At 42.1% G+C, this 72,089-nt stretch overlaps 2 protein-coding genes across 4 annotated transcripts in view; one reads left to right on the forward strand and one right to left on the reverse strand.

Moving 5' to 3' along the window:
- Nucleotides 1-23,118: 23,118 nt before the first annotated feature.
- Nucleotides 23,119-58,210, reverse strand: LOC110491896 (TAR DNA-binding protein 43). 2 transcript variants are annotated; one of them, XM_090201642.1, is made up of 5 exons: nucleotides 58,026-58,210; nucleotides 26,292-26,455; nucleotides 26,043-26,183; nucleotides 25,749-25,919; nucleotides 23,119-25,645 (listed from the first exon to the last, which is right to left on the reverse strand). In XM_090201642.1, exons 1-5 carry the CDS (start codon nucleotides 58,069-58,071, stop codon nucleotides 25,163-25,165), a joined length of 1,005 nt encoding a protein of 334 aa, XP_090057768.1. In that variant the 5' UTR covers nucleotides 58,072-58,210; the 3' UTR covers nucleotides 23,119-25,162. The 2 variants fall into 2 exon arrangements, with proteins under 2 accessions (XP_090057768.1, XP_021421395.1); XM_021565720.3 differs by lacking the exon at nucleotides 58,026-58,210 and adding an exon at nucleotides 34,088-35,417.
- A 4,640-nt stretch (nucleotides 58,211-62,850) lies between these two features.
- Nucleotides 62,851-72,089, forward strand: part of LOC118939529 (uncharacterized) — an 11,196-nt gene continuing 1,957 nt past the window's right edge. The window contains exons 1-18 of one of the 2 annotated variants that reach the window (XM_036946780.2): nucleotides 62,851-62,990; nucleotides 63,090-63,148; nucleotides 63,228-63,308; nucleotides 63,409-63,533; nucleotides 64,174-64,317; nucleotides 64,623-64,721; nucleotides 64,832-64,993; nucleotides 65,133-65,232; nucleotides 65,362-65,582; nucleotides 66,230-66,386; nucleotides 66,575-66,798; nucleotides 67,094-67,214; nucleotides 67,531-67,727; nucleotides 67,842-67,956; nucleotides 68,179-68,348; nucleotides 68,444-68,541; nucleotides 68,703-68,833; nucleotides 69,156-69,345. In XM_036946780.2, the coding sequence (XP_036802675.2) occupies nucleotides 62,968-62,990; nucleotides 63,090-63,148; nucleotides 63,228-63,308; nucleotides 63,409-63,533; nucleotides 64,174-64,317; nucleotides 64,623-64,721; nucleotides 64,832-64,993; nucleotides 65,133-65,232; nucleotides 65,362-65,582; nucleotides 66,230-66,386; nucleotides 66,575-66,798; nucleotides 67,094-67,214; nucleotides 67,531-67,727; nucleotides 67,842-67,956; nucleotides 68,179-68,348; nucleotides 68,444-68,541; nucleotides 68,703-68,833; nucleotides 69,156-69,345 (2,417 nt within the window). In that variant the 5' untranslated portion in view covers nucleotides 62,851-62,967. The remainder of the gene's footprint in view (nucleotides 62,991-63,089; nucleotides 63,149-63,227; nucleotides 63,309-63,408; nucleotides 63,534-64,173; nucleotides 64,318-64,622; nucleotides 64,722-64,831; nucleotides 64,994-65,132; nucleotides 65,233-65,361; nucleotides 65,583-66,229; nucleotides 66,387-66,574; nucleotides 66,799-67,093; nucleotides 67,215-67,530; nucleotides 67,728-67,841; nucleotides 67,957-68,178; nucleotides 68,349-68,443; nucleotides 68,542-68,702; nucleotides 68,834-69,155; nucleotides 69,346-72,089) is intronic. The other variant, XM_090201643.1, reaches the window with a different exon arrangement.

The following is a 72,089-nucleotide window of genomic DNA, read 5'->3' on the forward strand; positions in this document are numbered from 1 at the left end:
TCTCCTCATACCTCTGGCAATTTAGTCAGACTGACAGACTGTGCACCACAGAGCCAATCAGGAGAGAATACGTACAGGTCAACAGTGCCAATTGAAAGTCAAGGGTTTTGTCTGTGCCTTTTGGATTACTCTCTCTTTACAGAGAACCCCTGTGGTTCAAGTCAAGAGCTACCCTTCCCCTTTCAGTCTGCTCTGCGCATGTCTGAAAGTGATAGAGCCAGCAGCCAAGAGTTTTTCACAGTATGTCCTAAAAAATTATTACACTTATGAATGTATGTAAAATGCTAATATGTATTAGATCCAGTACAATGGTCAACTGACTATAAGGGTAGTCAGTGGACATTCTGAACCTTGCTTGAAGTCAGTAGGTCATATGACTAAAGAGCTATTGAAATTCAAACATTTTTAACAGTTTTCCATGAACATAGTCAAAAATCATGTTTGACGCAATTTGAAAGCAAAATCTTGTACATTACTGGTAGGAGAGATGATAAGGACACCATGAGCCAATTTATAGCATGCTGCAACTGTGAAATATAGTTTTAAACAGTTTTCCATGAACACAATAATTTAAAATAGTGCGAGATGTAAATCGACAAAAAAAAGTATGTGCAATGTGTGTCGATGCCATTGGGTTAGCTGCAACCAGTTTCAAACGTTTTAGGGGTAATGGTTAAAGAGCTATTGACATTTGAAAAAATGGATTTGTCACTATGTTGACGGTCCCTAACTGCTGTTGGTGGACATAAGGAAAACTACAGGCGAATATCCGTTGAATATCCAACCTGAAACTGTCTTTACCTCGGTAGGCTGAAAGTACATTTCTGTGACACACTATCTAGCTTGCTAACTCAGTGGCTGCGTTTCAAAGTCATAAAAGACACACCCTGGTCCTCGCCTTATGTCCTTTTGGGAATCACCGCGGCCATATTTGTTGTCAGTCCAATTGATGAGCCAAGCAAGGGAAGTTTGCAACGTAAGCCCCTCAGCCCTTGTTTTAAATGTGGAGTTTGCGAGTGTACAATTATGTTCACTTCGGAGCCTGAAATGCCCCAACTTTTCAATTAGCGATGATTGTATATCCGCTAATAAAAGTCCACTAAAACTTAAAACCTAAACATGGAGTCAACATAAAAGTGTAAGTAAAAACGAATGTAAATAAGTTAGGAAGTGTGCTACTACTACACAAACACATCTTGTAAAAATAATTATATTTTTGTTTGATCAGCTTTTGGAAATTGTAGAAATGTTCCTTCTTCAGAAGTAGCTAGGCAGACTAACGATAGTTAGCTAATTAATTTGCTAGCTGTCATACACTAGTAGGCTGGACACATTACATTTTTAACAACGCCACGGCATCCGCCGTGAAGCCCAGTTTCATAATATGACCATATTTCCCAACTGCTTGCCGTCGTTTTGAAGTAATCACGAAAAAACAGGCCTTCTTTTAGTGCATTTTTCACCTTGCCAGCTCCTATTAGTTCTATTGAGTACCGTGGCACCAACTCGCCTTCCGATCGTTCCATTCCCAGCCCATTGTTCTAGTTCCCAATACCTGCTTCGCTATTGCTGGCAATGAGACCTGCTCACATTGTTTATAGTTCAAATGTAAATAACGACAAAAATCTACTGATGGAACTCTGAGGTCGGCCTATTGTTTCCTATTGGGCAAATATTGGCATGTCTGTCTATTTCGCCAAATATCTCGCAATGTGTATATTTGGATTTTTCAGATGCCATTTTAATCATGATAATCCTATCTTTCTAATTATGTAAGTCTGGTGAGTGAGCTTAGATGTCATCAAATGTTAGCCCCAAAATACCTTTTGCCCTTGGAACGCTGAGCTCCCCCCCATTGTTTTCCTATTGAGAGGCATGCCGGTCTATTTCGCCAAGTATCTCACAATGTGTATATTTAGATTTTTTCAAGTCAGACACTATTTTAATCAGGAGAATCTCCTCTTTGTAATTATGTAAGTCTGGGAAGCGAGCTCGTTTTCTATCGATCACTAGACCAGAAATAGTTTTCATTTTTCCCTACTGTCTCATTATGCAGACATAACCCCTGTTGACAATATTGAGGTGCGGATGTTACTTTGACACAAGCATCACGATGTTGTATCGAATCAGTAGTGCTTTGAAAACTGTGTCGGAGCTCTGATATCAGTCGTCCCATCACTAGTAATGGCTTTCCTTATATTTATCATGCAACAAATACGTACCATATGAGGATGATCCATGAGAACAGAAAAACAACTATGTGCTTGTAATATACCCATCCTCTGGCTGTGGTTCAATGTGGAGTAATACTCTTGAAGCAGGACTTTCATACCATAATAGCAGCTTGACATGTAACAGTCGCGTTTCCTTCACTTTTTCTTCAATTTCTTGAGGATTAATGATTAACCAGTGGAAGCATTGTAGAACAATTAAAACCACTGTTCTGAACTATATAAATACCAAACGTTTTAGGGTCCATACACAGATTGGCTATACACATCCATACAGGTCTTTTTATCCTCCACCACTACACAATAAGCAATAAAAGCGTTTGCTACGTTACTTCAGCTGAATTGCATGGCAAATATCTTCAATCTCTAACATTAGCGTTACTACAATAAAGAACAATGACAAGTGGAAATATTTTTGGACTATTGCAGCAGACAACCACTCCCATCAGCTAACAACAAGAAGAAGGGGCACCAGTGGGCATGCCATCACCAAGACTGGACCAAGACTGGAAAAACATCGCCTGGTCTGACAAATCCCGGTTCCTGTTGTGTCAGGACTTGGCGTATGCAGTCCATTTTTCTGTTTTCTTTAACCTTTATTTTGACAGGGAAATATTACTGACACTAGGGTCTCTTTTACAAACACAATTACAAAACATATTCAGAAAACCAGACACATTTACCAACAGAGGTCTCTGATCATTACTCTGAACTGATCAAGGGGGACCAGAACACCTCATCAGAGTTGTTCCACATAAAGGGTGCAAAAAAACTAAAAGCAGCTTTACCCAACTCTGGAGACCAAAGGGGCCTCCAGTGTTATCCAAGCCTGAGACCGGGTTGGATCATTTCTTATGTCTAAATTTAATTAATGATGATAGATGCAAAGGAAGTTTCTGCATGAGTGCTTTGTAGATAAACACAAGAAAATGCTGCTCTCTCCTTATATACAAAGAGGCCCAACCCACCTGGCCACGTCATGCCTGGTGTCAACGTTACAGGCTGGTGGCGGTGGTGTAATGGATGTAAAAAATGTTCTGTGTTTATGAAAAGAAAATGTTTCTCCTTGCCAATGTGAACAAACTGAATGTAAGCATGCAGGGGAAATACAAAACAATTCTACAGATGACTGACTGAATCGGCAAAATACTTTTGACTGTGATCCTGGCTAAGTTGACATGCTGGAAAGTGAAATTGAACAGCTGATTGAGCTGTTCGAATGCTGCAGACAACCAGTGGTGACCCGTCGTTCAGGGCAGGTGGGGCTTTTGTTTCGCATGTTATTTGCATGTTATTTTGGCATTAATACATGTCACATATCAGTTTGAATTTTTACAAATATATATAATTTGAGGTAATAAAGCCGCATAAAAACATGGTCTCTTTTTTTCTATTCTTGAGTAAGGCAGCTCCAAAATGCAGCTGTTTCAGCCTAGCTCAGTGCTTTCTGTGGTGGTGGGGCAAGCCAGCGGAAAATACAGAGCATTGCGCCGTGATTGGCTCAGTGTTCTGTCACTCATGGGGACACTACGTCACATCCAAGTCTAAGGGTAGAGCTAGAAAATGCCATAGACTTACATTAGAAGTGCCCATCCAAGAAGGCTCAAGGTCATTGGCAACAGATAAAATTACATCCAATCACACATCTACATTGTTGCTAACTGCAAGCATTGCAAAGCAATCATTAGCCTGCTATTCAGTGGAGTGGCTGTGTGGTCCCAAGTCTAAGATTAAGGGTCTCTTTTCATTGTTAAAAATTATAACATTCAACATTGGCCATGCTGTTAATGAAGCATGATTTGTGCCGTGCTCAAAACAATCGTTAACTCGGAACTGCAAAATCTGACTTTAGTGAGTTCAAGACAACTGGGAACTCGGGAAAAACGAGCTGCGACTAGGAAGAAATGTTTTGAACTTTCATCCAACTCGGAATTGTAAATTCGGAACTTGGGCCTCTTTCTAGAGCTACTACCTGAAGATCACTGACGTCATCACGAGTCAATCTTTTTTTCAGTTTCCAGTTGTCTTGAAAGCACCATCAATCCAGACAATGCCAGTCTTTGATGACAAAGTTTGCCCACAAAAATGTACTATATGCTGCTGCATAAATGATGTAATATGCCAGGGAGATATGTATACTGTAGCTAAGAAAGTAATACTAAGTGTATGTTGAGTTGTACGCTGTTAGTATCCCATGTGACTCGCCATAATAATTTGGTCTATTTTCACCTATTAATTTCGACTACTGTTCTGACTTGGTAGTGCACATGTAGCCTATAACCTGTTTTTGAGAAATGTAATCATCAAATATTTTAAGAGCTTTCATTGTCTGCTTATATGCCCCCTTTATTTATCCTACGGTTCTGACTTGTTGTACAGGGAGAACACTGTAAGAACTGCCCATGTTCTGAATTCTGTTGCTGTACATTTCAAAAGTGCTGAACAAATAGTTATATTGACTACGTCTGTCCTAACTCTCTCATTAATGTCTTAATCGAAATTACAGAATGCCTCTTATCCGGTTGTCGTCCCCTTATGCCATAGTTTGTACATCTCAATTGTGAGTACAAACCACATTTGTTTAAGCAAGTCAGCTATATCAGCTATGTTTTTTTAAAGGCATTCTAAAATGTATTAAATAGTTCCCCCCCTCATCAATCTACACAAAATACCCCATAATGACAAAGCAAAAAAAGGTTTTTAGAAATGTTTGCAAATGAATAAAAAAACAAACGGGAATACCTTATTTACATAAGTATTTAGACCATTTGCTATGAGACTTGAAATTGAGCTCAGGTGCATCCTGTTTCCATTGATCATCCTTGAGATGTTTCTTCAACTTGGAGTCCACCTTTGGTAAATTCAATTGATTGGACATGATTTGTAAAGGCACACACCTGTCTATATAAGTTCCCACAGTTGACAGTGCATGTCACAGCAAAAACCAAGCCATGAGGTCGAAGGAATTGTCCGTCGAGCGCCGAGACAAGATTGTGTCGAGGCACAGATTTGGGGACGGGTACCAAAAAATGTCGGCAGCATTGAAAGTCCCCAAGAACACAGTGGCCTCCCTCATTCTTAAATGGAAGAGGTTTGAAACCATCAAGACTCTTCCTAGAACTGGCCACCCAGACAAACTGAGTAATCGGGACAGAAGGGCCTTGGTCAGGGAGGCTACCAAGAACCCGATGGTCACTCTGGCAGAGCTCTGGAGTTCCTCTGTGGAGATGGTTGTCCTTCTGGAAGGTTCTCCCATCTCTGCAGCATTCCACCAATCAGGCCTTTATGGTAGAGGGGCCTGACGTAAGCCACTCCTCAGCACTCTAAGGCACATGACAGCCCACTTGGAGTTTGCCAAAAGGATGTTTTTTTAGTGTCAGGGACTGGGAGACTAGTTAGGATCGAGGGAAAGATGAACGGAGAGATCCTTGATGAAAACCTGCTCCAGAGCGCTCAGGACCTCCGATTGGGGCAAAGGTTCACCTTCCAACAGGACGACCCTAAGCACACAGCCAAGACAACGCAGGAGTGGCTTTGGGACAAGTCAAATCAAATGTATTTATATAGCCCTTCGTACATCAGCTGATATGTCAAAGTGCTGTACAGAAACCCAGCCTAAAACCCCAAACAGCAAGCAATGCAGGTGTAGAAGCACGATGGCTAGGAAAAACAACCTAGAAAGGCCAAAACCTAGGATGAAACCTAGAGAGGAACCAGGCTATGAGGGGTGGCCAGTCCTCTTCTGGCTGTGCCGGTTGGAGATTATAACAGAACATGGCCAAGATGTTCAAATGTTCATAAATGACCAGAATGGTCAAATAATAATAATCACAGTAGTTGTCGAGGGTGCAGCAAGTCAGCACCTCAGGAGTAAATGTCAGTTGGCTTTTCATAGCCGATCATTAAGAGTATCTCTACCACTCCTGCGGTCTCTAGAGAGTTGAAAACAGCAGGTCTGGGACAGGTAGCACATCCGTGGAACAGGTCAAGATTCCATAGCCGCAGGTACAACAGTTAAAACTGGAGCAGCAGCATGGCCAGGTGGACGGGGGGCAGCAAGGAGTCATCCTGCCAGGTAGTCCTGAGGCATGGTCCTAGGGCTCAGGTCCTCCGAGAGAGAGAAAGAAAGAGAGAATTAGAGAGAGCATACTTAAATTCAGACAGGACACCGGATAAGACAGGAGAAGTACTCCAGATATAACAAACTGACCCTAGCCCCCCGACACATAAACTACTGCAGCATAAATACTGGAGGCTGAGACAGGAGGGGTCAGGAGACACTGTGGCCCCATCCGATGATACCCCCGGACAAGGCCAAACAGGAAGGATATAATCCCACCCACTTTGCCAAAGCACAGCCCCCACACCACTAGAGGGATATCTTCAACCACCAACTTACCATCCTGAGACAAGGCCGAGTATAGCCCACAAAGATCTCTGCCACGGCACAAGCCAAGGGGGGGGGGGGGGGGGCGCCAACCCAGACAGGAAGGATCAGGTCAGTGACTCAACCCACTCAAGTGACGCATCCCTCCTAGGGACGGCATGAAAGAGTCTCTGAACGTCCTTGAGTGGCCGAGCCAGAGCCCAGACTTGAACCAGATCGAACATCTCTGAAGAAAGACCTGAAAATATCTGTGCAGCAACTCTCTCATCCAACCTGACAGAGCTTGAGAGGATCTGCAGAGAAGAATGGGAGAAACTCCTCAAATACATGTCTGCCAAAATTGTAGCGTCATACACAAGAAGACTCTATGCTGTAATTGCTACCAAAGGTGCTTCAACAAAGTACTGAGAAAAGAGTCTGAATACTTAGTGGGGAGAACAAGTATTTGATACACTGCCGATTTTGCAGGTTTTCCCACTTACAAAACATGTAAAGGTCTGTAATTTTTTAATCATAAGTACACTTCAACTGTGAGAGACAAAAATCCAGAAAATCACATTGTATGATTTTAGGTAATTAATTTGCATGTTATTGCATGACATTAGTATTTGATACATCAGAAAAGCAGAACTTAATATTTGGTACAGAAACATTTGTTTGCAATTACAGAGATCATACGTTTCCTGTAGTTCTTGACCAGGTTTGCACACACTGCAGCAGGGATTTTGGCCCACTCCTCCATACAGACCTTCTCCAGATCCTTCAGGTTTCGGGGCTGTCGCTGGGCAATACGGACTTTCAGCTACCTATTTTCTATTGGGTTCAGGTCTGGAGACTGGCTAGACCACTCCAGGACCTTGAGATGCTTCTTACGGAGCCACTCCTTAGTTGCCCTGGCTGTGTGTTTCGGGTAGTTGTCATGCTGGAAGACCCAGCCACGACCCATCTTCAATGCTCTTACTGAGGGAAGGAGGTTGTTGGCCAAGATCTCGTGATACATGGCCCCATCCATCTTCCCCTCAATATGGTGCAGTCGTCCTGTCCCCTTTGCAGAAAAGCATCCCCAAAGAATGATGTTTCCACCTCCATGCTTCACGGTTAGGATGGTGTTCTTGGGGTTGTACTCATCCTTCTTCTTCCTCCAAAGACGGTGAGTGGAATTTAAACCAAAAAGCTATATTTTTGTCTCATCAGACCACATGACCTTCTCTCATTCCTCCTCTGGATCATCCAGATGGTCATTGGCAAACTTCGAATGGGCCTGGACATGCGCTGGCTTGAGCAGGGGGACCTTGCGTGCGCTGCAGGATTTTAATCCATGACGGCGTAATGGTTTTCTTTGAGACTGTGGTCCCAGCTCTCTTCAGGTCATTGACCAGGTCCTGTCGTGTAGTTCTGAGCTGATTCCTCATCTTCCTCATGATCATTGATGCCCCACGAGGTGAGATCTCGCATGGAGCCCCAGACCGAGGGTGATTGACCGTCATCTTGAACTTCTTCCATTTTCTAATAATTGTGCCAACAGATGTTGCCTTCTCACCAAGCTGCTTGCCTATTGGTCCTGTCGCCCATCCCAGCCGTGTGCAGGTCTACAATTTTATCCCTGATGTCCTTGCACAGCTCTCTGGTCTTGGCCATTGTGGAGAGGTTGGAGTCTGTTTGATTGAGTGTGTGGACAGGTGTCTTGTATACAGGTAACGAGTTCAAACAGGTGCAGTTAATACAGGTAATGAGTGGAGAACAGAAGGGCTTCTTAAAGAAAAACTAACTGGTCTGTGAGAGACGGAATTCTTACTGGTTGGTAGGTGATCAAATACTTATGTCATGCAATAAAATGCAAATGAATTACTTAAAAATCATACAATGTGATTTCCTGGATTTTTGTTTTAGATTCCGTCTCTCACAGTTGAAGTGTACCTATGATAACAATTACAGACCTCTACATGCTTTGTAAGTAGGAAAACCTGCAAAATAGGCAGTGTATCAAATACTTGTTCTCCCCACTGTACATATTCTCATTTACCCCTTTAGATTTGTGTGTATTAGGTAGTTGGGGAATTTTTAGATTACTTGTTAGATATTACTGCACTGTCGGAAACTAGAAGCACAAGCATTTCGCTGCACTTATTTAGTTAGCTAATCCAAGTTGATCATTTTAAAAGGCTAATTGATCATTATAAAACCATTTTGCAGTTATGTTAGCACAGATGAAAACTGTAGTTCTGATTAAAGAAGCAATAAAACTGGCCTTCTTTAAACTAGTTGAGTATCTGGAGCATCAGCATTTGTGGGTTCGATTACAGGCTCAAAATGGCCAAAAACAAAGAACTTTCTTCTGAAACTCATCAGTCTATTCTTGTTCTGAAAACTTAAGGCTATTTCATGCGAGAAATTTCCAACATTTTAAATCGCAAACTGGCACTAACCAGAATAGCAAGAGGGGTGGGAGACCCCGGTGCACAACTGAGCAAGAGGACAAGTACAGTTGAAGTCAGAAGATTACATACACCTTAGCTAAATACATTTAAACTCAGTTTTTCACAATTCCTAACATTTTATCCTAGTAAAAAGTCCCTGTTTTAGGTCAGTTAGGATCACCACTCCATTTTAAGAATGTGAGATGTCAGAATAACGGTAGAGAGAATTATTTATTTCAGCTTGTATTTCTTTCATCACATTCCCAGTGGGTCAGAAGTTTACATACACTCAATTAGTATTCGGTAGCATTGCCTTTAAATTGTTTAACTTGGGTCAAATGTTTCGGTTGGCCTTCCACAAGCTTCCCACAATAAGTTGGGTGAATTTTGATCCAATCCTCCTGACAGAGCTGGTGTCATTGAGTCAGGTTTGTAAGGCCTCCTTGCTCGCACACACTTTTTCAGTTCTGCCCACAAATGTTCTGTAGGTTTGAGGTCAGGGCTTTGTGATGGCCACTCCAATACCTTCACTTTGTTGTCCTTAAGTCATTTTGCCACAACTTTGGAAGTATGTTTGGGGTCATTGTCGATTTAGAAGACCCATTTGCGACCAAGTTTTAACTTCCTGGATGTCTTGAGATGTTGCAGCAATATTTCCAAATAATTTGTCCCTCATGATGCCATCTATTTTGTGAAGTGCACCAGTCCCTCCTGCAGCAAAGCACCCCCACAACTTGATGCTGCCACCCCCACAACTTGATGCTGCCCACCCCCTTGCTTCACGGTTGGGATGGTGTTCTTCATCTCTAGGAGACAGAACGCGTCTCCTTCTTGAGCGGTATGATGGCTGCGTGGTCCCATGGTGTTTATACTTACGTACTATTGTTTGTACAGATGAACGTGGTACCTTCAGGCATTTTTGCTCCCAAGGATGAACCAGACTTGTGGAGGTCTACACTTTTTTCCTGAGGTCTTGGCTGATTTCTTTGGATTTTCCCATGATGTCAAGCAAAGAGGCACTGAGTTTGAAGGTAGGCCTTGAAATACATCCACAGGTACACCTCCAATTGACTCAAATGATGTCAGTTAGCCTATCAGAAGCTTCTAAAGCATGACATTTTATGTAATTTTCCAAGCTGTTTAAAGGCACAGTCAACTTAGTAAACTTCTGACCCACTGGAAATATGATATTATACTTCAGTAATCCACAATGACCTGGTGACGTAACAGTCTAATAATTACATTGTCTTCCATATTCCTACAGACACCTTGTAACTGGAGATCCCTTCAAAAACGATTGCCTACAATTACCGTGTAGGGGGCACTGCAAGGTTGGGTGACCAGGGCCATCTAGCACTGCCTCCTGGGGGAATTCAGGCATGTGAAGGCTACCTGTGTCCTGATTAACTTCATGAGGATGGACACGAGGACCAGGAGGGGATCTGCACCTCTCCATCGTGTGCCAGAGGAGAAGTCTGCTGCTCTGCAGGACGTTTCAAGGATAGGGTCCATTTTTTGGAACAATTAGACACCCTATAACCCACACACTCGTGTATCAATTTGATTGATGGATTGTGTTGTGCCATGAGCAGGCTCAGGTTTATAACTGTGGCTCCCTCCACCTATAAAAAATAAGCAAGAGGGCCAACCATAGAGAAGAGTAAGACACTTCATTATTTCCACAACTACGCTATATTGTTTGTCCTCGTGTGTCCGTTCAGATCCCTGTTGAACAGTCTCTTTAACTACCTTATTTTCTCAGTAACAGTCTCTCTCTCTCCTTCACTTCATCCCTCTCTCCCCTTCTCCCTAAATCCTCTCGGTTACATCAGCTGTGTCGGTGAACCCCTCCCGCATCTGAAATGACTACATAGAGGGCACAGCATGATCAGAGGTGAGAGGTCACTTGGTCAGGTCACCAGGAAGTATTATTAAAGAGATGCTTTATATTGAAATACAGATAGAGATGTAGTAGTCCCAGAGTTAATGATCCAAGGTCAGTTTTGCATTTCACCTCCTGATGATTGAGTGTTAGAATAGAAAAAACAACAACACTTAAACATGCTCTCTCTCGTCTGCAGGTATGTTTTGTTGTGAGAGAGGATGCCAAACCCCAGTCCTGTCATCGCCACCTCACCCACTCTTAAGATAACCTTCGGGCCGACTGGGAGCCCAAGGTTGGCTAGGAGACACCATTATGTAATTGTGATGAACAGAGAGAGTATTCATCCATCATATGCTGTATTCCCTGCTCCTCTGTTCTTACCTCTTTCCCTTTTATACGTCTCTCGTCACCTCATTGATTCCCGTTTTTATAAGGCACACCAGATGTGCATTGAAGTACAGATTGAACTTGTACAGTGGGGCAAAAAAGTATTTAATCAGCCACCAATTGTGCAAGTTCTCCCACTTAAAAAGATGAGAGAGGCCTGTAATTTTCATCATATGTACACTTCAACTATGACAGACAAAATAAAAAATCCTTTGCAAATCACATTGCAAATAAATTCATTAAAATCCTACAAATGATGGTGAAAAATAAGTATTTGGTCAATAACAAAAGTTTCTCAATACTTTGTTATATACCCTTTGTTGTCAATGACAGAGGTCAAACGTTTTCTGTAAGTCTTCACAAGGTTTTCACACACTGTTGCTGGTATTTTGGCCCATTCCTCCATGCAGATCTCCTCTAGAGCAGTGATGTTTTGGGGCTGTTGCTGGGCAACACGGACTTTCAACTCCCTCCAAAGATTTTCTATGGGGTTGAGATCTGGAGACTGGCTAGGCCACTCCAGGACCTTGAAATGCTTCTTACGAAGCCACTCCTTCGTTGCCCGGGCGGTGTGTTTGGGATCATTGTCATGCTGAAAGACCCAGCCACGTTTCATCTTCAATGCCCTTGCTAATGGAAGGAGGTTTTCACTCAAAATCTCACGATACATGGCCCCATTCATTCTTTCCTTTACACGGATCAGTCGTCCTGGTCCCTTGGCAGAAAAACAGCCCCAAAGCATGATGTTTCCACACCCATGCTTCACAGTAGGTATTATGTTCTTTGGATGCAACTCAGCATTCTTTGTCCTCCAAACCCAACGAGTTGAGTTTTTACCAAAAAGTTATATTTTGGTTTCATCTGACCATATGACATTCTCCCAATCTTCTTCTGGATAATCCAAATGCTCTCTAGCAAACTTCAGACGGGTCTGGACATGTACTGGCACTGCAGGATTTGAGTCCCTAGTGTGTTACCGATGGTAGACTTTGTTACTTTGGTCCCAGCTCTCTGCAGGTCATTCACTAGGTCCCCCCCATGTGGTTCTGGGATTTTTGCTCACCGTTCTTGTGATCATTTTGACCCCACGGGGTGAGATCTTGCGTGGAGCCCCAGATCGAGGGAGATTATCAGTGTCAGGTCTTGTATGTCTTCCATTTCCTAATAATTGCTCCCACAGTTGATTTTTTCAAACCAAGCTGCTTACCTATTGCAGATCCAGTCTTCCCAGCCTGGTGCAGGTCTACAATTTTGTTTCTGGTGTCCTTTGACAGCTCTTTGGTCTTGGCCATAATGGTTTGGAGTGTGACTGTTTGAATTTGTGGACAGGTGTCTTTTATACTGATAACAAGTTCAAACAGGTGCCATTAATACAGGTAACGAGTGGAGGACAGAGGAGCCTCTTAAAAGAAGTTGCAGGTATGTGAGAGCCAGAAATCTTGCTTGTTTGTAGGTGACCAAATACTTCTTTTCCACCATAATTGGCAAATAAATTAATAAAAAATCCTACTATGTGATTTTCTGGATTTTTTTTTCTCATTTTGTCTGTCATAGTTGAAGTGTACCCATGATGAAAATACAGGCCTCTCATCTTTTTAAGTGGGAGAACTTGCACAATTGGTGGCTGACTAAATACTTTTTTGCCCCACTGTATGTAATATGTATTTATAACTCTTGGATAATGATTTTTTTTCAATAAAGCGTTTCACATTATCTACTGGTTGAAATTAAGTCTCATTTGATGAAATACTACACCTGTCCTGTGTTTATCAGATCAATGCAGATGAAGGGCATTAGATTTTGAGATGAACCGGTTTCAGAGTATTTACATGATGCATAGGAAGTGCAGTTTACTGTTTAATTCTATTTCTGTATATATGAATTACAGGTCAGCCTTTAACTAGTTAAATCATGTTGTTTCTAGTCTATTGCATAGTTACAAGGGTTAATCATTGATGTCCCAGGAGCAGTAAACACTGTTGAAGTGTATAATTGTAATACCTACATGCAGACACAGCATCATTCAAATAATGGAGTTTGATACACCTGGTATTGGAAATGACTGAAAAAGAATGTCTCAGAGATTCATACCTGAACCACACCTTTATTTGCCAAGGAAGCATACATAATCAGTGAATATATTCAATGTACAGGCTCTCATTCGTGGTAATAACTACATCTATATGCCCTAGTAGGAAGACCACTTTGTGCAGCTTACCCTGCACTATCGAGTCTACTTCTGATAAGCTTCCCAGTAAAACAACCAAGCCACCCAGAAAAGTGCAAAAAAAAATTGCCCATATTAGCAGCATGAGAAACAAGGTTCATGAAGTCAATAACTTGCTTGTAACAGACGACATTCATATTCTGAAACTCACTTAGTGGTAGAAATACATGGTTATAACATTTACAGAAAAGATGAGTGCCAACTGGGGAGGTGTTGCGGTCTATATTCAAAACCACATTCCAGTAAAGCATAGAGAAGATCTAAAGTTGAAGTAATATGGCTACAGGTTCATCTGCCTCACCTAAAGCCCATTCTGGTGGGAAGCTGCTATAGACCACCAAGTCCTAACAGTCAGTATCTGGATAACATGTGAAATTCTCTGTAATGTACGTGATATCAGAGAAGTACATTTTCTGTGTGATTTAAATAATGACTAGCTCTCATCTAGCTGCCCACTCAAGAAAATGCTTCAAACTGTAACCAGTGCCTGCAACCTGGTTCAGGTTGTCAGTCAACCTAGCAGGGTATTTACAATACACAATTTCATTCCTGTGTTTGTATGTATTGATCACATCATTACTAATGCTGCAGAAATTTGCTTTAAAGCAGTATCCAAATCCATATATATAATATAATAGCCATATCTAGGAAAACCGAAATTAAAGAGGTGGAAGAGGTGGCAATACTGTCTATCATACCCCGGTGGCTTGTCATTGTTGATAATCTGGATGGAAAATCACTGAATAATAGCGGACGATATTGCCACATCTTCAATTTAAGCCTACTAAAGTGTGCACCCTCAGGCCTGGAGGGAAGCTAAAGTCATTCCGCTACCAAAGAATAGTAAAGTCCCCTTTACTGGCTGAAATAGCCGACTAATCAGCCTGTTACCAACCATTAGTAAATTTCTTAATAAAATTGTGTTTGACCAGAAACAATGCCATTTCACAGAAAACAACAACAACAAGCAACAAGCACGGACAGCACTTACACAAATGACTGATTGGCTGAGAGAAATTGATGATACAATTATTGTGGGGGCTGTCTAATTAGACTTTAGTGCAGCTTCAATCATAGTCTGCTGCTGGAAAACCATGTGTGTTATGGCTTTAGACCCCCTGCTATAATGTGGACAAAGAGTTAGACAAGTAATAGAACACACAGGGTCTTCTTAAATAGAAGCATTTCAAACATAATCCAGGTAGAAGCAGGAATTCCCCAGGGTAGCTGTTTAGGCCCCTTGCTTTTTTCAATCTTCACTAAAGACATGCCACTAGCTTATGTAGAATGGCGCCGGATAGGATGACTGATGTTTTACATGCTCCAAACCAACTGTTTTTCGTTCCTTTTTTTGAGTTGTTTGTAATGTTGCTGCTACCGTCTCTTATGACAGAAAATAACTTCTGGACATCAGAACAGCGATTACTCACCACGAACTGGAAGAAGATGTTTCCTTTAACGAGTCCGACGTGAAGGATATACTGCTTTCCCGGGAACAGGCCTAAAACCCGTCATTTGAGTGAAGAGAAGGCGGAGAAAAAGGGGGCGGAATTTAGGCTGCCTTCTGAGAATTCGTAGGCGAAAGATTAAACCCCCACTGCAATCCGTTCTATTGGCCAACAAAATCGATGACCTACGAGCAAGATTAAACTAACAACAGGACATTAAAAACGAATATCTTATGTTCCACCAAGTCGTGGCTGAATGACGACATGAATAGCATACAGCTGGTGGGTTATACACTGTTTCGGCAGGATAGAACAGCAGCCTCTGGTAAGACAAGGGGTGGCGGTCTATGTATATTTGTAACAACAGCTGGTGCACGATATCTAAGGTTTTGCTCACCTGAGGTAGTATCTCATGACTAGCTGTAGACCACACTATATACAGTGCCTTGTGAAAGTATTCGGCCCCCTTGAACCTTGCGACCTTTTGCCACATTTCAGGCTTCAAACATAAAGATATAAAACTGTATTTTTTTGTGAAGAATCAACAACAAGTGGGACACAATCATGAAGTGGAACGACATTTATTGGATATTTCAAACTTTTTTAACAAATCAAAAACTGAAAAATTGGGCGTGCAAAATTATTCAGCCCCCTTAAGTTAATACTTTGTAGCGCCACCTTTTGCTGCGATTACAGCTGTAAGTCACTTGGGGTATGTCTCTATCAGTTTTGCACATCGAGAGACTGACATTTTTTTTCCATTCCTCCTTGCAAAACAGCTCGAGCTCAGTGAGGTTGGATGGAGAGCATTTGTGAACAGCAGTTTTCAGTTCTTTCCACAGATTCTCGATTGGATTCAGGTCTGGACTTTGACTTGGCCATTCTAACACCTGGATATGTTTATTTTTTAACCATTCCATTGTAGATTTTGCTTTATGTTTTGGATCATTGTCTTGTTGGAAGACAAATCTCCGTCCCAGTCTCAGGTCTTTTGCAGACTCCATCAGGTTTTCTTCCAGAATGGTCCTGTATTTGGCTCCATCCATCTTCCCATCAATTTTAACCATCTTCCCTGTCCCTGCTGAAGAAAAGCAGGCCCAAACCATGATGCTGCCACCACCATGTTTGACAGTGGGGATGGTGTGTTCAGCTGTGTTGCTTTTACGCCAAACATAACGTTTTGCATTGTTGCCAAAAAGTTCAATTTTGGTTTCATCTGACCAGAGCACCTTCTTCCACATGTTTGGTGTGTCTCCCAGGTGGCTTGTGGCAAACATTAAACGACACTTTTTATGGATATCTTTAAGAAATGGCTTTCTTCTTGCCACTCTTCCATAAAGGCCAGATTTGTGCAATATACGACTGATTGTTGTCCTATGGACAGAGTCTCCCACCTCAGCTGTAGATCTCTGCAGTTCATCCAGAGTGATCATGGGCCTCTTGGCTGCATCTCTGATCAGTCTTCTCCTTGTATGAGCTGAAAGTTTAGAGGGACTGCCAGGTCTTGGTAGATTTGCAGTGGTCTGATACTCCTTCCATTTCAATATTATCGCTTGCACAGTGCTCCTTGGGATGTTTAAAGCTTGTGAAATCTTTTTGTATCCAAATCCGGCTTCAAATCCAACTTCTTCGCAACAGTATCTCGGACCTGCCTGGTGTGTTCCTTGTTCTTCATGATGCTCTCTGCGCTTTTAACGGACCTCTGAGACTATCACAGTGCAGGTGCATTTATACGGAGACTTGATTACACACAGGTGGATTATATTTATCATCATTAGTCATTTAGGTCAACATTGGATCATTCAGAGATCCTCACTGAACTTCTGGAGAGTTTGCTGCACTGAAAGTAAAGGGGCTGAATAATTTTGCACGCCCAATTTTTCAGTTTATGATTTGTTAAAAAAGTTTGAAATATCCAATAAATGTCGTTCCACTTCATGATTGTGTCCCACTTGTTGTTGATTCTTCACAAAAAAATACAGTTTTATATCTTTATGTTTGAAGCCTGAAATGTGGCAAAAGGTCGCAAAGTTCAAGGGGGCCGAAGGCACTGTACCTAGAGAGTTTATCTGTGTTTTTCGTAGCTGTCTACATACCACCACAGACCGATGCTGGCACTAAGACCACACTCAATGAGTTGTATACCGCCATAAGAAAACAGGAAAACGCTCATCCAGGGGCAGCGCTCCTAATGGCCTGAGACTTTAATGCAGGGAAACAAATCTGTTTTTACCAGCATGTTAAAATGTGCAACCCGAGGGGTGTGAAAAAAAAGAAAAAAAAGACCAGCTTTACTCCACACACACAGACGCTTACAAAGCGCTCCCTCGCCCTCCATTTGCCCCCCAAATCTGACCATAAGTCTATCCACCTGATTCTTGCTTACAAGCTAAAATTAAAGCTGGAAGCACCGGTGATTGCTAACACAGACTGGAATATGTCCCACAGATTGGAATATTCTTCCGATGGCATTGAGGAGTACACTAGAGGTCGACCGATTATGATTTTTCAACGCCGATACCGATTATTGGAGGACCAAAAAATCCAATAACGATTTTTTAATGTATTTGTAATGACAATAATACTGAATGAACACTTATTTTATCTTAATATAATACATCAATAAAATCAATTTAGCCTCAAATAAATAATTAAACATGTTCAATTTGGTTTAAACAACGCAAAAACAATGTGTTGGAGAACAAAGTAAAAGTGCAATATGTGCCATGTAAGAAAGCTAACGTTTAAGTTCCTTGCTCAGAACATGAGAACATATGAAAGCTGGTGGTTCCTATTAACATGAGTCTTCAATATTCCCAGGTAAGAAGTTTTAGGTTGTAGTTATTGTAGGAATTATAGGAACTATACCATTGTACTTCATTAACCTTTGACTATTGGATGTTCTTATAGGCACTTTAGTATTGCCAGTGTAACAGTATAGCTTCCGTCCCTCTCCTCGCTCCTACCTAGGCTCGAAGCAACGTTACCCATGCAGAGCAAGGGGAACAATCACTCAAAGTCTCAGAGCGAGTGACATTTAAAACGCTATTAGCGCGCACCCCGCTAACTAGCTAGCCATTTCACATCAGTTACACCAGCCTAATCTCGGGAGTTGATAGGCTTGAAGTCATAAACTACCACAGCTCAGTTCAGAATGCTCTATCAAATCATAGACTTAGTTATATAACAACACACAGAAATACGAGCCTTAGGTCATATGGTCGAATCCGGAAACTATCATCTCGAAAACAAGACGTTTATTCTTTGAGTGAAATACAGAACCATTCCATATTTTATCTAACGGGTGGCATCCATAAGTCTAAATATTGCTGTTACATTGCACAACCTTCAATGTTATGTCATAATTACGCAAAATTCTGGCAAATTAGGCGGCCCAAACTGTTGCATATACACTGACTCTGCGTGCAATGAAAGCAAGAGAAGGGACACAATTTCACCTGGTTAATATTGCCTGCTAGCCTGGATTTCTTTTAGCGAAATAGCAGGTTTAAAAATATATACTTCTGTGTATTGATTTTAAGAAAGGCATTGATGTTTATGGTTAGGTACACATTGGAGCAACGATACGCATCAATTATATGCAATGCAGGACACGCTAGATAAACTAGTAATATCAACCACCATGTGTAGTTAACTAGTGATTATGATTGATTTATTGTTTTTTATTAGATAAGTTTAATGCTAGCTGGCTTACTGCATTCGCGTAACAGGCAGGCTCCTCGTGGAGTGCAATGAGAGGCAGGTGGTTAGAGCGTGGACTAATTAACTGTAAGGTTGCAAGATTGAATCGCTGAGCTGACAAGGTAAAAATCTGTCGTTCTGCCCCTGAACAAGGCAGTTAACCCACCGTTCCTAGGCCATCATTGAAAATAAGAATGCGTTCTTAACTGACTTGCCTAGTTAAATAAAGATTAAATAAAAGGTGTAAAAAATAAAATAAAAAAAGAATAAAAAAAAGAATCGGCCAAATCTTTCTCCAAAAATACCGATTGAAAACTTGAAATCGGCCCTAATTAAATCGGCCATTCCGATTAATCGGTTGACCTCTAGAGTACACCACATCAGTCACTGGCTTCATCAATACGTGCATCGATGACTTTGTCCCCAAGTGACTGTATGCACATACCCCAACCAGAAGCCATGGATTACAGGCAACATCCGCACTGAGCTAAAGGGTAGAGCTGCCGCTTTCAAGGAGCGGGACTAACCCGGAAGCTAATAAAAAAAATCCGCTATGCCCTCCGACGAATCATCAAACAGGCAAAGCGTCAATACAGGACTAAGATCTAATCGTACTACACCGGCTGTGGCAGGGCTTGCAAACTATTACAAACTACAAAGGGAAGCACAGGGAAGCTGCAGCCCATGTGAGTAAGACCCTTAAACAGGTCAACATACACAAGGCCAGACGGATTACCAGGATGTGTACTCCGAGCATGCGCTGACCAACTGGCAAGTGTCTTCACTGACATTTTTTACCTCTCCCTGTCGGAGTCAGTAACACCAACATGTTTCAAGCAGACCACCATAGTCCCTGTGCCCAAGAACACTAAGGTAACCTGCCTAAATGACTACCAACCCGTAGCACTCACATCTCTAGCCATGAAATGCTTTGAAAGGCTGGTCATGGCTCACATCAACACCATTATCCCAGAAACCCTAGACCCACTGCAATTTGCATACCACCCCAACAGATCCAATCGCTATTGCACTCCACACTGTCCTTTCCCACCTGGAAAAAAGGAACACCTATGTGAGAATGCTATTCATTGACTACAGCTCAGCGTTCAACACAATAGTGCCCTCAAATCTCATCACTAAACTAAGGACCCTGGGACTAAACACCTCCCTCTGCAACTGGATCCTGGACTTCCTAATGGCCGACCCCAGGTGGTAAGGGTAGGTAACACTTCTGCCACGCTGACAGGGGCCCCGCAGGGGTGCGTGCGCAGTCCCCTCCTGTACTCCCTGTTCAGTCATGACTGCACGGCCAGGCACGACTCCATCACCATCATTAAGTTTGCCAATGACACAACAGTGCTAGGCCTGATCACCGACAGCGATCAGACAGCCTATAGGAAGGAGGTTAGAGATCTGACCGCGTGGTGCAAGGACAACAACCCCTCCCTCAATGCGATCAAGACAAAGGAGATGATTGGGGACTACAGGAGAAGGAGGACCCGAGCACGCCCCCATTCTCATCGACGGGGCTGTAGTGGAGCAGGTTGAGAGCTTCCAAGTTACTTGGCGTCCACATCACTAACAAACTAACATGGTCCAAGTACACCAAGACTATAGTGCATAGGAAGTTGTTCCATAGCGACTGAAAAATCAAAAAGGTATGCACAAACTAATACTTTTTTTTAAATATTAAGCATATACCTTACTGTACCCTTGGTAAACTGTGATAGAGACACTGTCCTACAGATAAGTTACTATTTTTCTTCGAATCACTGGTGTTCAACAAACAAATTACTATCGACAGTGTTCCAACTACACTAGGTTTCCTTGATAACGGTTTCCAACATGATGGGCAGAACCTCATTGAAGAGCAAGAACATTTCTGTATTATTATTTATATTATTGAACGTGCTGTAATTTGAACTTTACACTTCAAGCAGTTCAGGGACAAGCCCGCCTTCCTCATCAGTACAGCTAGAAATCAAGGAATATCATCCTCAATGATACCATTTCTATCAGCTCTGGAGACGGTTCATCAGCCAGGAGCGCAAATTATGCAAAAAGGTTAGCATGGATGGAAACCTAAAACACAGATCATCAATGTACAATACATGTTAAGTGCACTAGTCACAATTCAATTTACATATCCTTCAGTTATCGTTCACAATAACTATGCTCTGATTTAGTGCATGTTGTCATAACCAATGCTTCCTTCACTCAATTTATCCAAGTGCAGTCTTATTGAGTAGTTATAGCACAAGTAGGGATGACAATGTTCACTGTTTCCCATTAGGCAAGAAAGAGGTACACTGAACTAGACTAACAAATTCACTGCTCTTTACTCCATGAAAGGAGAGGGGGTTAGGAGATCAGGGCATCTTTCAGCCATGTTGGTGCCCCTCCAGCTCTTCCAATATATACAAAGCTTTAGGCAAATGCAGTGGAGGTTATTTTACCAACCTAGAAAACCCTTTAGGCAGCCATTAGAGTGAAAGTAACAATACAATATTTTTTTAAAGGTATTTAGGCATACTTAAAAATCTGTTGAGTGTAGGGGGCAGTATTTTGATGTTTGGATGAAAAACATACCCAAATGAAACTGCCTATTTCTCAGGCCCAGAAGCTAGAATATGCATAGATAGAAAACACTCTAAAGTTTCCAAAAAGGTCCAAATATTGTCTGTGAGTATAACAGAACTGATATTGCAGGCGAAAACCTGAGGAAAATCCAACTAGGAAGTGCCTTTTATTTTGAAACCTCCCTGTTCCATTGCATGCCTTCCCTCCATTTAAAGGGATATCAACCAGATTCCTTTCCCTATGGCTTCCACATGGTGTGAACAGTCTTTAGACATAGTTTCAGCCATTTATTCTGAAAAATGACCGAGAACAATCACATCGCATCAGTGGATGGCTGGGTGCCAGCAGAGTTTTGAATGCGCAACAGCTTGGAGCAGACATTTTCTCTCTCTCTCTCTGCTATTGAAAAAGCAACGGTCCTGTTGAAATGTTATCGATTATTTATTGTCAAAACAACCTGAGGATTATAAAAAACATTTGACATGTTTCTAAAAACTTTACGGATACTATTTGGAATTTTCGTCTGCCCTGTTGTGACCGCTCGAGCCTGTGGATTACTGAACATAACAAGCCAACCAAATGGAGGTATTTTGGATATAAAAATAATCTTTATGGAACAAAAGGAAGATTTGTGTAACTGGGAGTCTCGTGAGTGCAAACATCTGAAGATCAAAGGTAAGCGATTCATTTTTATTGCTTTTGACTTTCATGACCAATCTACTTTGCTGCTAGCTGTTTGAAATGTTGTCTGCTGAGAGAGATGTCCTTACATAAACGCTTGGTTTGCTTTTGCTGTAAAGCTTTTTTGAAATCTGACACGCCAGGTGGAATAACAAGCTAAGCTGTGTTTTGCTATATTGCACTTGTGATTTCATGAAAATTAAATATTTGTAGTAATTTAATTTAACGCTCTGCAATTCAGCGGATGTTGACGAAAATAATCCCGCTAACGGGATGGGTGCGCCAAGTAGTTAAATCATAATACCAGTAGTGATAGAATCATTTGGTTGTAAGCCTGTTAAAACAATTCCTGGGCAGCTAAATTTAGACAAGTGTCTATCAAATGTACCCATTACATTAAATAAACACCGCCTTTAGCATGATACTCAGTTTGGCAATTGGGTTTTTGTGGACATCGGCCAAAATGGAAATTAAATCAGCAACTTGAATCAACCATGGGCAATTATAGTAATAAACCATGTGTCAGTTACTGCTTTTTGAAATGATTTATCCACCATATTTAGCAACTTTTGAAACATATTTCAATATGATTTATGCATGTTCAAAAGTTCTATGAAAATCTATTAAATGAATGATCCTCTGGGGCCACATGAAGTTGTGCCCCTAGAGCCTTATATTCTATCAGGGTCTTCTATTATGATTTGGCACCCCCTGGAGGTTAAAATGTTATGTTGGCTGTATGAAAGAAGTTATTGGGTACGATGCTGTGAGCCAGTTAATAAGCAAGTTGCTCCCAATCTAAAAGGAGAGAATTGGAGTGTGACAGCAAGGCTAAGGATTCAAGCACGATTGACATGTAAAGGTAATTTCCGATTGAGATGATTTATGTAGTGTTTACCATGAACGCAGTCGCTGCGAACGCGAGAACGTTGCCTTTAAATTGCAATCGCACTTAACTTCCACGATATGGATTGAGTCGAGCCCAAATCTAAATTCAACAAATTGCGAAGTTGATCTATAAAAGATGTTGATCTAATATTGGCATAAGGTTGCCACACTGACTCAACATAAAATGTAAACATGGCAACAGTAATTTCTGACCAGACACTAAATATGGTGCTGGCTGCTGATAAACTTTTAAAGCTTGTCTAAAGGGACAAATACAACAAATGATTCAAAATGTTAAACTTTATTTTACATTTTAGAGAACTAAAAATAAAGAGGTCAATATCAGTACACAAGTGATATGATTCCCGCTGGCGAGTTCAATCATAAATGATCCAAAACCCCGTAGAATTGACTCAAGTCAAACAAGTCATTCCCCTTTACGGCGTAAAATAATTCAGGAATATTCTGTCAATCCGACTGAAATTTTACATTTTAAAGCAAATCAAAAAGAAATCTACAGAATACTTGAAATATAAGCCTTTACTTAAATCTTTGCACTTTCATTTACCATAACCAATGGCTGTATTGAGACAAAGCATAATTTGACCAAATTAATCTTTCAAAAGCCAGATTTAATTATTATTTTTAAAATATAAAATCAGGCCATGTCTTCAAAAAACGGACTGAAATAAAACAAAAACATGATTGTCACTTAATTGCAGGCAATTAGTTAAATAGATAACATTTTAGCACTGCTTTTAAGATTGACCAATTTGACGGTATAAACCGAATACCTCTGCCCAATTGAGAATGGTCTGTTTTAAATTTCAATGGGGTGGTCCAAAGGGTCTTGTTAGTGGGGCAAAGAAGTCCCTTTTCAAACATAAGGCATTCTGCAGCATCTCCACTATTGGCTTGTTGCCTGCCCCCAACCAACAGTGCATCAAACTCCAGTCTTCAGCTTCCCGAAAATTGAATTCACTCTGGGGTTTTGATGTAAACCTGAGCCGGCAGTGTCCAAGGTTCCTATACATGCGAATTAAAGTGTTCGCAGTTCAATTAATGTTAACAGTCCAAAATGTTTAAACTAAATTACTGTCAGGTAGGCAACATACCTGGTCAAATTTTGTTTTATTTGAGAATTCCCTTTGATTCACAAAACATATAAAATGCATTCAAAAACACTATAACACAAAATGTCAATAGCTCGTCTAACGCTTGCCACTTCACCCTCTTAAGACACACCGAGTTCACAATCCTCCAAGCTCCCCCAGTCCTCTCAACACAGACAATCACCAACAGCAGGTCACATTTTCACACGGAAAGGGGTAGGAACAAGAAGAAAATGAAGCACACACACCATACAGCATCCACATCAAATCAGACAGCAAGAAAGGATACAAATATTCATAGCGCTAAACATTCCATTGTGTTCAAGATTAAGCTTGATAGAAATAGAGAAAGGAGACCTTCGGGATCTCAAGATACGATGAATGTCCTTTTGATGGTCATATGGAACACACTCGCACAAAGCCACAGGTTCTTCTCAACTCTCGCAGACATCTGTCTCTTCAGCATCGCACAACCAGTCCTTTACACACTGCTTTTCCCACTCAGTCTCTCACTCTTTGGCCACTACCAATCACTTTGTTCTCAAGTGATAAAGCAGACAAGATGTTTTGATCCATAAAAAGGGGAGATAAAGACAACACCCACCGTCTAACACAGTATATGCAGAGTGAAGCTGTGTCTTTCGATGGCAAAGCATTTACACATGGGAAGAGGGGTACTGATACTGAGTTTGGTCGAACATTGCTGCCAATGAGGGGCTTCTTTCCAGGAAATTCAACAAAAAAAATGAAAGAAGAAGAGTTAACTGTTGAAGAGATTTTCATGAAGGCTTTCCATAAAACGGCAAACAAAAAAGACAATCAACTGCATACAGAGATTAAACCTCAAGCCCAATTCAAGACCATATACAGGTGGTTTAGGGGGGCTTTCTTGATACTCGTGCATCTCAGAAATATCTACTTAGCATGCAGAGTCATCATGTCACGTCTTAAACTAAATAACTTTTTCTCAAGGAAAAAAAAAGACATGTAGTGTAGCAGTTTACCCCTAAAGAACTATACACTTCAACCACTCTGTGCACTCATTTCCTACAGAATTAGTCACACACACAAACATATGAATAGTCAAATGTCTTCTTTAACAAAATGAAAGGCAATATAGTTTTAAATAGCAGGGACATAAGATATGACTAACTCTTTCTTGCCCCTCAAAATACTTACCAGATTAATCTAGAAATAGGACTTTAAATCAAAGTTTTCTACATTCCCCAACCTGATGATTTTGACTCCATAGAGGTGCCAAATCCGGAGCTGAACCCACTGCCGGAGGCAGAGTTGGTGCCTGCAGCCCACCCTAGGCTAGCTGAGCTGGGGCTGCTGTAACTGGTGCTATTAGAACTATAGGCCTGGCTCTGATCTCGGGTGGCACTGGTCTGCCCGGCAGCGGCGGTGCCTGCCGAATTGGTCTGACCCTGCTGGTTAGCAAGCATACCCATCATGCCCCAGCTGCTCTGCAGAGCGGCGGCCATCATGGCTGGGTTAAGGCTAAGCCCCCCGAAATTCACCCCGCTACTGCCACTGCTCCCTATCCCTCCACGACCACCGCCATAGCCCTGGCCCCCGAACGCACCAGCCCCACGATCCATCATTTGCCTACTATTATTGTGCTTAGGCTCAGCGTTAGAGATGTGCACGCTGACACCCTTGATGATCAGGTCCTCTCCGCACAGGGCTGAAGCAACCTAGACAGAGAGGGGGGTGGGTGTAGGAGATGATTCAACAAGCAAACCAACCAGAATATAATCTGCGCACCACAGGTTGAGCAACAGCCATCGAAAAACATACCTGGTCATCTGCGAAAGTCACAAAGGCGAAAGCCCGGAAGGGTTTGGGAATGAAGACATCAGTGACCTCGCCATACTGCATGAAGAACTGCCGGAGCTCATCAGTGGTTATGTCCTCTGTGCAGCGGCCAACAAAGATTTTACGGCTGCGCATGGGCTCATCGGGACCTGCCTAACATGACAATAAAAGAGTGAAAGCACTTAAATATTTTACCTGAACTGGGAATAGAACACAATTGAGACTTTAGAGGAAAGGATTTAAATAAGCAGGTACTCCTAAACATTGATTAAATACCTTAGAGTTGGGTAGTTTGCAGTCACACCATCTTCCGTCAATCATGTGTCGCTGAGAAATCACTTTGGATTGAGTCTCGTACTCAGTGAACCGAACAAAACCAAAACCCTTTGAGTTCCCAGTCTTAACATCTCTTTTGACCTGCAGAGAGAGACAGAGAGAGCGAGAGAGAGGTATGATTATTGACATGCATGCTACCTCCATGAAGTACATCAACCATTCAACAAAATGTTGATTAGTTTGGGTTACCTGCACCATGATGACTTCTCCAAAAGTGGCGAAGTAGTCTTTCAAATCTTGCTCAGACGTTTTCCAAGGCAAACCAAGGATAATGAGGTCTGATGTTTTCTCGATACTCCTCTTCATTTTAACCGCAGAGGCAGCATCCATTTCATCCATTTTCCTTTTGTTATCTGACACAGGAATGCAAAATGTTGTATGACATTATGATAAGGTGATAAGACAAAATCAGGAGGAGGAACAATGTTAAAATACTTGGTCATTGGCCTAAACAAACTAACTAGCTAAGAAATATAAATGTTAGGTAGATCTAGCTAGTATACCCTATGGAGACAAACCCTACGGAGCTACGCCTAACGCGTAGCAATGTCGCTGTAGTGCGCTCCGACATTCTACGTACTCACATACCACATGAAAATTGTAAAATCTCATTCCTTGCGTAGCCATGGCAGTATTGTGTAGGCAATGAAGCTCACTTGGTTCCTTGATCTGACCTATAGGCTATGCATCAGAGTAAACTATTTTGCGTTGATAAATACATTTTATCTCACTGACTGTTCAAACAATAAACCAAACATTGTAGCCTTATTTAGAATCCCTCCAAAAGTACTAAAAAAGTACACTATAGATTCCAGGCTATTGGTAAAAACAGCTTGCGCTTTCTCTGCAACCAAATCATGAGAATATTCTATTTTAGCTGATGGGGGGGATATATTGAAGCAGCTTATCAAATTGGGATAATGTTGTAGATTACACCGGCAAGTATATGAATATTTGCCAGGGCATATTATTTCATTATAAATCTGAATACTTCAAATGGCGATGTGGGAAGCTAATCAACTTCAAAATCACAGACTTCAAGATTGCTGTCTCGGTTTAGCTTGGCATTAAATAATATTTAATACTTTTTTGGCATTGCTATAATATATAAAATCGCATTGCTATAATATATAAAATCTCAGTGACTGTTCAAACAAACCAAACATTATAACCTTATTTTTGGCTGTCTTTACCCCTTTTTCTCCCCAATTTCGTGATATCCAAAAAGGTAGTTACAGTCATGTCCCATTGCTGCAACTCCCGTATGGACTTGGGAGAGGCGAAGGTCGAGAGCCATGCGTCCTCCGAAACACAACTCTGCCAAGGTGCACTGCTTGCTTAACACGGAAGCCAGCCGTTGATGACCGAACTCAGCTTGCAGGCGACCAAGCCTGCCACAAGGAGCCGTTCAAGGGCGATGGGACAAGAAAATCCGGCTGGCCAAACCCTCCCCTAACCCAGACGAAGCTGGGCCAATTGTGCGCTGCCTCATGGGATTGAATCTGGGTCTATAGCGACGCCAGAAGCTCCGCATTAGACCGCTGCGCTACTCGGGAGGCCCCAAAAACATTTTGACTGATATGTTTAGATACTCCAAGAAAACCAGTGGTCCAAATCTAATTTTTACCCATGTAGGATGGCCACAATTAGGGTGACTAAATCAACGGGAGGCCGAAAAATCTGGAAAATAGCATTGCGTCAGCTAGGCTGAAAGCTGTGCGAGAATTAAGGCAAAACTAACAGAAATCACAGTTGAACTCATCCTTCTTCAAGGCCATAAAACAGAGGTAAGATAGACATTTTCATATTTTAGTATACACTTCATATAGTGCAAAATTCCTATTATTTTTTTAAGAAGATCTCACATAAACAAGCATATCTCTGAAATGTCAACAGAGCACACTGCAAGCTTTTTTATTTTCAAAGCCTTTTATATTTAATTCAGCTCGTGTCGTGTGAATGTAGCTTTTTGAGACCCGCTTTAACAACTTTGCTGATGACCACCATAACATGTCAAATCCTCAAGTGTGAGAAAGCAGCACCGCTGTCAAGAGAGCTTGGTGCTTATTATCAGATGCATTAGGTTACGAAATCTAACTTTTTGATATGTTAGAGAAAGATCCAACTGAACGATTCAGAACATTAAGAATCACATTTTTCTTAGTAAAATGTACTTTATAACATAAGTGAAATGTCATCACCAAAGCCCATTTTCACCCACTGTGTATCCCCTAAAAAGTTTACTTTATTTAATTTTTTTTTACAAGTGATCATGTTATTCTAGGCTATTTGTAGGGTGGTAGGTGATGCGACATACAATGGACACTATATGAGAAACCTACAAAAATCAGCAGTAAACAAATCGATTTTCCATGTCTAAAAATCACAATACCGTAAGTATACGCGATATGAGCCAAAATGTAAAGCAAGTGCCGTGCTCAGAGCATTCAACTCCGTGGGACAGCCTTTTTTGTGAAAACCGGGAAAATAGGAGTCTTCATATTTGCTTTTGACAGAAGACATTCCTCCTACCAGAGTAAGATCGATGTGACATTGAATTGCTAATATGTATTTCAGCGGCATATGAAAATGTCGAGGGGTTCCGCTAGCGGAATGTGTGTCCTAGAAAGGTTAATTAACTTAACCAGGTGAAATTGTGTCACTTCTCTTGCGTTCATTGCACGCAGAGTCAGGGTATATGCAACAGTTTGGGCCGCCTAATTTGCCAGAATTTGACGTAATTATGACATAACATTGAAGGCTGTGCAATGTAACAGCAATTTTTAGACTTAGGGATGCCATCCGTTAGATAAAATACAGAACGGTTCCATATTTCACTGAAAGAATAAACGTCTTGTTTTCGAAATTATAGTTTCCGGATTCAACCATATTAATGACCTAAGGCTCATATTTCTGTGTGTTATTATGTTATAATTAAGTCTATGATTTGATAGAGCAGTCTGACCGAGCGATTGTAGGCACCAGCAGGCTCGTAAGCATTCATTCAAACAGCACTTCCGTGCGTTTTGCCAGCAGCTCTACAAACATTAGGCTTGAAGTCATAAACAGCGCATCAACTCCCAAGATTAGGCTGGTGTAACCGATGTGAAATGGGTAGCTAGTTAGCGGGGTGTGCGCTAATAGTGTTCCAAACTATTTTTGCTCTGAGACTTTGGAGTAGTTGTTCCCCTTGCTCTGCATGGGTAACGCTGATTCGAGGGTGGCTGTTGTCGATGTGTTCCTGGTTCGAGCCCAGGTAGCGGCGAGGAAAGGGATGGAAGCTATACTGTTACACTGGCAACACTAAAGTGCCTATAAGAACATCCAATAGTCACCAAGGTATATATGAAATACAAATCGTATAGAGAGAAATAGTCCTATAACTCCTATAATAACTACAACCTAAAACTTCTTACCTGGGAATATTGAAGACTCATGTTAAAAGGAACCACCAGCTTTCTTATGTTCTCATGTTCTGAGCAAGGAACTTAAACATTAGCTTTCTTACCTGGGACATATTGCACTTTTACTTTGTTCTCCAACACATTGTTTTTGCATTATTTAAACCAAATTGAACATTTCATTATTTATTTGAGGCTAAATTGATTTTTTTGATATATTATATTAAGTTAAAAGTGTTCATTCAGTATTGTTGTAATTGTCATTACAAAAAAAAATATATATATATATAGAAAAATAATACTTTTTTCTTTTTATGGCTGATTAACCGGTATCGGCTTATTTTGGTCCTCCAATAATTGGTATCGGCGTTGAAAAAAAATCATAATTGGTCGACCTCTATTCTCTACCATAAGCCACCTCCAATGTAATTTGATAGAATTTGGCAGTACACCCAACCCGCTTCACAACCGCAGACATGTATGGCATTGTGTGGACGAGCAGCTTGCTGACTTCAACGTTGTGAAAAGAGTGCCCCACGGTGGCGGTGGGATTATGGTAGGGGCAGGCATAAGATAGACATCACACAATTGCACTTTATTGATGGCAATTTGAATGCACAGAGATACCGTGACGGGATCCTGAGGCCCATTGTCGTGCCATTCATCTGCCACCATCACCTCATGTTTCAGCATGATAATGCCCGGCCCAATGTCACAAGGATCTGAACACAATTTCTGGAAACTGAAACTATCCCAGTTCTTCCATGGCCTGCATACACACCAGACATGTCACCCATTGAGCATGTTTGGGATGCTCTGTATCGATGCACACGGCAGCGTGTTCCAATTCCCGGAAATATCCCAAAAATTTGCATAGTCATTGAAGGAGTGGGACAACGTTCCACAATCAACAGTCTGATCAACTCTATGCGAAGGAGATTTGTCACACTGCATGAGGAAAATGGTGTTCACACCAGACACTGACAGGTTTTCTGATCCACGCACCTACATTTTTTAAAGGTATCTGTGACCAACAGATCCATGTGTGTAATCCCAGTCAAGTGAAATCTATAGATTAGGGACTAATTAATTTACTTCAATTGACTGACTTCCTTATATGAACTGTGACTGAAATTGTTATGCCCCCCCCCTCCTCCGTGGCTAAAAATGGACACTATCTGATATGCGAAAACATTGCAGCATATCAAATCGGGATAACAGTTACACAGGCAAGTATAAAAAATTGGCAGGGCATTTATTTCATTATAAATCAGATTATTTCACACGGTAATGTGGGAAGCTAATAGACTAGTGTTTAGCCAACTTTCTAGCAAGGGAAGACGAGACTAGACTTACTTTCACAATTAAAAGTCAAGAATAAATAAATCAGGGTCAGGGAACTGACCAAGAACCCGACGGTCACTCTTGACAGAGCTCCGGAGTTCCTTTGCGGAGATGGGAGAACCTTTCAGAAGGACAACCATTTCGGCAGCACTCCACCAATCAGGCCTTTAAAGGACATTATCTTTCATTATTACAAAAGTTACAGAAAAGATTTTGAAAACGTTAAATTGATACACCTTTATAGGGTTTGCGTTACATGTTAACCATACCAGACACGTTGCAAAATACATTTACATAAACCAAAAAAAAGAAATGTCCTCTCACTGTCAACTGCATTTATTTCCAGCTGATTTAACGTGTAAATATTTGTATAAACATAACATTCAACAACTGAGACATAAACTGAACAAGTTCCACAGACATGTGACTAACAAAAATGTAATAATGTGTCCCTGAACAATGATGGTGGCATTGTAATGCTGAAGGGTCATGTCAGGATGAGCCTGCAGGAAGGGTACCACATGAGGGAGGATGTCGTCCCTGTAACGCACAGCGTTGAGACTGCCTGCAATGACAACAAGCTTAGTCCGATGATGCTGTGACACACTGTGCGAGACGGACCCTCCACCTCCAAATCCATCTCGCTCCAGAGTACAGGCCTCGGTGTAACGCTCATTCCATCAACGATAAACGCGAATACGACCATCACACCTGGTGAGACAAAACCGCGACTCGTCAGTGAAGAGCACTTTTTGCCAGTCCTGTCTGGTCCGGTGACGTTGTGTTTATGCCCATAGGCGACGTTGTTGCCGGTGATGTCTGGTGAGGACCTGCCTTACAACAGGCCTACAAGCCCTCAGTCCAGCCTCTCTCAGCCTACTGCGGACAGTCTGAGCACTGATGGGAGGGATTGTGCGTTCCCGGTGTAACTCAGGCAGTTGTTGTTGCCATCCTGTACCTGTCCCGCAGGTGTGATGTTCGGATGTACCGATTCTGTGCAGGTGTTGTTACACGTGGTCTGCCACTGCGAGGACGATCAGCTATCCATCCTGTCTCAGGCGTCTCACAGTACGGACATTGCAATTTATTACCCTGGCCACATCTGCAGTCCTCATGCCTCCTTGCAGCATTCCTAAGGCACGTTCAGGAAGATGAGCAGGGACCCTGGGCATCTTTCTTTTGGTGTTTTCCAGAGTCAGTAGAATGGCCTCTTTAGTGTCTTAAGTTTTCATAACTGTGACCTTAATTGCCTACTGTCTGTAAGCTGTTGGTACCTTAACGACTTTCCACAGGTGCATGTTCATTAATTGTTCATGGTTCCTTCCCTTCTTTGGACACTGTTAACAACCCTCCAGACGAGCTTCAATGCCATTACAACTCTCCTTCCGTGGCCTCCAACTGGTCTTAAACACAAGTAAAACCAAATACATGCTCTTCAACCGATCGCTGCCTGCACCTGCCTGCATCACTACTCTGGACGGTTCTGACTTAGAATATGTGGACAACTACAAATACCTAGGTGTCTGGTTAGACTGTAAACTCTCCTAGACTAACATCAAACATCTCCAAACCAAAATTAAATCTAGAATTGGCTTCCTATTTGGCAACAAAATATCCTTCACTCATGCTGCCAAATATACCCTCGAAAAACTGACCATCCTACCGATCCTCGACTTCGGCGATGTCATTTAGAAAATAGCCTCCAATTCCCTACTCAATAAATTGGATGCAGTCTATCACAGTAACATATAGCCCTATATACTACCCACCACTGCGACCTGTATGCTCTCGTTGGCTGGCCCTCGCTTCATATTTGTCGCCAAACCCACTGGCTTCAGGTCATCTGCAAGACCCCGCTAGGTAAAGTCCCCCCTTATCTCAGCTCGCTGGTCACCATAGCAGCACCCACCTGTGGCACTCACTCCAGCAGGTATAGCTCTCTGGTCACCCCCAAAACCAATTCTTCCAGTGGCCGCCTCTCCTTCCAGTTCTCTGCTGCCAATGACTGGAACGAACTACAAAAATCTCAAACTGGAAACACTTCTCCCTCACTAGCTTTAAGCACCAGCTGTCAGAGCAGCTCACATATTACTGCACCTGTACATAGCCCATCTATAATTTAGCCCAAACAACTACCTCTTCCCCTACTGTATTTATTTATTTATTTTGCTCCATTATTTCTATTTCTACTTCACACATTCTTCCACTGCAAATCTACTGTTCCAGTGTTTTACTTGTTGTATTGTATTTACTTCACCACCATGGCCTTTTTTTATTTATTTTTTTACCTTTACCTCCCTTATCTCACCTCACTTGCTCACATTGTATATAGACTTATTTTTCTACTGTATTATTGACTGTATGTTTGTTTTACGCCATGTGTAACTCTGTGTTGTTGTATGTGTCGAACTGCTTTACTTTATCTTGGTCAGGTCGTAATTGTAAATGAGAACTTGTTCTCAACTTGCCTACGTGGTTAAATAAAGGTAAAATAAAAAATACAAATAAATTGAACAAGCATGGGAAACAGTGTTTAAACCCTTTACAACGAAGATCTGTGAAGTTATTTGTATTTTTACAAAGTATCTTTTAAAGACAGGGTCCAGAAAAGGGGAGTCTTTTTTTTTTCTTTCACTCCATATGTTTTATCCCAGGACAAATTAGCCACCAACAGCAAGCTAAATAGACATAAATGTTTAATGCTTTTCGACCTGGCGCCAAATTAATATAATTGGTTCAAATCAACATGCGAGTGTTCCAACATGGCCATGTTCCATTACAGCGCGTGTTACGGAAGACCGAACATAGCGGGACCACCTGTGCCAATTGGCTACCTAGCATTCCAAATACCTGCGTGTCAAGGAAGGACGACGCCATAAACGTGTTGTCACTGAAAAATACTGTCGGGTACAATTGTGATAAATCCAGTTATGAGTGTGTATTTTGCTTTTGTAAAATTAAAGTAAAGGGCTTTGTATTTCTAGAACCGTATCACAATTGAGAATCGACTCATGTAGATGTATTTGGCTGCCAGATCGAGTCTACCTCTGAAAATAACAAGGTCAGTGGACCAAGGGAGTAAAGTTAGACTCCTTACGAGTACATATTGGTCTAGTTGCTAGCTAACATTAGCAAGTAACGTTAACTAGCTAGATAGTACGGGTACCAGCAACCATGCAGCTACATTTGGCGAGCTAACGTTAACTACCAACGTTGCCTCTAAACGAAAACACACCTTACCTTTTGGGTAGTTGACGACGTACACCAGGCTACCCCAGTCATTCTCAGGTGCATGCAAGATACCCTCAACTAGACGGACGCCTCGCATGCACTGAGACACAGGGTTCCTGTAACGTAGGCCGCACGCTCCGGGAAACTGGGCTGCAACCGTTGACAGCAAAACAGTCCCATCATCCTCCGATGGGATCTCCATTGGCTCTTCGTTTTCGTCCTCTGCCACGCGAATGTACAACTCTGCCATGGTCTCGAAGTTAGATTAGGAAGTAGTTAGCAAACTAGCTAATTCACAGCTAATGGCGCACGCGGGGTTCTGTCGATTAGCTAGCAAAACTAGCTAGCAAAGCGATATTCCAAGGAGTCTCTAATCTAATTTGGGTAATACAAATTGGGTGAAAGATAAAATTTTTGCTAATTTGTGCGTTCACGGGGCAGACAGCTGTTTAAAAAAAATCGATAGATGGTGGCCATGAGCTGAAAAGGCCCTGTGGTCCTGGCTAATAAACACCGCACACGCTTGCAACATGAATGGTTAGCAGGATCTCGCACGAATATGATACACAAAATATTGTCCTATCTTCTTTACGGTTTTAAAAACGAGGTCGACCCTGTTCGCAAAATAAATTATACTTGATCAATTATAAGAACCAGTGTAATTACACCTCCAATTTGTGAGGGTAAGGTAAAAAAAAAAACAATACGAAAGGCGTCAGCTAATCTCCCTAGACGTCTAACAAAATGGCCGCTTCTTCGGTGGGGTTCATCGGTGGTTGGCGTCCAACGGTATGGTGCATTACCGCACCCTCCTGTACTGGAGTGTGGGCCAGAGACCGGGATGAACTAAATCCTGTCTGCCAGCGCCGTTTCTCTTTAAAAATATTACATATTTTAGCCTGTATCTAATTACGTTCTGCTTAATATACTCTTTAAACGAATATCCTGTATCTCCCCAACAACGAGAAATCGGCCAGGAATCAAAATGAATGACTGACCAGAATCGGCCCGGAATCAAAATGAGTGACTGACCAGAATCGGCACAAGTACCTCAGACCGTTTCAGTCTACCGGAATTCAGCAGACTTTGCCGGCATTTTACCAGAATCCCCCCATAAGCGCCCGATGCATTTTTAAATAAAAGTATACAAAGTTACATACAATTTTGTATACATTCATTTACATTTTGTATACATTTTATTACATACAAATTATACCAATCCACATTTTTTTTTAAATAATTGAATTTATCTTTTTGACACCCTTTTTGTCATATCCAAATTGTCTTGTCCCATCGCTGCAACTCCCGTCTGCGGTCCAAACACTTAAAAGACACCCTTGTCCACTTACCCTCGCCTTATGCCCTTGGGGGAATCCCCGTCGCCATCATGGAGGGTGGTCCAAATGATTAGCTAAGCAAGGGAAGTTTGCAAAGTAAGCCCCTCAGCCCTTGTTTTTAGTTGAGTTTGCGAGTGTACAATAATGTCCACTCCGGGTCCTGAAACTATCCATAATTCAATTTGTGACGATTGTAACATCCGCCAAGAAAAGTCTGCGAAAACGTAAAAACAACTTTAAAACATCAACTTCAATATTTTTATATTTTACATTTTTAAATTTCACCTTTATTTAACCAGGTAGGCTAGTTGAGAACAAGTTCCCATTTACAACTGCGACCTGGCCAAGATAAAGCAAAGCAGTACAACACAAACAACAACACAGAGTTACACATGGAATAAACAAACATACAGTCAATAATAAAAATAAAATATTTTTTAAAAGTCTATAGACAGTGTGTGCAAATGAGGTAGGATAAGGAAGATAAGGCAATAAATAGGCCATTTTGGCGAAATAATTACTAATTTAATTATTAATTTAGCAATTAAACACTGGAGTGATAGATGCAGAAGATGAATGTGCAAGTAGAAATACTGGGGTTCAAAGGAGCAAAATAAATAACAGTATGGTGATAATGTAGTTAGCTGGGCTATTTACAGATGGGTTATGTACAGGTGCAGTGATCTGTGAGCTGCTCTAACAGCTGGTGCTTAAAGTTAGTGAGGGAGATGAGTCTCCAGCTTCAGTGATTTTTGCAGTTTGTTCCAGTCATTGTAGTCAACAAACAAGTGCAAGTAAAAATGAATGTAAATAAGTTAGAAATTGTGCTACTAATGCACAGACACATCTCATAAAAATAATGTTTTTGTTTGTTTAGCTTTTGGAAATTGTAGAAATAAAACATTTTCCTTCTTCAGAAGTAGCTAGGCAGGCTAATGTTAGTTAACGAATTAATTTGCTACCTATCATACAGTATGTGTATATGAATAATTATATAGTTAATATAAGTAAACATGCAATCATGATTGACTGTAGCACACATAAAGCACCCGGTGGCTGAAAACACAATTATCAACGAGTGATGAATTTCCGGGCAAGGAAATTTCATTCCTTCCTCCCTCACCCTGCAAGTGTAAACTTGTCAGATGTCATGATACATCATCAGAAGTATCCACTTAATTTGAGGGCTGAAGGTGTGTCTTTCAAGTGTCTGGAATGCAGCCTTTGTGACCGTGTCGGCGTGCGCCTGGCCCACCACAGGAGCTGCTCCGGCAGCGTGATGGGACAGGGACATCCTGCCCGGCAGGGCTCTCCCCTAACCCGGACAATGCTGGGCCAATTGTGCGTCTCCTGGTCACGGCTGGCACAGGTATCGAACCAGCATCTGTAGCAACTCAGTTTGCTGCAGTGTCTTAGACCGCTGCGCCACTCCGGAGGCCCTATTTTTAATGCTTATCAATATGCACAAAGTATCAAAATACTAAAATACTACTTAAACAGGACTCTTAAATAAAGAAATATCACAGAAACAATGAGAAAATATGGGAAAATAAATAAATAAATGTTAATTATATCAAGCAACCCGTGTAATCATCTGCCAGAGATTAGCCACAATCAGCCCGAGCCCCAAGTAATACATTTGGGCCAGATAACTCACAACAGAATCGTCCTGAGCCCCAAGTAATACATTTGGGCCAGATAACTCACAACAGAATCGTCCCGAGCCCCAAGTAATACAATGGGCCAGATAACTCACAACAGAATCGTCCCGAGCCCCAAGTAATGCATTTGGGCCAGATAACTCACAACAGAATCGTCCCAAGCTCAATCCCCACATCCTAGCCATAAGTAGTACTGCTGAAGGCGGCCCAGACTCGGGCTACATGACGTTGACCGAGTCTGACTCTCAGCTGAGTGCCCTGACTCTCAGCCGGAATCGGCCCAGATCCACTGTGCTAGCTGTGTCCTTCTCTCTCATGATCTCAGCCTCACTGTTGGGAAAATAATTAGATGACATCTTGTGGTCTTAATGTGAATTACAGGGGAGGCAGGGGCTATTTACCCCTAGTACCCTACAACAACTGCCTCGTTCTCCTCCACCTTCCCCTCAACCGCCACAAATCTTATCTGTATACCCATCTGTCTAATCCTGCCATGAGTTTGTAGTACATCATAAATCAGATAAAATGTCAATTTTGCTTGCCTTCTTCTTCCAAAGCTGCCATTGGTAGACTACACCCAAAAAGGTGTATTGCCGCCACCTACTGAGCGGGATGAAAACAAAAATATCCCCAAAAGGAACATTGTGGGTGGGGGTAAAAATATCCATACAGACTGCCAGTGAGTGGTTTAGTGGAATTTTTTTGTAGGTGAGGGAGTTCAAAAAACGATGTTTCCTCAATTAAAGTTTGTACCGTAAATTGAATTCAGCCCACAGTGGATGAGTCTTAATACCCATCAAACCCAGTAGTCAAACACAGAAATGGCTCAAATGTTTTTTCCAACATTCATTTTTCCCATAGGGGAAGATCTGTGTTTATGTAGGAGTGACGTCTTGATAACCGTGTAAATCTCTCTGTCAAAATTACTTTTATTCCTGTATTCGGCTTAATTTACTCTCATATTAGAAAAGTAGATATCATGCAAGACTTCACATCCCTGCAAAATCCTGCACGTCATCTCTACCCAGGTAGCACAAACGTCTTGCCCACATCTGGCCTGATTCTAGCATGCCAGGTCTAAACTGCTGACCCAGGTCTGGCAGCCTGATCCGACCAAAAACCAAAATGAATGACTGTATAGACTAGGCCCGAGTCATTTGGCCTTGATAAGGCAGCCTGAACTGAGCCAAAGCTGCCATTTTAGGGCCATAATCATCCCAGCAATGGCCCAAATCCACTCGATTCTACTTTTCCAACCAGACATGCTTTATCTACTCATTTGCTGGATGCAGAGTTCAACAGAGTTCTAGTGAAGGTCAAGCAAATCATAGAGAAAGCAGACTGTATTGCAATCATCTCTGATGGGTGGTTGAATGTTTGTGGGCAAGGAATAATTAACTACATCATCTCCACCCCCCAACCAGTATTCTACAAGAGCACAGACACAAAGGACAACAGACACACCAGTCTCTACATTGCAGATGAGCTGAAGGCAGTAAATGACCTTGGACCACAGAAGGTCTATGCACTGGTGACAGACAATGTTGCGAACATGAAGGCTGCTTGGTCGAAAGTGGAGGTGTCCTACCCTCACATCACACCCATTGGCTGTGCTGCTCATGCATTGAATCTGCTCCTCAAGGACATCATGGCACTGAAAACAATGGATACACTCTACAAGAGAGCCAAGGAAATGGTTAGGTATGTGAAGGGTCATCAAGTTATAGCAGCAATCTACCTCACCAAGCAAAGTGAGAAGAATAAGAGCACCACATTTAAGCTGCCCAGCAACACCTGTTGGGGTGGTGTTGTGATCATGTTTGACAGTCTCCTGGAGGGGAAGGAGTCTCTCCAAGAAATGTCCATATAACAGTCTGCCGATATGGACAGCCCCATCAAGAGGATCCTCCTGGATGATGTATTTTGGGGGAGAGTGGTGTGGTACCTTGGGAGGTCTTCCCCGGGGGGTGGTAATAGAGGGGAAGTACGTACTGCAACATTGGCTCCCTCTACTGGGAGTACATGAGCTGGGCACCCCGACACGGATGGCTCCAAGTGGAGGTAATTAGGGGAAAGTGCCACATCAAAGGAGCACTGTGGCACACCGTGGGAGAGAACCGGGCGAGAACGACACAGAGCTAACGCTGAAAAGAACGACTGAGTCAAACCTACGTGATTTTCTTTGTAATGTTTATTTTATGGCCAAGTAAAGTCGTGTTTGCTGACTAAAACCTCCCAGTGTCTGTAGTAATCTCTGCACGCTCAACCCAGCACCAAAACGGTTTACCACAGTGGTAAGCAGCCTGAAACTCATGAAACCTATAGCAGTAGCCATTGCACGGATTGAGGGAGACCATGTCACCCTGTCTGATGTTCAGACTCTGCTTGCAGATGTAAGAGAAGAAACCCGTACTGCCCTGCCCACTTCACTGTTGCTCCAAGCAGAGGAAACTGCAGTTCTGAAATACATCAAAAAGCGTGAAGACTTCTTCCTGAAGCCCATACACACCACAGCGTACATGTTGGACCCCAAGTATGCTGGCAAGAGCATCCTGTCTGGTGCAGAGATCAACAAGACCTATGGTGTCATCACTACCGTGTCTCGCCACCTTGGCCTGGATGAGGGCAAGGTGTTCTTGGCAGTCTGGCGAAGTACACTTCCAAGCAAGGGCTTTGAGATGGAAATGCAATATTCCCACTTCACTAAGGCGTGCCAACATATCTCATCAGCCACCTGGTGGAAGGGACTTTGTGGATCTGAGGCTCTTTCCCCTGTTGCCTCCATCATCCTCCAAATCCCACCAACATCAGCCACCTCAGCCACTGGTCCTTGTTTGGAAACACACACACCAAAGCACACAACAGACTGGCCAAGGGTTGAAAAATGGGTGGCCATCCGGGCAAAATTGAGGCTTTTTGAGCCTGACAACAAGCCATCCTCAGCAAGTGAAAATGAGGGCTCAGAGTCTGATGTTCAAGAGCTGCACATTGAGGAGGTCCAGGGAGAAGACATGGAAGCTTGAGAGGAAGACAATCAATGCTTTAGTTTCTAGACTATCATTTTACAGATGTATGTTGAAAATGTTTTTGGGAGATGTGATGGCTCATTCAATGTTCCCTTTCTTTTGTTGTTCAGCAAAATCATCCCATGTGAAGAGTCAGCTCATTTAATTAAAGTAAAATTCTTAACTACATTTGTATTTCTATTGGAAGGATTTAATCAATCATTTGCAATTATGTCTACTTATAAGGTAAAAGGTTTGTTTCTGTCTCCATATGATATGGTAAATACAGTGGGGCAAAAAAGTATTTAGTCAGCCACCAATTGTGCAAGTTCTCCTACTTAAAAAGATGAGAGAGGCCTGTAATTTTCATCATAGGTACACTTCAACTATGACAGACAAAATGAGAAAAAAAATCCAGAAAATCACATTGTAGGATTTTTAATGAATTTATTTGCAAATAGAATGAACAACAAGTCTGCTTCTCTAGAAACCTAACTGATGGAACTAACAACCAGGTTTAGTGGAAGGATGAAATAGTATGAATTTACTTATCAAAATAAACATCTCAATGACAACTTCATTTTTACCAGTGTGTGCTTGTTTTCTTCAAGAAGCAATGGGTATACAGTGCCTAGTTAAAATCTACACACCCTTGAACAGTTTTCACATTTGAGATGGACTCCTTTACTGTCCAGCCACACCAGCTCAGGCTCAGGGTGCCAGCCTTCAAATTCACATTTTGGGTATTGGGCGCACGGTGGTGGAAGGTGGAGACAGTCCATCAGAGAGGCTGAGAGTGGAAAGACATAATCTGCTGGCAGGAAGACAAACAAGACATGTACTGTCGAACACATCGCTTTACATGAGGTTCAAGTGATGAATGGGATCAGCTGGAAACACTAAATCATTCAACCTGTAGAATGTTGTTTAACATAATTATTATTATTTATTTTTTTAAATGTTAATTTTTTAAATTAAGTTTTCTTGTTTTTCAATCAACCAACAAAACACATTCCACATTCACAGATGTGACAGACTTAAAAACATATTTTTTAAATAACTAACAATAATAATAAAAATGAAAAAAAAACATGAAAAATTATTATCACAAAATTAAAAATTAAATATATATCTAAAAACTTGCAGCAGCACTTTCAAGGTTCTTATTAGCTATTTCCAGCCTTAGCTGAGACGACGAGCAAATAATTAGTGTTTACAGCACCTTACACAACATGTATCTGCTCATTTCCCTAATCACCCCATTCACTATGTCCAGTTTGAAATATAGTTGAATAGTGGAGACCAGCGTCTATCAAACCTGGGCTGTCTCTTGTGGAGGTCATAGGTGAGCTTTTCAAGAGGGAGAAGGTCAATCTGGTCAAATCACATTTTAAATGTAGGAGAAGTATTAGAGGCCACAATAGAAGAATACATTTCTTAGTAAAGTATGTAATAGTCATAAACACATTTTCTCTGTCAGGATCAAGAACAAAGTCCTGCTGGGCATTAAGAAGTTAGATACACGGGGTCATATCAAACTGTACATCTAGTATTTTCTGTGCAGCAGTATGTATAGATCTCTCTACAGCTCCAAAATACATGCATATAGGTTCCACTTTCAGAGGTACATCTTTTACAGTTAGGAGACATGTCTGTTTTCATTCTATGGAGTCTCATTGGAGTGTAATAACATTTGTACAAAAATGTGTAATTAGATTCTTTCATTTTTACATTAGTAGAGGAGCAGTATACCCTGTCGCAAACCTCCGCCCATAACTCATCACTGATAGTCAGACCAAGGTCCTTTTCCCAAATTATTTTTAAAGGAGTAAAGGAGGAGCCTCCTTTCTCAGAAAGGAGTCTATAGATATAAGATATTTTGCCTTTAATGGATTGTGCTGTGACAAGCAGGGTTTCAACTTCATTCAACTGAGTTCTAAACCTCCTCTTGGAAGTAAATGAGGAAATGATATATCTAATTTGAAGATATATTTGAATTCACTGCAGTGCTCTTGAAAGGATTTCTGTGTAGTGGTGTTCTGATGAAATAGGTCTGAAACGGTCCTGATTCCTAGAGTATGCCAAAGAGAAAAGTTGCTTTTGGCAAGTCTGGGTTGCATACTATAGGCGAGTGAGAACATATTTGGGAGGAAATACCCAGGTATTTCTTACAGTCCCTCCACGTTAGTAGGGTGCTGTAAATCACAAAGGTTTTGGCTATGTTGCCCACTTCACTAAAGTTATTAATGAATATAATTGAGCTATGGGGCAATGAACCACAGGATTGGGCTTCTTTCTGAATCCACGTTGACTCTTGTCTGTTTGTGATCCATGTTAGCATGTTGCGGATTTGGGCAGACCAGTAATACAATTGAAGGGAGGGAAGGGCAAGACCACCCTTAGATTCAGGTTTCGATAGAGTGGAAAACTTGATCCTAGGTTTTTTATTGCCCCATATACATTTGGTGATGCTTTGGTTAGTTGTTTTGCAAAAAGAAACTGGGAGATAGCATGGGAGCATCTGAAATAAATAGTTCAATCTAGGGAGGATGTTCATACGGGTGACATAAATTCTTCCTACTAAGCTAATTGGGAGGGAGATCCAGGTTTGGAGATCGTTCTTTATTCGATCCAGGAGTGGAAGATAATTTTCCTTGAAAAGGCTATTCAGATCTGGTGTTACGAAGATCCCAAGGTATTGAAACCCCTGTGTCTTCCATTGGAACATACATAGTGTCTTCATAGAGCTGGTGAGTGATTGAGAGGGCAAACAGTGGATTTGTTAACATTTATCTTATATCCTGAAAACTTGCCATACTGAGCAATTGTGTCTAAAATGGGAGGGATTTCTCAGGGTTGGATATGTAGAGCAAGACATAATCTGCGTAGTGCAAAATCTTGTGCTGCAGGCCGCCGGCAGAAACACCCATAATACTTGGATTGCTCCTTATCAACTCTACCAGAGGCTCCACCCCCAACAAGTAGAGCAGGGGGGACAGCGAGCACCCTTGTCTTGTGCCCCGTCCCAAAGGGAATCTATCAGAGTTCAGTCTGTTAGTAGTCACCATGGCATTTGGATGAGAGTATAGGGACGTAATCCATTTAATAAAGTTTGGGCCCATATTGAACTTTTCTAAGACTGAGAACAGAAAGCTCCACTCCATCCTGTTGAACGCCTTTTCAGCATCCAGTAAAGCCAGCAGGACAGGGGTCTTCTGTGCGTTTACTTGATCAATAATATCAAAAAGCCGGTGAATGTTATCAGAAGAGTACCTGTCCCTAATAAACCCAGTTTGGTCCGCTTTTATTATTTTGGGAAGAAGAGTGTTTAGTCTTTTAGCAAGCAATTTGGTAATTATTTTGTAGTCGAAATCCAACAAGCTTATGGGCCGGAAGGACGAGCAGGATAGAGGGTCCTTGTCTTTTTTGAGCAACACTGTAATGCGAGCTGTGTACATTAAGTCTGGAAGAACTCAGTTTTTGCTAAAATCCTCCAGCATTGGCATGAAAATAGGGCTAAGCTGTGGCCAAAAAGCTTTGTAGAACTCTCTGAATCCATCTGGGCCTGGGGACTTACTAGGTGGCATGGAGGTATTTGCCTCCAGGATCTCCTCAGGAGTGAAGGGGGAGTTGAGATCATCTTGGTCGGCCTCTGATAGTTTAGTTAGCGAGATTCCCTCTAGGAAGGAATGGAGTTCTGCCTCCATGTGTTTTCTCTCAGAGGTATATAGTTTGCAGTAAAAATAATGAAAAGTAAAATTTATCTTTTTTGGGTCATATGTGACCTCGTCCTCTGCTGTTCGGAGAGCCATGATTTTACGCTCTGACTGCTCTTTTTTTAATTGGTAAGCAAGCAATCTACTAGGCCTATTGCTATACTCATGGTATTTCTGGTTAGTAAATAAACTTTTTTTTTATCTCCCGAGTATAGTGCAAGTTCAGCTTTGGCTGCTTTAAGATGACTCCAGGAGGTGCTGTCTGGGGATTGTTTATGTACTTTTTCACAGCATTCCAGCTTCCTTTCAAGATCTAGCCTGGGTGCTAACATTGCTTTTTTCTTAGAGGAAGCATATGCAATTAGATGACCTCTTAGTGTGGCTTTGGCAGCGTCCCACATTGTGGCCGGAGAAACAGGAGAATCTTTGTTATCTTGTGTGTAGTTGTCTATCCATGTAGTTACCAATGTATGGAACACTTCGTTTGATAACATGGAGGTGTTGAATTTCCAGCTCTTTGACCTCGGGATGTTTTTGCAGAGGTCAAAGCGAAGGTGGACAAAGGCGTGATCTGAAAGTGCTATGGGTCCGATTGTACATGTGGCTGAATTTATGAAAATCTTTGTGATAAAAATGTAATCTATACGAGAGTAGGTGTTATGGACATTAGATTAGTATGTATAGTCCATAGATGAGCTATTAGTCTCTCTCCAGATATCTATCAGTCCCATCTCTTTAGTAAGAGAGTTCAACATCTTTGCAGATCTAGGATTTGTGGTGGGGACTTGAGATGATTTGTCTAGGGTTGGGTTGAGGGTACAATTAAAATCGCCAGCCAGTACTCCAAAGGAAACACAATGCTCATTGAACAGGGTTATCATTTTTGACATGAAAGCAGGAGTATCTGTGTTAGGGGCGTATATGTTAAAGATAGTAATTGGTTTCCCATACAGTGACCCAGTTATCAAAATAAATCTCCCCTCCAGATCAGATATGTTTTTGTCAATTATGAATGGAACATGCTTATGGATAAGTATGGCTGTACCTCTACTGTTTGATTTGAAAGATGAGAAATACACCTGTCCCACCCAAGCTCTGGGGAGTCTGGCATGTTCGGCATCACAGAGGTGTGTCTTGTTCCTTTTTTAGAGCACATAGTATCTTTTTCTGGTTTTTTGCATGACCTAGACCATGGCAGTTCCATGTCAATAGATTTTAGGTACTAGTCATTGTCATCGAACAGTAATCAAACTTTAGTGCAAGTCATCTCTGGGTAAAGGTAGATAATAGTTGCAGCTGCGTTCACATAAAAGGAAAATAAATGGTGTACATAAAATAACAATCTCTGAACACCCCAGCCGAGTTCCCAAACAACTCAACATATCCCATTGGATCTATTACCCCCCCCCCCCTCAGTCTGCGTTCAATTCTGCCTTCCGAAAAAGAAAAAACAAACGGGAACAGTTAGCAACGCACGTTTCCCTCTCCCCACCAAAGAAATGCCGCATCCTCTCCTCTCTGCCCCCCATTGAGTAAATGTCAACGTAGCCCCTGTCCAGACCACATTAAAAGAGGCAGAAAATAAAATCAATAGCCCAGCCTACAAATACCTCCCCCAAGGGACATTGGGAACCACAAGTTATTAATATCAACACAAAAAGAGGGAAATAAAAGTAGGCTAAAACCTTAATAGACCTAGGTTAGGTTATAGAGCCGATCCCTCTCAGCTAAAGGAAAATAAATATAGATTAGACGGCTATATTGACATTTAGCGGGGCGGGTGGGTCTTTGGATGTCGGCTATATGTTGTCTTACCTACTTTAGTAATAACAGTAATCGCATTTAGTCATTGGTCCATTTCTCATTGACCAGGATTGTTTTTCAAAAAAAATTTTGCCTCTTCGGGAGTTTTGAAGAGTCGCAGGGCTCCTTGGTGAAGAATCCAGAGCTCGTTTGGGTATTTTAATCCCCTGAAGAAGCCTCGGTTAATGAAGTGTTTCCTCACCTCGTCAAACTCTCGGCGTATTCCAGCTGACAGGTCCTGGTGTAAAGTGAGTTTGGCGTTTCCCACTGTGATGGTGTTGTTTTTCACCGCCTGTAGGACTCGTTCCTTGTTGGTGAATCTCAGGAAACGTATGGTGATTGGGTGCGGTGGTTGTCTGGCTGCTGGTGGGGGCTTCAGTGCTCAGTGGGCTCTCTCGAGTTCTATGGGCCTGTCGACGGACAGGTGGAGCCACTCGGGAAGTTTGTCTTGCAGGTAGCGGATCAGTGGCATGTTTCCCTCTTCTTTTTCACCCAGATTTAATGGAACACAATTATTACTTCATCCCCTGTTTTCCAGGTCCTCTGTTTTCTCTTCCAGATGCTCTATTTTCTTTTTAGCATATGCTATTGTTTCCATGGCGTCTGTCAGTAAGTTTTCCATGGATAGGATTCGCCCCTCTGCCTCATCCAGGCGCCCCGCGTTTATGGTTATCTTGTTGTTGATGTCAGGCAAATCGTTTTCCAGAATTGTCACCTTGCCCCCTATCGCACTGAGCTGAGAGTTAATGGCATCTAATTTAGTGTTGAGTTCCATACGTTGGGATCTCAGCTCAGAAAGGATGTCTTCGACAGAGTGCGAGGTTGGCATTTGTTGGGCCTCGGAGGGGGACGGGTCATCTTGCTCCTGGCTAATGGCGCTAGCTTTCTCTGAAGCTAGCTGCTTCTTGGGGGCTTTTTCCGCAGCTAGTGCTCAAGTCTGGGTAAAAATGTCACCTGTAATGTTGCCTTTTGTAGCCGCCATGACCTTTTGACTAAAGCTAAAGGAGTTTAAACTTGTGTTTTATTTTTTATAATATGTTTATTATTTTACAATAAAAAATCAAATAAAAAAGACAGCAATACTAACAATGACATTCATTGTACTGTTGAATGGGATGGCCAATTTAGAGGACAAAACTTAACTCACACATACACAAAATAAAACAAAATCCTATTAGGTGGTACATGTATAAGAAGACAGCATCTAATCATTACAAGCAGTGTAGTTAAGCCAAAAATAAATATTGAGTGGAGTACAGCACAGAGTAGCAGCAGATCGTCAACCCAGTTATGAAGCGGGACTAGACCATTTATCCAGTATCGGCTGCCATATTTTGTAAAACATTGGACTTCTATTGGAGGTATTGTATCGAATCTTTTCCATATGTATTACATTCCCTAAATCCCGTAACCACATTTCAAAGGTAGGTACAGTCTCCAGTTTCCAAAATTGCAATATGAGCCTTTTTGCTAATAGAGTACAAAGAGAGATAACCCTTCGTGGTTATTCCCATCAACTGTACCAAACAGAGCGGTCAATGGGTCTGGGGCTAGAACTCTATCAAAGGCTCTAGATAAGTAATCAAAAATGAGAGCCCAGTAAACATGTAACTTAGGACATGTCCAGAATAAGTAGGTCAACGTCCCCTCATCCTGCTTGCACCTCTCACACAGTGGTGAGGTGTCTGGGAATATTTTATGCAGTTTTACTTTTGAGTAATGTAACCTGTGTATCACCTTAAACTGTACAAGGTTGTGTCTGGCATTCACTGAACTGTGGTTTATATTCCTGAGAGCTTCTACCCAGTCTTCATCTGAGATTTCTGACCCAAGTTCTTGTTCCCAAGCCTTTTTAATGGTGTCTGTGGATACCTCTATGTGGGCCTGTAGCACATCATACAGTCTAGAGACCGACCCTTTTGAATGGGGTTTGACAAGGATCAAACTATCTAATGTAGGACTATTTGGCTTCATGCCATACTGTGGGACATGTGTCCTTACGAAATTCCTGATTTGGAGGTATCTGAAAAAATGTGTTGTTGGCATGTTGAACTTTCCCTGTAATTGTTGAAATGAAGCTAACTGACCATCTACAGTGCCTTGCGAAAGTATTCGGCCCCCTTGAACTTTGCGACCTTTTGCCACATTTCAGGCTTCAAACATAAAGATATAAAACTGTATTTTTTTGTGAAGAATCAACAACAAGTGGGACACAATCATGAAGTGGAACGACATTTATTGGATATTTCAAACTTTTTTAACAAATCAAAAACTGAAAAATTGGGCGTGCAAAATTATTCAGCCCCCTTAAGTTAATACTTTGTAGCGCCACCTTTTGCTGCGATTACAGCTGTAAGTCGCTTGGGGTATGTCTCTATCAGTTTTGCACATCGAGAGACTGACATTTTTTCCCATTCCTCCTTGCAAAACAGCTCGAGCTCAGTGAGGTTGGATGGAGAGCATTTGTGAACAGCAGTTTTCAGTTCTTTCCACAGATTCTCGATTGGATTCAGGTCTGGACTTTGACTTGGCCATTCTAACACCTGGATATGTTTATTTTTGAACCATTCCATTGTAGATTTTGCTTTATGTTTTGGATCATTGTCTTGTTGGAAGACAAATCTCCGTCCCAGTCTCAGGTCTTTTGCAGACTCCATCAGGTTTTCTTCCAGAATGGTCCTGTATTTGGCTCCATCCATCTTCCCATCAATTTTAACCATCTTCCCTGTCCCTGCTGAAGAAAAGCAGGCCCAAACCATGATGCTGCCACCACCATGTTTGACAGTGGGGATGGTGTGTTCAGCTGTGTTGCTTTTACGCCAAACATAACGTTTTGCATTGTTGCCAAAAAGTTCAATTTTGGTTTCATCTGACCAGAGCACCTTCTTCCACATGTTTGGTGTGTCTCCCAGGTGGCTTGTGGCAAACTTTAAACGACACTTTTTATGGATATCTTGAAGAAATGTCTTTCTTCTTGCCAATCTTCCATAAAGGCCAGATTTGTGCAATATACGACTGATTGTTGTCCTATGGACAGAGTCTCCCACCTCAGCTGTAGATCTCTGCAGTTCATCCAGAGTGATCATGGGCCTCTTGGCTGCATCTCTGATCAGTCTTCTCCTTGTATGAGCTGAAAGTTTAGAGGGACGGCCAGGTCTTGGTAGATTTGCAGTGGTCTGATACTCCTTCCATTTTCAATATTATCGCTTGCACAGTGCTCCTTGGGATGTTTAAAGCTTGTGAAATCTTTTTGTATCCAAATCCGGCTTTAAACTTCTTCACAACAGTATCTCGGACCTGGCTGGTGTGTTCCTTGTTCTTCATGATGCCCTCTGCGCTTTTAACGGACCTCTGAGACTATCACAGTGCAGGTGCATTTATACGGAGACTTGATTACACACAGGTGGATTGTATTTATCATCATTAGTCATTTAGGTCAACATTGGATCATTCAGATATCCTCACTGAACTTCTGGAGAGAGTTTGCTGCACTGAAAGTAAAGGGGCTGAATAATTTTGCACGCCCAATTTTTCAGTTTTTGATTTGTTAAAAAAGTTTGAAATATCCAATAAATGTCGTTCCACTTCATAATTGTGTCCCACTTGTTGTTGATTCTTCACAAAAAAATACAGTTTTATATCTTTATGTTTGAAGCCTGAAATGTGGCAAAAGGTCGCAAAGTTCAAGGGGGCCGAATACTTTCGCAAGGCACTGTATGTATAGATTACCAATTGTTGTGAGCCCCTTCTCCCTCCACTATGAAAACACCACATCATCCAATGCGGGGTGGAAAGCATGATTCAGGCAAATCGGGCTGTCAATGTATACAGTGGTTATGTTAAGAAAATACCTAATCTGTTTCCAGATCCTAAGCATATGACAAATGACTGGGTTAGAGTCATAAGTAGATTTTTTCACATATGGTGGCCTATTAACAAGTGCAGGGAGTGAGGAACGTTGACAGGAGGCCTGCTCAATCAAAAGCCATGCAGGCATATCCTTCTGTCTCATCTCAGGTAAACTTTCCCTCCAGAAAGACACAATGTTCAGATTAGCAGCCCAATAATACAGTTTAAAGTGAGGAAGGCCAAAGCCCCCCTCTATTTTGTTCTTGCATAAATGCTTCTTTGAAATTCTGACTGCCTTGTTATCCCATAAAAATTGAGTTACTATTGAATCCAGTTTCTTAAAACAGCTTTGTGGTATGAAATTGGGTAGACATTGGAAGAGGTAAAGAAACCTGGGTAGGACAACCATTTTAATAGCGTTTATACGACCAACCAAGGAGATAGGCAGAGTTTTCCAAAAATCTATATTTTGTTTAAGCTGATATATTTTCATGTCCCAATTCGATTTCAATAGCTGATCAAGGTCTCTTGTCACTACAATGCCAAGGCTTGTGAACTTGTCCATCACTGTTCTAAATGGGGTAGATTGCAGAAATTGCATATCCACAGGCCGTGATATTGGCATCAACTCACTTTTTGGACAGTTTATCTTGTTGCCAGAGAAGGAGCCAAATGTGTTGATCAAGTTAAGTAAGGGTGGAATAGAAGTTTTAAAAGAACATCGTCTGCATATAGGGACATTTTGTGCTGTGTGTCCTTTATTTTAACAGAAGCTATATCGGCACATGCCCAAATGCGAGTAGCAAGGGGTTCCATGGCTATAGCGAAGAGAGCAGGCGAAATAGGGCACCCCTGTCGGCACCCCTTGAACAAGCGGAATGACTGCGACATTTCTTGATTGGTTACCACGGACGCCATTGGGTGTGCATAAATAATTCTTATCCAATTAATAAATTCCTTTCCGAACCCGAAGTGCTCCAGAACCGACATCATATACTTACACTCAATCCGGTCAAACGCCTTCTCTGCATCAAGAGCTATTACCACTGCCTCAACCTTATGATCGTGATACATTACGTTGAAAAGGCGTCTCAAATTGTAGTATATATGTCGGCCCGGGATAAAACCTGTCTGGTCAGGGTGTATGATGTCGGAAATGAATGTTTTCAATCGGTTTGCCAATATCTTTGTCAACACCTTGTTTTCTATGGGGAGTAACGACACGGGGCGATAAGACGACATCTCCATGGAATCTCTATCTTTTTTCAAGATCAGTGCTATTGTAGCCTCATACAGTGTTAGCGGGAGTTTGGCATTTTCTCTGGATTGTTTAAACATTCGCAACATAAGTGGAGATAGACTGGCGCAGTACTTCTTATAGAATTCTATTACATATCCATCGGGCCCAGGGGCCTTGCTGTTTGGAAATTGTGCCGTCGCTGTGTTAATTTCCTCTAAAGTTATCCCTGCATCAAGTGCAGCAGCTGCCCCACTGTCTAGTTTAGGAAGTTCACATTCAGCGAGAAAGCGTTCCATAGTTTGTGGATCAGTAGCATCGCATTTTGATTGGTATAGCTCTGAGTAAAACTGCGCAAAGCATTTACTAATATCCTGCGGATCTGTTACTATTTTACCCTTCTTGTCTTTTATTTTGTGAATAGTTCTAGATGCCTGTACATGCCTTAATTAACTGTCTTGCTAATAATTTATGTGGTTTGTCACCCAGTTCAAAATAACTTTTTTTGCATTCTAGCAAGTAAAGAGCCCACCCGTTTCGAAAGGATGGTATTGTATTCATATTTTAACTTTGTGATCTTCTTAGGAATTCGTCCTAAAAACGTTCTCCTGTTCCCCTAACTCTCTTTCAATTTCTCTCAGCCTAGTATTGGCGCGTTTCTTCCTCTCTGATGTATAAGAAATAATGTAACCTCTAATCACAGCCTTTAGAGATTCCCAAAGGGTGGAGTCGTCAACATCCCCCGTGTCGTTAGTTCCGAGGAAAAAGGCAATCCGCTCCTTCAAATACTGACAAAAAGCCTCATCTTTCAGCAGGTATGCGTCTAAGCGCCACGGTCGCCGACCTATCGACATATTGTCGAGTTTCAGCACCATGGATACAGGAGAGTGGTCCGTAATTAGAATAGGGTGATAGGTAACAGACTCAGCTGCTGAAATTAGTTTGGAGTCCAACAAAAATAGTAAATTCTGGAATATGATTTATGAACTGATGAAAAGAAAGAGTAATCCCTGTCTGTTGGGTGCGTCAGTCTCCAAATACCGACAATGTTAAGGTTTGTCATCAATGTATTTAGACAGACACTGGCATTTGATTGTTGAAGTGATCTTGATAGCTGTTTATCTAAAAGAGGATCTAACGTACAGTTAAAGTCCCCTCCAACAGTAACACTTGTATCCGAGATATTTGGTATGTCCTTAAAAACCCTTTGAAAAAATAATGGATCATCGAAGTTGGGTCCATATAAATTGACCAAGGTTACTGGTTTCGAATTCAGTGTACCAGCCACAATAATATACGGACCATTAGGATCTGAAATCGAGGATGAGTAAACAAAAGGAATGTTTTTCCTTAATCAGGATTGCTACCCCTCTCGCTTTTGCATCAAAGTTAGACTGGTATATCTGACCGATCCAGCCGACTCGTAGCTTGGCCTGAGCGGAGCGTTTAATATGAGTTTCTTGAAGAAACACTATGTCAGCACCCAGTGATTTAAGATGAGAAAAAACCTTAGCTCGTTTCACCACATGCCCTAAGCCATTACAGTTCCAGCTGACTATCTTTATTCCACCTGGTCTACTCTGTGCTCTGTCACTATGTGGCATTTCTTATTTTAGAGCAAATTGTTGCTGTCATACAAAACTCAGAAGAAAAACGTCCCGCCGCGCGGGAGCTTGTCATGCCACCTGTACTAATAATAAACGTGAACATAAAACACATACCCCATCCCCCCTCCCGTCCCTTTACTGAGTGACTTCCCCAAACGAAACACTTCTTGACTAACACACAAACCTTAGGGTGTCTAGACATACAGCTTGAACTAACTCGTCGTCTATAGATGCTCCGCATACACGCTAATATTAAATAACACTTAACACTTATCTCTCACGTTAGGGGTGAGTGGCACTAAAACATGATGTGCCAAACAATGCTATATTAGCCACAACATCTCACCAATCGTAAGTCCCAATTTCTGATCTTCTAATCGAAAAGACATAGGCCGGAAATCCAAACACATTCCTGGCCTGTATTTGGTCATTTAGCCGGCTGACACAGCCGTTCTGTATCCTCAGCCAGGGAGCTTGCTTGTCAAGAACAGATCGGCCTCTTTTGGGTTGTCAAACGTACGTGTTGATCCTTCGACTGTCACCTTAAACCGGGCTGGGAAGAGGAATCCATATTGGATGTTGGCCGCCCTGCATTTGTTGCGTACCTCATCATACTCTTTCCGTTGGTTCCTCACCTCCAAGGTAAGATCTGGGTAGAAAGCCACCCTGGCTCCGTTGAAGTTAAGTGGGGACTTTTGACTAGCCAGCTTGAGGATGAGATCACTGGTCTGGGGATAGTGCAGCCATACAATGAATGGCCTTGGTGGCCCGCCCTTGGCCGGCTTCATTGCCTGAGATCTGTGTGCACGGTCGATCAGGATGGCCGTTTTGAAGTGTTCACTCCCCAGCAATGCCTGTATCAGCTCCGAGACAAATTCAGTGGGTTTCCCTTTCTCAGTGTCGTCCTGGATGCCACATATTCGGATGTTCTGGCGTCTTGAATGCGACTCGAGCATTTCCAGTCGGGCTTTCAGGGTTTTGTTGTCATTTTTTAACGTTGCGCACTGTTTCTCTATGTCCTGTAGCCTGGCCTCGTGATCGACTGTTGTCTGCTCAACCTCATGCACCCTTCTCTGAGTTGCCTTCACAGTTTCAGCCAAAGTCCCAATACACTTTGAGATATCAGCCAGCCTTGTGTCCACCTTCTTGCTTAGTGAGTTTATGGCAGCCAGTATGTCACTTTGCGTAAGCTCTGTGGGGAACTCTTGGAAGCTAGCCTCTTCAGCTAACTCCTTGTGGGTTGGCGACGTTAAAATTGGTTCGTTGTCTATCTCATTCAAATTATCTTGTTTAGCGCTCCCTTTTTTGGTGCCTTTTCACTTTGTCATATTTGTTTGAAATTATAGGTCGTGAGAGGTTAAGATAAATACGAATTTGTTTCAAAATGGAGCGGAGCTCTAGCAAAGCACGTCTACTCCATAGCACGCTCTCTAGCGCCCCCTCAAGGAGTTTAAACTTGAAGTGGAGGTAAGATTAAGAATTGGAAACTACTTGTGAGGAGCTCTTAGTTCATGCGGCCATCTCGTTCAAGGGTCACGTGATCCCCCATATATTTTATATTTGAGATTTGAGATTCTTCGAAGTAGCCATCCTGTTCCTTGATGACCGCTTTGCAAACTCCAGATGAGGTAGTCATCTGGAATGCATTTCAATTAACAGGTGTACCTTCTAAAAAGTTAATGTGTGGAATTTCTTTCCTTCTTAAAGGGTTTGAGCCAATAGGTTGTGTTGTGACAAGGTAGGGATGGTTTACAGAAGATATCCCTATTTGGTAAAAGACCAAGTCGATATTATGACAAGAACAGCTCAAATAAGCAAAGAGAAACAACAGTCCATCGTTACTTAAGACATGAAGGTCAGTCAATACAGAACATTTCAAGAACTTTGAAAGTTTCTTCTAGTGTAGTTGCAAAAACCATGAAGCTCTCTGATGAAACTGGCTCTCATAAGGACTGCCACAGGAAAAGAAGACCCAGAGTTACCTCTGCTGCAGAGGATAAGTTCAGTAGAGTTAACTGCACCACAGATTGGAGCCTGTGAGTGAATTAGGCCTTCATGGTCAAATTGCTCCATTGAAACCACTACTAAAGGACGGACACCAATAATAAGAAGATACTTGCTTGGGCCAAGATACATGAGCAATGGACCTTAGACTGGTGGAAATCTGTCCTTTGGTCTGATGAGTCCAAATTTGAGATTTTTGCCTTTCAATGTGTGTGTAAAGAATCCATGGTGTTTAGTTGGGTCTACTCTTCATTATAAAACTATTTGTTGATTGGTTTAAAATCCATCAGAAGCTGCTTTCAATTCATGGTGGCTCTGAATAAGTCTTGAAGGAGACAGAGCTTGTTTTGTGACATTTCCGGTCACAACTTGCAGACTTGTTTACGTGCTGCTGTGCGTTTTGTTGCTAACCTTACTCTGCTCCCTGACAACTTTAAGGTTTTTACTTTTTAATTTCCGTTTATATTTTTTGTTTTTCCCTCACTCAACTTTTTTTCATTCAACTTTATCACTCCGGGCACTTTATCTGGACATGGTTCGTCAAGACCTCCAACAGCCGAAGCTAAGTAGTAACATTAACATGATGCCTTCTAATTGCAGTCGCTGTACTCATAATATACAGGAGAACGATCGCCTTACGGCGAGGATAGCTGTGCTGCAAGCCCAGCTTCAGATGCAATCGTTAGGCAAGGGTAATTTCAGTGTAGGAAAGGATGAAACAGCGTCTGTGCCACCAGTAAGTACAGATAGTAACGTTAGTATAAATCCCCTCACACGGTCCCCGCAGCCGGACAACTTTCTCATGGCTTCTGGAGGGAAATGCTGTAGGAATGCTCGGTGTCGCTCATTCGGCCGACAGAAACATTCAACCGGTTCTCCCCATTAAGCAGCGAGTCGGAAGGTCTGCCTACCCATCTGAGAGACGCAGACTCGGTCTCAACCTTTAAGTCTTTATTGAAGACTCATCTCTTCAGTAGGTCTTATGATTTAGTGTAGTCTGGCCCAGGAGTGTGAAGGTGAACGGGAAAGGCACTGGAGCAACGAACTGCCCTTGCTGTCTCTGCCTAGCCGGTTCCCCTCTCTCCACTGGGATTCTCTACCTCCCTATTACAGGGGCCGAGTCACTGGCTTACTGGTGCTCTTCCATGACGTCCTTGGGAGGGGTGCGTCACTTGAGTGGGTTGAGTCACTGATGTGGTCTTCCTGTCTGGGTTGGCCCCCCCTCCTTCGGTTGTGCCGTGGCAGAGATCTTTGTGGGCTCTTCTCGGCCTTGTCTCAGGATGGTAAGTTGGTGGTTGAAGATATCCCTCTAGTTGTGTGGGGGCTGTGCTTTGGCAAAGTGGGTGGGGTTATATCCTGCCTGTTTGGCCCTGTCCGGGGGTATCATCGGATGGGGCCACAGTGTCTCCTGATCCCTCCTGTCTCAGCCTCCAGTATTTATGCTGCAGTAGTTTATGTGTCGGGGGGCTCGGATCAGTCTGTTATATCTGGAGTATTTCTCCAGTGTCCTGTGTGAATTTAAGTATGATCTCTCTAATTCTTTCTTTCTTTCTCTCTCTCGGGGGACCTGAGCCCTAGGACCATGCCTCAGGACTACCTGGCATGATGACTCCTTGCTGTCCCCAGTCCACGTGGCCGTGCTGCTGCTCCAGTTTCAACTGTTCTGCCTGCGGCTATGGAACCCTGACCTGTTCCACGGACGTGCTACCTGTCCCAGACCTGCTGTTTTCAACTCTCTAGAGACAGCAGGAGTGGTAGAGATACTCTTAATGATCGGCTATGAAAAGCCAACTGACATTTACTCCTGAGGTGCTGACCTGTTGCACCCCCGACAACTACTGTGATTATTATTATTTGACCATGCTGGTCATTTATGAACATTTGAACATCTTGGCCATGTTCTGTTATAATCTCCACCCGGCACAGCCAGAAGAGGACTGGCCACCCCACATATGCTCTCTCTAATTCTCTCTTTCTTTCTCTCTCTCGGAGGACCTGAGCCCTAGGACCATGCCCCAGGACTACCTGACATGATGACTCCTTGCTGTCCCCAGTCCACCTGACCGTGCTGCTGCTCCAGTTTCAACTGCTCTGCCTTATTATTATTTGACCATGCTGGTCATTTATGAACATTTTAACATCTTGGCCATGTTCTTTTATAATCTCCACCCGGCACAGCCAGAAGAGGACTGGCCACCCCACATAGCCTGGTTCCTCTCTAGGTTTCTTCCTAGGTTTTGGCCTTTCTAGGGAGTTTTTCCTAGCCACCGTGCTTCTACACCTGCATTGCTTGCTGTTTGGAGTTTTAGGCTGGGTATCTGTACAGCACTTTGAGATATCAGCTGATGTACGAAGGGCTATATAAATAAATTTGATTTGAAATTTGATTTGAGGTAGCCATCAGACCTGGGTTCTGTATTTGTTACACTTAATTGAGCTTGCCGAGCACAGTAGAACCAATGGAATAGCACCAAATGTGCAAACCATGCCCATCTGGTTCTCCAGATTGAATTGATGAATACACCTGAAGTCGTAAAATGTCTAACTAGTAATTTGTTATGCTAACTATCTAGCAAGAGGTTGCATAGCAACAGCATCAACTTCCGGTTGACAGGTGAAGAGCTAGTACACGCGACTGAAAGCATACTGTTCGTTTACAGGTTGGAACAACGTATTTCGTATGTTTTTGCGGTCCTTTTTTGGAACCCTATAAGCTTAAATGTTGCGGCATCCTGCAGCACATCTTGCGTGGTTCCGCATAATTCTATGGCACGTTATTTAAGTGTCAGCCAAGACGCAATTTACCACAATCTGCCACCATCTACCACAAACGGTGGCTCCATAAGCTCAAAACTTTCAAAAGTAAGAACCACTGTACATCTGACAACGTTATCAGATGTAACATTTTACTGGTTGTCTCAGATAAAAAAAATACTACTACTTTGTTCTCCTGTACCTCTTCTCCCTGCCTGTTTGTTCTTCTAGATTCTCCCCTTCCATCTATGTCCCCATCTGTGGCAAATCCACCCATGTCTCCTTTTCCGAACATTTTCCACCAAAAAATGTGTACAGTCTTGTAGGTAGACTCATCACTGATCCTTTCACCTTCATCCATCTCATACGTACTCTCATCTGGGCTACCTGCACAGCCTACCTCAGTACAGATGTGCAGATCCACCAACCAAATGCACCACTACATTCACTTCCGAAACCGAATGTTTTGATCGAACACAACATTTAAAAAATAATAATAATTCAATGTCCAATTGTTTTCTACAGCAAAGCTGGCTTACCTTACGTATTCACTACTGCACTTGTTTATTGCAATTGAATGGTAAAAACACATCCAAGAAACACCCACATCAAACCACACACCCAAGACAATTCTTGTTTGTCTTCAGTCATGGCCGCTAGCATTTCTTAATAACCTCTTAGGGATAGTGAGACGCTAGCGTCTCAAGTGGCCAATAGCCTCGCCAAATTCAAATAAAACGCGATAAAACTCAAACTTTCATTAAATCACACATGCAGGGTACTCAATTAAAGCTACACTCGTTGTGAATCCAGCCAACATGTCAGATTTAAAAAATGCTTTACGGCGAAAGCATGAGAAGCTATTATCTGATAGCATGCACCCCCACTGAACCACCTGAACGAGTTGTAAACAAAATAATTAGCGTAGCCGGCGCTACACAAAACGCTGAAATAAAATATAAAACATGCATTACCTTTGACGAGCTTCTTTGTTGGCACTCCAATATGTCCCATAAACATCACAATTGGTCCTTTTTTTCAATTAATTCCATCCATGTATACCCAAAATGTCCATTTATAAAGCAGGTTTGATCCGGAAAAAAACAGCTTTCCAAAACACAACGTCACTACAAAACATTTCAAAAGTTGCCTATAAACTTTGCCAAAATATTTCAAACTACTTTTGTAATACAACTTTAGGTATTTTTAAACATTAATAATCGATCAAATTGTAGACGGGGCAAACTGTATTCGATAGAGAAAGTAAACAAAACATGCTCCTTTTTCCCTCTTGCGTAACTATCAAAAGTGTAACGTTGTTCCAGGAAGTGCCTCTTCTTCGTTTCACCAATGATTAACTTCAACCCAATTCCAAGTCGTAGGAACTGTAAAATGGGCGCTATCTAATTTCCCTTGGCAAAGACAACTGGGGGAACTGTCAGAGGGAAACATTTTTTTTAATCTGAACAGTTTTTCCTTGGGGTTTTGCCTGCTACATAAGTTATGTTATAGTCACAGACATGATTGAACCAGTTTGACTTCAGAGTGTTTTCTATCCACACCTACTAATCATATATTATATATATATTCCTGGCATGAGTAGCAGGAAGTTGAAATTGTGCACGCTATTTATCAAAAAGTGGAAATGCTGCCCCCTATCTCTAAGAAGTTTTAATGAGCATTGATGAAAAACAAGAGCTGTGCTCGAATACCCATACTAACATACTGTATACTACATACCTAATGAGTATATACTGCATACTATATATTATTAGTTCATTTTAGTATACTGTAAACAAACAGTATGCTTTCAATTGCGCGTACTAGCTTTTCACCTGTCTACCGGAAGTTGATGCTGTTGCTATGCAACCTCTTGCCAGCTATCTAGCATAACAAATGACTAGTTACACATTATACGACTTCAGGTGTGTTCTTAAATTTAATCAGGAGTTCCAGAATGCGCTCATGAATTCAGAGCGTTGTCAGATTGTCTGTTTGTAAATTCAGAGCAGAGTAGACAGCCAGAGCGAATTTACGAAAGCACCCGAATGTCCATTGAGAACGCACAATGACTATACCATTTAGCTAAGCTCAGAATGACGGGAATAATCACGTCAAACATTGGGTAGTTAGTTAGATAGCCTATAGTTATTATATTGTCAAGTTTGATCTAGAAGTAGCCAACTAACGTTAGGTATCTAGCTAACAACATACCGGTACATACTGCTGTACTGATACGCTATGTGGTTCGTAAGACCAGTGTAGCTAACACATTTCCGGCCAATATAACGTGTAAGTCAACTTATTTAAAAAGTAATTACTTTATTACATTGATCAACATTTTCTTAATATTTGTCATAATTAGTTAAAGCAATGAATTTGTATCCGCTCTCGTTGTACTTCGACTGCATATTTTCTACCATTTTCAACAAATCTGGAAACGATGTGAAGCCACGCCCATTTTCTGAAGAATTGCATTATTGGCCCTAAAGTACGGAAATAGTGTCCTCTTCGTGTATTCCTCATATTTTGGCGAATTTAGTACGACATCCTGGAACATTTGGCATACTAAATATATCCATAGTATTTTTTTATTTCTATTTTATTTCACCTTCATTTAACCAGTTAGGCTAGTTGAGAACAAGCTCTCATTTACAACTGCAACCTGGCCAAGATAAAGCAAAGCAGTTCGACACATACAACAACACAGAGTTACAGATGGAATAAACAAACATACAGTCAATAATACAGTAGAAAAAGTCTATATACAGTGTGTGCAAATAAGGAAAGGATAAGGGAGGTAAGGCAATAAATAGGCCATGGTGGCGAAGTAATTACAATATAGCAATTAAACACTAGAATGATAGATGTGCAGAAGATGAATGTGCAAGTAGAGATACTGGGGTGCAAAGGAGCAAGATAAATAAATAAATACAGCAAGGGGATGAGGTAGTTGGATGGGCTATTTACAGATGGGCTGTGTACAGGTGCAGTGATCAGTGAGCTGCCCTGACAGCTGGTGCTTAAAGCTTAGTGAGGGAGATCTGAGTCTCCAGCTTCAGTGATTTTTGCAGTTCGTTCCAGTCATTGGCAGCAGAGAACTGGAAGTAAAGGCTGCAAAAGGAAAAATTGGCTTTGGGGGTGACCAGTGAGATTTACCTGTTGGAGCGTGTGCTCTGGGTGGGTGCTGCTATGGTGACCAGTGAGCTGACATAAGGCGGGGCTTTACCTAGCAGAGACTTGTAGATGACCTGGAGCCAGTGGGTTTGGCGACGAGTATGAAGCGAGGGCCAGCCAACGAGAGCGTATAGGTTGCAGTGGTGGGTAGTAAATGGGGCTTTTGGATTGGAGATGCTTAATGTGAGTCTGGAAGGAGAGTTTACAGTCTAACCAGACACTTAGGTATTTGTAGTCCACATATTCCAAGTCAGAACCGTCCAGAGTAGTGATGCTGCACGGGCGGACAGGTGCGGGCAGCGATCGGTTGAAGAGCATGCATTTAGTTTTACTTGCATATAAGAGCAGTTGGAGGCCACGGAAGGAGAGTTGTATAGCATTGAAGCTCATCTGGAGGTTAGTTAACACAGTGTCCAAAGAAGGGCCAGAGGTATACAGGTATACTATGATATATTTATACAGGTATACTATGACCAATAAGCATACTAAATACTCAATTCATGTCACAAACAGTACAGTTAGTGCGAGTATTCGAACACAGCTAAGGCCAAATCAGGAAGTGCAGTCACCTTTTAATCCTGAATGACAATTGTCTTGCCTCATAGAGATAGATACATCTTCTTAGGGCTGATCGATATGACAACAGCCAGTGAAAGTGCAGGGCGCCAAATTCAAAAGAACAGAAATCTCATAATTAAAATTCCTCAGACATACAAGTATTTCACACCATTTGAAAGATACACTTCTTGTTAATCCCACCACAGTGCCCGATTTCAAATAGGCTTTACGGCGAAAGCACCACAAACGATTATGTTAGGTCAGAGCCAAGTCACAGAAAAACACAGTCATTTTTCCAGCCAAACAGAGGAGTCACAAAAATCAGAAATAGAGATAAAATGAATCACTAACCTTTGATGATCTTCATCAGATGACACTCGTAGGACTTAATGTTACACAATACATGCATGTTTTGTTCGATAAAGTTAATATTTATGTCAAAAGAATCTCAGTATACGTTGGAGCGTTATGTTCAGTAGTTCCAAAAACTTCCGGTGATTTTGCAGAGAGCCACATCAATTTACAGAAATACTCATAATAAATGTTGATGAAAATAAAATTGTTATGCACAGAATTAAAGATATACTTCTGCTTAATGCAACCGCTGTGTCAGATTTCAAAAAACCTTTACGGAAAAAACAAACCATGCAATAATCTGAGTACGGCGCTCAGAGCCCAAACAAGCCAAAAAGATATCCACCATATTGTGCAGTGAACAGAAGTCAGAAATAACATGATAAATATTCACTTACCTTTGATGATCTTCATCAGAATGCACTCCCAGGAATCCCAGTTCCACAATAAATGTTTGTTTTGTTCGATAATGTCCATCATTTATGTCCAAATAGCTACTTTTGTTAGCGAGTTTTGTAAACAAATCCAATCTCACGAAGTGTGTTCATTAGGAGCAGACGAAATGTCAAAAAGTTCCGTTACAGTCCGTAGAAACATGTCAAACGATGTATAGAATCAATCTTTAGGATGTTGTTCAAATAAATCTTCAATAATGTTCCAACCGGAGAATTCCTTTGTCTGTAGAATTGCGATGGAACAGAGCTCGCTCTCATGTGAACGAGCGTCACGAGCTCAAGGCATTCTGCCAGACTTCTGACTCATTCCCCTCTCATTCGCCCTCACCTCACAGTAGAAGCATCAAACAAGGTTCTAAAGACTGTTGACATCTAGTGGAAGCCTGTTGACATCTAGGAAGTGCAACATGACCAATATCCCACTGTGTCTTCAATAGGGAATCAGTTGAAAAATGACCAACCTCAGATTTCCCACTTCCTGGTTGGATTTTTTTCTCAGGTTTTTGCCTGCCATATGTGTTCTGTTATACTCACAGACATCATTCAAACGGTTTTAGAAACTTCAGAGTGTGCATATCTTAGCTTCTGGGACTGAGTAGCAGGCAGTTTACTCTGGGCACCTTTGGACAACTTATTCAGCCAAGCTACTCAATACTGCCCCCAGCCATAAGAAGATAAAAGACTCATCTATGCATCTGTGCCAATATAGTGTCTGTGACAGCATGGGCAGCGCCATTGAGGCTATCTTCATATTAAAGTAGTAACATTTCTTCTTCACAATTGTCTGAGCCCTTCTGATGACCTGATGGGACATGACTTCAACAGGGTCACCAGTAGGGCTCAGCCAATGAAGTTGGTAGTCCCACCCAGTTGATTACATTCAAATTGTGAAAGTGCATGCAAATGCAGCATTTTGGCCATTAGAGGCCAATATCTTTCTCTCTGTCTGGGCTACAATTGTAGACGGTTGGGTAATTATGCGTTTCACCTGTGAAAGGCTGTTGTGCTGCTAATGAGGGAGTTCTATTAACCTGAGCCGAGACGCACCGGTCCATGGCCCCTGACATGAATGGATAAAAGCGGTGAGGGCGGAGCACCCTTCTAAAATTGAACAGTAGCCTTACATTTAGGGTTTTGTCCTAACACTACACAGCTGATTCAGATTAACAAAGCTGGATGATTATTTGAATCAGCTTTGTAGGGCTAGGGGAATAAAAAGAAAATGTGCAGCCCTTTGGGGTTCAGGTGACTGAGTGTGGGAAGCCTTTGTCATAGGGTAGAAGTTGCATACCCCTGGGCTGTAGGCTGCACACTTTGGGTCAAATATCAGGTTCTGTAGCTGTGTATTTTATCGGAACAAATCTGTTCCACAATGATTATTTTCCTTAGCTCAGGGTAAGTAGTAGCAGGCCTAGGAGAGTCTTATGCGACGCAAACATTTGAGTTGTGTTCTTCCTCCTTTTAATCAATCATAATTTGTCAAATCCCTTACAGGTTGTTTTGCCTATTGATGGCAGCTGTGGGCATACAAGCACAACAGCCACATTCTATAAGTATGCATTTTGCACCCTGCAAATTTAAGCACTAAGCGTTTGACAATATTTTATTTTTAACTAACCTTTCCTATTCCAGATGACCTCAACGCTGAATGCCTTGGTAACGTTATTCGTTTGAGTGTCGCTCCTCTTTTTGAAGAGGTTGATGCTGTCTTCAGTGAGTTTGCCTCTTTATGATTCTCTTTCTCTCCTTTCATAATTCATGGCTTGATATTGCTTGTCAACTATTGTGTTCACACCATCTCCATCCCTTCCAGATGACACACAAATCATAAACCTGACGCCTGGCCTTGCTACTCAGTGTGGATTCAGCTTTAAATTTGACCCCATGGGGAATGCCATGTTTTTTGCTTCTCTTCAAAACTGCTTTTCCCAAAACATGGTAACCCTAGTAACTGTAGTGTTTGCTTGTACTTCAAATGGACAGTTTGCCTTTCAGTGTCACTGCATTTGCAACTCATACTGTAGCAATGTAATTTTATTTACCTTTGACATGGAGTCATGCTGAGACCAGGCTCTTTTGCAGATGAGCCCTGTATACAAAGATACAAGTCAATATTTGCATCACTAGATGGAAATAATTAAACACATTCTTCAGTAAAAAGGTCCTCAATAAGCCTGAGTTGTTGCTGTAGAGGTGCTAATACATACAATTTAGCGCATGGAGGTTATTAGAAGTACGGTTCCAGAAACATCGACGCAGTTTGACTTAACTCTGTGGATATCAAAAGGATCTCCATTGTTAGCCACCCCTGGGTCTGGTATCTCTTACCTCTAAGTTAACGATGACGTAAGGTACAGCAGAAGTTTATGGAGGGCTTTCAGAGGGCCAGCCAACTTTCTGATACAGACTGCAGTGATGTGAACTATTGAGCTCTTCTCCTGTAGTGTGGCTTCAATACAGTGGCAGCTGCATTCATATAGCCAATTTTGCCACAGTCTATAACTTGCATGAATGTCACCTGAATTTTGTTTTTTGCAATATAGTGAAGGCTTTTTTTTCTCTTCCCCCTTCATTTTAGGATGATAAGATGTTCAGCTTGGTCATGCAGTTCAGGCTGCCAGGAAACCACATGACTGAAGACCCTGTGTATAGAGTGGGAAAAACTTGTAGCTACACCCCCTGGACCTCCCGAGAGATTCTGTGTGACCGCAACTACATGGAGGCAAGTGAGCAGAGCATGCCCCAATGGACATGTTTACAGTCGCGCTTGTCATACTGCCTGTATAAATGATCTGTCTTAGAGCTACAACTGTCCAGTGTTTTCACTTCTTCTGCAACACAACCTAGAGGTCTTGACTCTCAATTCCACTCGCCTCTTCAAAATGCACATAGGAGAACTTTAGAGGTGAGGAATTTTGGCCTATTCTCAATGCATTTAAGGAGGGGAGTGGACAGATTGAGAACTGGCCCTTGATTTCCTATTGTATGGGAGGGAGAAAATGCATAGGGAATAATGGCCTTCTCTAGGTGTCTGTCAGAAGGACTCTTCCAGACATCCAAACCGTCCCCGAACAGACCACTGGGGGCCCGAAAGCAAAGAGCGGCAACTTCCGTAGAGGAGCTGAGGTAGCCATATTTCAGTTTCTGTAATTTCACTACAACATGACAGGATGGCGCTAAACAATGTGCGTTTGTTGACAATTTTGTTTAATTCATGTTTCCATTTCCTGAGACAGGCTGTTGCTTCAGGATACAAAATGACAGCAGTCGTCTTTAGTCCTAGCAAGAATGTCATGAATGTGGATGAGGTCCAAAGAAAGGGCTATGCAATAGCCAACACTCCCACACGGCTGGTGTTAAGAAGCCCTCATAATGCAGAAGAGACATACCTCCAGAATGTAAGCTGACCTCCATGAACTGGGTCATGTTCAGTAGAGCAAACATTTGGAAACGGTGGCCCTACCTGAACTCTGCAACATATTGTTAATACGGTGTGCCCTACTGAACATGGCCCTGATGTGGTTGCCCCCTGAACAGGTAGCTGGGGTTCCGATGCGGGTGCTCTCAACCTCAACCTTCTTTGAGCAGAAGTGGCTGGTTACTCGAGTAGATGCCACAGCTGTTTGTCCAACACCAGGTTGAGTGTGAAATAATTTAAGATCCTATAAGCCCAGTTCTTAATTGGCTCCAGACAAGACTTTCATGTAGTGTTCAGTTGGGAAAATGTTCTGTTTTGATGTGCCCTTGGCTTCTTGTTTCACTGCAGAGGCAGTGGCCTTTACTCCAGAAGTGATCACCTGGTACATGCCCAAGCACATAGACCCACTTTTCTCCTCTGATGCCTTCACCATGTTGGAGGTGTACATGGGAATTGACGCTAAGAGGCTGGACACTGAGGAAATGGCTGCCAGAAACTACTCTGTTTTAGTCACAGAGGCTCATATTATTGTTGAAATTCCGGTGGGGGCGGTTGGCGGCTATTTCAAGGTCAGCATTGGATTAGTAAAATGTTCCTGTTTAATTTCTGTCTTATTTGTAGAGCCCTTTTTACTACAGCAGTTGTCAGTGCTTTGCAGTAACCCTTTGCCATCTCTCATGGGTAAACTCCTAGAAAGGTTGTCTTGTGTAAAATGTTTCTTATTGAGCAATTGTCTGCTTAATCAGGCTAATATACAATGGATTGCAGAATTGTGTGAATTTTGCATAAAATTACATTTAAACATACTCTACCGCTTGTCTTTGCAGTTTGTCCTTTAGCCGCTTGAAATTTGAGACCAAATATCCACACTAAAGTATTGTTTACCTGACTTTTTAGGTAGCCGGTAGCTTTGCCACTCAACTGAATGCAAGGAACACTCGGCTGCTGTTTACATATTGTGCAAGTGTTTACTTTACGTGTCAGTTGCTCTGAAAATGCGCACCGCCGGAAATGCAAGTTGCCAACCATACACCTACCAGCTCTCAAGTCTGGTAACCAATACTTTCCTTTGGATATTTTGTCTTAAATTACGAGCGGCAAAAAGACAAGCGGTAGAATAATTGTATTTAACATTCTGGCTTATAAGGAACATTTACCTTTTTTTGCACTCCAATTGTGTATTACAGCCTGACTGCATCCCTCGTCTCCCTTACAGAGCCATATTCAGGATGACCAGTACTTTGTCACTTACACCATTGAGCCCATGCTTGAGTTGCTGTGGATCGAGGAGGTCGCACACGAGGACACCAGCTATAAAGTCCTCTTCCCTATCACAACACCTCTGATGGCCAGGCCTCCACAAGTTCGCAACTGTGAGTCTGGTTTAGTTGAATAGTGCCTATGGTAATTTGGGATGCCTGGGTTGTTCATTAGGCACAAAACAGAAGGAAATGTACTGAAACGGGGAGGCAATACCTGGACTTACCCAATAACAAATGTCAATTTTCAACTTCCATTGTACCGCATTTCAAAATGTTTTCCTTTGTTTGCCAATGAACAGACACTCCCTTAGACACAGTTCCTGAGCAGGCAGTGTTTGTGCTTGAGTTGGGGACCTTCAACCTTGATGTGGAGCTGCTGAACATCACCTTTCCCACCATGGTGCTAACTGTTGCAGAGTGCAACGCCAGGGGTTTCAATGTTCGGGAGCAGAGATCCCCGGACAACACCTTGAAGACCTTCAGGCTGGAGGTGCCCTTCTCAGACCCGGTGGTCTTTAAGGAGGTGTGTTTCTGTTAAATGCAAAGCCACACGCAGTGATTTGTACATGCCCTAATAAGTGGGCCACCAACAAAATATAAATGGCACAGATGTATTTTGTATCCCTCATTTACTCAAGTGTTTCCATTATTTTGGCAGTTGTGTGCATTTGATGTAGAGGAATGAGGGCAACGTTACTTTAAGTAAATAGTTTGTTTTAATAGTACCCATGTGTACTTAGTTGTCAGTTGATGTTGACTAGCGTTCTGTTACAACAATAATGCTGCCCAATTGACCAATGCTTTTAACTTCACTACAGAGAAGGGCGGAACAAGGTGTCACAACCTTCACTCTTCAGCTGATCTACGGCCTGGTCATCTTTCCAGAGTACGCGCCTTTCTCTCACTCTGCCGTTGTGGACGCTGTACTGCTGGACATTGGTATGTCTCTGGACTACTCCAAACTACTATTGAATGGTTTCCTCTCGTTAATGATTGCCCTGAAAGGAAATTGGCAGTGAAAGCCCAACTAGCCATACTGTAGGGTTTTTCTATGCGGTCTCTCTACAAAGAAAATGTTAAGCTTTAGAGTAGTTGGACCCAGTTGTCCTGTTCCTGATTTGCCAGGATCGTTTTTATTCAGTCCCACCGTAGCAAAACATTTTGCAATCTAAACAAGGGTTTCGTCTTGACAAGTTCAAGTAGTACCTTGTTTTTTGTGCTTAATAATTGAACACAACCCTGTTTGTCCTTGTAGTGCCACCTTCAGTCACTGGCAACTGTGATCAGGAGAACTTCCACATCACTGTGGACTACAGGAACCAAGAGCCCTTTTTTGTGGTCTTGGTTGGCAAGCGGCTGCTTAACCATGAGTTTGCTCAACAGTATTTAACAGAGGGCGACACAGACTTCACCATCACGTTGCCCTTCTCTTCGCCGGACGCAGTGTTTGAGGTACGACTCTCTCCCAAAACATGTTAACCTAAATTGCTGCAGCTAGCCTCGCTTTCCTTACCCTGTGTACATGCATACAATATTGGACTAATGAACTCTCCCATTGGTTCCCAGTCAGTTCACTCGTCCTCTGTCAGGAGCAGACTGGATGTGGCTCTGTTGAATCCTTACAACAACATGACCATCAAATACTTTTCCCTGGCTTGCAGCTTCCTCAAAACGCTGACTGGTTGGTTCTCAAACAATTACTTCTGATAAATAGTCGTTTAACATGGTTACCAAACCTGGGTTCCTTGCAAATACTGTGAGTCTAATAGTAGTGCCAGATGGGCATGGTTTGCACTTTTGGTGCTATTCCATTGGTTCTACTGTGCTCGGCAAGCTCAATAAGTGTAACAAATGCAGAACCCAGGTCTGATGGCTACCTGTCTTTTGCTCCCCTACCTCCAAGAGTGTTTCTCTAACGGAACGATGACTGCGCTGGCGGTGAAGGTGGAGTCTGCTCCCGGTCTGAACCCCGGTCAGCTGACCCTGAGCGACCCCGCCTGTGGTCCCACCTACAGTGACGATCGCGTCGCCTACTTCCACTTCACTGTGAACTCCTGTGGCACCACCAGGAAGGTACAATGACTATTACCCTGAGGTGATGGGTACTGTGTATTTACGGACTGTTTGCTTCTGCAGGCTGTAATAAGCAATTCCCCTCTACTACATAGTTTATCAACAATGTCATGCTGTATGAGAACGAAATCTCCTTGCCAGATGAACTTGAGGTGAAGCGGAATGCCACGACGTCTTCAGAGGAGGAATATCAGTAAGTGCATTACGCATTACAATTGTAGCTGTTATAGGGCATTTTTTTTCTTCACCAATTGCTCAATACTTTGTATACAGGGAAAATGGGCCTCTACTACCAGTGTCCACTCCACTGCTTGAAGTTTCCCCTATTGAAGTTGCTCACATCCCTATTTTTAGGTTAAAGGTTTCCTGCTACTATGTGGCCAACATCACTCGCACATTGGCCTTCCTGACCAGGCCGCGTGACAACGAGCCTTTTGCCGCGACTGGGACGGGTCGGCTAATGGTCAGAATGAGACTCGCTCAGGGTAAGCGTGCACAAATTCAGAATTTCAACTTGACCCCTAGCCTCTAAAAGTATCTTGGAAGGTCTCCTTTACAAAACCATTCCCAAAAATCTAAGCCTAATGATATTTCTCTTGCTTTCTGAGATCTACAGGTATGGAGTAACGGTGAGGTGCTGATTTGGGAATTTGTTAGAAGCCTCTGGTGGGGGGTGGGTAGTGTTTGCTATAAATGGCTTGTGTTCATCGGGGCACAACAGGATATGATAAACGAGCATTTCTTAATGGACAAGTTCAGATGGTGCCCACTGAACACGACCCCCGGTTGTCTTGTTCTGTGTTCCAGACGCCTCGTATAACACGTTCCACCAGGAGGAGGACTATCCAGTGGTGAGGTACCTGAGACAGCCTCTGCACTTTGAGGTGGCGCTGACCACGTCCTCTGATCCCAAGGTAGCGCTGGTGCTTGACCACTGCTGGGCCACCCTCAACGAAGACCGCGACTCCCGACCCCGGTGGAATCTCATCATTAATGGGTAACATGTTGTTTTTGGGCCTAAACAAGTGTTATTCCACAGGTGTGGTTCCTGAGTAATTAGCAACCTATCATGCTTGGCAGGCCATTTACTTTGGCTACCGTGGCTATGCCCCCATCCATAGGTCGAGTGGTCACAATGCTTAAAAACGATGTGAGCCATGTGCGGTCTGTCACCAGATCTCCACCCAATTTAACACTTATGAGAGAATCTGGCGCGTGTTATCGCTGAGTAATCCCTGCAGTGTATCATTGGAACTGCATCAAACGACTCTAAACCGCATTGTCTGAAAAGCATCTAAGAAATGTTTTGTACTGATGAGAAATAAAGGTCTTCACAACTTTATTCCACCTTTGCTTGTAAAACATAAATGTTAACGTTATCTAGTCTAAATAACAGGTTGACTTGTTTTACAGTGATGCGGTACAAGGGAGCCATGTAAATCTAGTTTAGAAAGTATGGAATCCATGTTTGTCAAGCAAGAACTCCTAGAATGCTGTTCACTGCGCCCGTTGCCTGAGATCTTAACTCAGTTTGGCCACTTCAGCATGTGACTAATCTTTGTACTTGTTACGGCGTACACATGACAAGTAGTTTACAGGTAACTATTCCAAAAGCCAATTGTTGTCACCTCCCCAAATACAACCGTAGCACGAAAGCTAAACAGAGTTGCAAGATATAGCACAATCCATTATTGGGGGTTAAGTCCTTGGGGGAAGGTATTGTGAAGAGGATGATGCAGGAAATATTACTAAGATCTGGGAATTTATCAACAATAAATGGCGGAAGACTATATAAGCTATATACCCCTGGAAAGGGGGGGGGGGGGGTCTGATCTGGCAACCCTGAGGTACCATAGTCTACACTCTGATGCCGTGTTCAAATCAACTAACGATTTCAGTGCATTCAAGACAATGGGGTACTCCAGTTGCGATCACCATAAGTCTGACATACGTGTACATGAACCTGACTGCATTGTATGGCGTTAGCATTAGCTCATATTCAGTGCCACCTTCAAGTGTTTTACACACGTGTCCATTACAATCTAGGCAAGAATCAGAATGCATTAATAAAACGCTGAGTACATTATACTTACGGTACGCTACAGTAGAAACGACAACACGTTACACAGAAAATAAGACTTTGATAGGAATGCACGCATGTTCACAGTTAATTGTAAGGAAGGCAATACATGTGCAAGGACGGTATACTTGATCTGGGGAAGTGCTTGGGCTTTCTTTTGAAGGAAAGTTTGTCCAGCTCATTAAATTCTCAAATCGAAATGGTCTGCAACAGTGAAATGGGCGCCCTTTGTGAATGAGGCAAAATTAGATGTTGAAACGGCCTATAGAAAAATCGCCTTGGACTGAGGTCAGCGCGGGTTGAATGTCCACATGTTGGAACGGTGAGTGCATTCTGACCACGTGCATAAAATCAACTCCCACTGGGGCGACTGTTTAAGATATTTGGAACTTGTGTGTGTGTGTGTGAAAAGGTTAATGTTGGCATTACCTACACCTTTTTACTCAATGTTATCCTTTTGGTTTGCTACAGTTCAGTGTTGTGCCAAGCTGATGGTCAGTCGACTGGAAATCAAGAGCGGCTGGCAAGCTTGGCTTGCTTTTCCGGTTGGTTTCAAACAACTGCTCTTAACACTGACTGAATAGTTGTTTGGGTTGAATTCAGGCACAAGTGACCTCTTGTGTTTAAATCAGTTATTGCACTAAACCTAAAGGATGGTTCAGATGCCTGTGCAGCATGGATGTTTGAAACTGAATAGGATCAGTTGACAGGATCCCCAGAAGTTGATGCCACTTTCAATGGAATTTCCTGTCCTAGAGGAATGCGCTAATTGGGAGTTTCTAAACATGAACAAATACCACGGTCAAGTGTAGCAGCGTCTTGCTAACCTTATTTAGCTAGCTAATGTTCATATTAAAAAAAGTTACTACATTTTTGATTTGGGTGAGCACTTTGCTACAGATGGACACGCTGGCCTAATTTTTATCTCAAGAATTTAAATTGGGTTACTATTGAAAGATGACTTATTTTTCCTACATTGTAATGGGCTACAATGACTTTGACCATGATTATGCACGCTGCAAATGACACTTTATTTTGCGGGTGCCTTTTCAGTATCTGGATGCATGTTACACCAAGCAGTGTAGTGAAGCAACTTTATTGGTCAAAACCATTCATTTGGGGGATCGGTTTGCAAATACTATCAAATCACGCAATTTTACCATTTTTATGAAATGGTATCAAAAACCTAAATTTGGCAATGTGGACACGGAGTAACTTTACAGCTGTTTATTAAATCAGCAATGTCATAGCAGTTTAAAAAAAAACAAGCTGAAAATGTTTTGTAGATCATAGGAAAAGACAACATTCACATGGCTGTGCAAAAAATGGGTAGTTCAGATTTGTCACTTCAGCTGCAACTATCTTGCTGTGCAAAATCCTGACCATCGTCTGTCAGCTCAAGTGGATTTGTACTGGTGTGGGCGTTTGTCTCAATGTAACATCTTCAGATTTCACAAATTCCTTTTTTGCTAATATCGGGCAGTTAAACAGTAAAGGATAAACCTCCCAAAGATGCAAATTGCTCTGGCGCATTGCATAATTCTTGTTTAAAATGAAGTACTTGTGTTGAAAAATATGATTGCCTTGATACCGACTGTCTATTCGGCAACTTTGGTTAAACCACGGTCAATTGATCAATATTCAGGTCGCCTGTAGTCTTA

This window comes from Oncorhynchus mykiss, chromosome 16 (genome assembly GCF_057628025.1).
Source record: "Oncorhynchus mykiss isolate SJ-2025 chromosome 16, ASM5762802v1, whole genome shotgun sequence".
Lineage (NCBI taxonomy): Eukaryota > Metazoa > Chordata > Actinopteri > Salmoniformes > Salmonidae > Oncorhynchus > Oncorhynchus mykiss.

What these genes read in the sequence shown, in the direction of transcription:
- LOC110491896 (XM_021565720.3), bottom strand. Translation starts at nt 34,328, where the DNA reads ATGGCAGAGTTGTACATTCGCGTGGCAGAGGACGAAAACGAAGAGCCA. An exon ending in GAGAAGTCATCATGGTGCAG is followed by an intron (nt 26,184 to 26,291) that starts GTAACCCAAACT and finishes CTCTCTCTGCAG; the next exon opens with GTCAAAAGAGATGTTAAGAC. An exon ending in TGACTTTCGCAGATGACCAG is followed by an intron (nt 25,646 to 25,748) that starts GTATGTTTTTCG and finishes CTCTCTGTCTAG; the next exon opens with GTTGCTTCAGCCCTGTGCGG.